Source organism: Oncorhynchus mykiss, chromosome 13 (assembly GCF_057628025.1).
Source record: "Oncorhynchus mykiss isolate SJ-2025 chromosome 13, ASM5762802v1, whole genome shotgun sequence".
Lineage (NCBI taxonomy): Eukaryota > Metazoa > Chordata > Actinopteri > Salmoniformes > Salmonidae > Oncorhynchus > Oncorhynchus mykiss.
In genome coordinates this window covers 72,266,515-72,320,970 of record NC_143034.1, presented here as the reverse complement: position 1 = coordinate 72,320,970, position 54,456 = coordinate 72,266,515, and the positions used below count along the sequence as shown (strand labels likewise).

Genomic DNA, 54,456 nt, shown 5'->3' with positions numbered 1-54,456 from the left:
CATAGCCCCCAGGGTATATGAATATAAAGAAACATGACAGATCAGAAGCGACATAGCCCCCAGGGTATATGAATATAAAGAAACATGACAGATCAGAAGCGACATAGCCCCCAGGGTATATGAATATAAAGAAACATGACAGATCAGAAGCGACATAGCCCCCAGGGTATATGAATATAAAGAAACATGACAGATCAGAAGCGACATAGCCCCCAGGGTATATGAATATAAAGAGACATGACAGATAGGAAGCTACATAGCCCCCAGGGTATATGAATATAAAGAGACATGACAGATCAGAAGCGACATAGCCCCCAGGGTATATGAATATAGAGACATGACAGATCAGAAGCGACATAGCCCCCAGGGTATATGAATATAAAGAAACATGACAGATCAGAAGCGACATAGCCCCCAGGGTATATGAATATAAAGAGACATGACAGATCAGAAGCGACATAGCCCCCAGGGTATATGAATATAAAGAGACATGAGCCAAAACAATGGACTTGTAGAATGGAAAATGTTATAAGACCTCTATGATTCATTTTGTCAGTTCTACCAGCTAATGTGAGATTTTTAGATTACATTGAGGACACATAATTTAAGGGTCTATGTATGTTCAATGTCTTGTTCACCTATAATCTACTATTTAACTGGACTAACTGAAATAGCATTCCTCGGACATGTTTTAAAATAGTCTCAGACCAGATTGAAAAAGTCTGATTTCCAGAAGGACGATTAGTCTAGATCTAAGTGACGTCTTAAACTAAACCTGGTCAGAAGTAGCTTTAACTTCATAATAATAATAATGGATGTTAGCCCCAAGGTTGACCTTGGCAATGGAGGTAAATGGGTTATCTGGACTATTTCAATGATGATCAAAGAGCACCTCCAATGCCAGACAGAAGGGCGGTTATAGACAGAATCATCCACTGAATGAGTTTGATTCATTCTGTTTTCGAGACCGTTTCTGTATGTACAAAGAAAATGCAGCTGACATAATTTGTTTGCTTGAGCCAAGGCTTTCTCCTGACTCTCTTAGGGGACGGCCCATCCCTCCTTTCCTACAAGTATTGATCACCTTGAGGTTTTTTGGCATCTGGAACTTTCTATCGTGAAACAGGAGATTTGTGTAGTGTAAGTGAACCGACTGTATCAGAATAGGCCACAAGTATGTAATGCTATATGTGAACTGAAACACAATTACATCAAGTTCCCTGATGCTGCTGCTGCCCAAGACAACTACCAGGTAGAGTTCTATGAATATGGGATCTTCCCTGGAGTCATTGACTATATAGATGGGTGTCATATTCCCAGTAAGTGTCCCTCTACAGCAGAGCACAGGAATCATAAAAACTGGTTCTCAATAAACGTACACTTCCAATTTGCAGTTCTCCAACATTGTTGCACGTTTGAAAGGTGCAACTCATGACTCAAGGATTTTCCAAAACTCCTCTTTGTATACACAGCTTGAAGGAGGACAACATAGACTCATACTTGGTGACAGTGGCTATGCACAGACTAACTTCTTGTTCACCCCATATCTTCACGCAATAGGAGCTGAGCAACAACGGTACAACCAAGTTCATATCTCCACCAGAGGTGTAGTGGAGCGCATGTTTGGTGTATGAAAGAATCGTTTCCAGTGTCTCAGAAACACATTGTGCTTTCAACCAAACAGATGCTGCATTGTCATAACTGTAATAGCAGTGCTCCACAATGACCCCAAACAGCGTGGCTGCCCAGATCCATGACCTCAAACAGCGTGGCTGCCCAGATCCATGACCCCAAACAGCATGGCTGCCCAGATCCATGACCTCAAACAGCATGGCTGCCCAGATCCATGACCTCAAACAGCATGGCTGTCCAGATCCATGACCTCAAACAGCATGGCTGCCCAGATCCATGACCTCAAACAGCATGGCTGCCCAGATCCATGACCTCAAACAGCATGGCTGCCCAGATCCATGACCTCAAACAGCATGGCTGCCCAGATCCATGACCTCAAACAGCATGGCTGCCCAGATCCATGACCTCAAACAGCATGGCTGTCCAGATCCATGACCTCAAACAGCATGGCTGCCCAGATCCATGACCTCAAACAGCATGGCTGCCCAGATCCATGACCTCAAACAGCATGGCTGCCCAGATCCATGACCTCAAACAGCATGGCTGCCCAGATCTATGACCTCAAACAGCATGGCTGCCCAGATCCATGACCTCAAACAGCATGGCTGCCCAGATCCATGACCTCAAACAGCATGGCTGCTCAGATCCATGACCTCAAACAGCATGGCTGCCCAGATCCATGACCTCAAACAGCATGGCTGCCCAGATCCATGACCTCAAACAGCATGGCTGCCCAGATCCATGACCTCAAACAGCATGGCTGCCCAGATCCATGACCTCAACCAGCATGGCTGCCCAGATCTATGACCTCAAACAGCACGGCTGCCCAGATCTATGACCTCAAACAGCATGGCTGCCCAGATCTATGACCTCAACCAGCATGGCTGCCCAGATCCATGACCTCAAACAACATGGCTGTCCAGATCTATGACCTCAAACAGCATGGCTGCCCAGATCTATGACCTCAAACAGCATGGCTGCCCAGATCTATGACCTCAAACAGCATGGCTGCCCAGATCCATGACCTCAAACAGCATGGCTGCCCAGATCTATGACCTCAAACAGCATGGCTGCCCAGATCCATGACCTCAAACAGCATGGCTGCCCAGATCCATGACCTCAAACAGCATGGCTGCCCAGATCCATGACCTCAAACAACATGGCTGTCCAGATCTATGACCTCAAACAGCATGGCTGCCCAGATCCATGACCTCAAACAACATGGCTGTCCAGATCAATGACCTCAAACAGCATGGCTGCCCAGATCCATGACCTCAAACAGCGTGGCTGCCCAGATCTATGACCTCAAACAACATGGCTGCCCAGATCAATGACCTCAAACAACATGGCTGCCCAGATCCATGACCTCAAACAACATGGCTGTCCAGATCTATAACCTCAAACAGCATGGCTGCCCAGATCCTCACATTAGAGATGAGGATGACCCCCATGTTCTCATGGTTGAGGCAGACAATGACAGAAATGGACTAGCCTGCAGAGATGCTTTTGCTATGCAACACTTCTCACAACAAAGAGATTTCAAATGATTGAAGAAAGCAATAGCCATGGATTGGTAACAAAAAGCTTTTTAATTCACAAATAGAAATATTGGGACCCCGAACTGGTGCTGGTTTGAGAAGAACATTGGTACTGCTACTGCTTCATGTTCCTCTCCTCCTCCTTCATAGACAACTCAACATGAAGGATTCACATCTTCATATCATGCTATTCTTTTAAATACATTAGTTTGTGCTCATGAAATTCCATGGCCAGTTTGTCCTGCATGCTCAGCCTCTTTGTCTTTGTCCTCGGGCCCGGGTTAGTGACACAATCTTTCCTCCTGCAGACCTTGATCCTGTCTTGTCCCCTCCAACCTACGATGATCATCTGCCTCTTGAAAAGGATTCCACTGCTGCATTAGAGAACGTTATTCATTATTATTTCTTCCAGAGTTGTTGCCTGTTGATAGCCAGCGACCCCTGGAAGGTATCCCAGACGATCGCCATTTGGACAGTTCAGATGGGGGACTGTTCCAATCCTTCATTTGGTAGGACACATCCATTCAACATGTGCCATCCCCGGACTGCAGATAATGTATAATAATGATGTAATGAACTCAGCTGCTGAAGAAATAATGCAGAACTGTCCAAATGGTCACCTTCCAGGTGTAGCTAATCATGTCATGGGGTTGTTCAATGACAGACATGTATTTGTTCAAAATCTATTACTTGAAGGTTTCATTTCAGAGAGACATATAATCATACTGTTTGAGAAGCTCAGTTCTGGTGACAAAACGGCCCCCAAAAAATGATGCTGACCACATTTAAAAATACAATTTCCACCTCCAGAAATGAGCCCAATAAGATATCGGTAAAATTACAATAAAATTATTTTAACATATTGTACCATATGACCACTGATCTGACCCATGACCCATAAATTATTATGATAATGTCTTTGTATGCCCTTAAACAACTATATGGGTAATGCAAAAGCAAAGTGCAGTATTAAAAAATCTAAATGTTTTGATCAATCGTTCTTGTTGTTTTTCTGTTTGATGGAAACAGTTGGAGTTCTAACTATATATAGTATAACTGTATATACTGATGTTATGTAGTTTTGTTTTCGTGTTTTGAATGTTGTATTGTAGTTACCCTCAAGCTTTATTTATCCATAAGGTATGAACTAATTCAACACGGAGAATGTTTATACTTCAGATATATTTTGACGTTGTCTTCCTGTCAACTCTGTCATTTTCTTTATATTAGCTAACTTTGACATGTTTTATTTGCTATATTTCTTACCATTATCTGGGTATTCGCATTTCAATGCGATTAAAATCATACTCCTAGTACCTCTTCAGGGACATTTGGACATTGTTTTTATTTAGGGTGTGAACTGGTCTGGTCAGATTACCTAGTGGTTAGAGCGTTGGACTGAAATGTCGCTGGTTTGAATACCTGAGCTGTCAAGGTGAAAATCTGTTGATGTGCCCTTAGCAAGACACTTAACTCTAATGTGCTCCACGGGTGCCAAACTACTATTGCTTACCCTGTAAAACAACACATTTCACTGCACCTATCCGGTGTCTGTGACAGTAAATGTAATTCTTTTTATTATTTTTTATTACAACAGTTCATTTAGCAATGCTGGTTATAAATATTGTTGACATTCATCCAAGGACACCTTGACTTGCATTACTGCAACAAACAAAAAATCTCATGAAATCAAAGAACTTCTAGTTAGAGAAAAGGATTCCTGTTACCACGGCCTGCTACAAGCAGGAAACAAGTCATGGACGAACCAGAAATGTGATATATCTGTTTGACACTAACCCTGAAGGATGAATGTGTTAGCCATCGTTTTGGCTAACCACATTGGAACATTCTAGTCTTTAAGGACATGAACTGGCAGAACAGGTTTAAGCAAAGTATGGAGTCTGTAACGCCCTGGCCATAGAGAGGCTTTTATTCTCTATTTTGGTTAGGCCAGGGTGTGACTAGGGTGGGCATTCTAGTTTCTTTATTTCTATGTTTTCTATTTCTTTGTTTTTGGACGAGTGTGGTTCCCAATCAGAGGCAGCTGTCTATCGTTGTCTCTGATTGGGAATCATACTTAGGCAGCCTTTTTCCCCACCTGTGTTTTGTGGGTAGTTGTTTTCTGTATAGTTTATTTGCCTTACAGAATTGTTCCTTTTTCTATTTGTTATTTTGTTCGAGTGTTTTGATTAATAAAGAATCATGAACACTGTCACGACTTCTGCCGAAGTCGTTGCCTTTCCTTGTTTGGGCGGTGCTCGGCGGGCGACGTCACTGGTCTTCTAGCCATCCTTGATCCATATTTCATGTTCCATTGGTTTTGTCTTGTCTTCCCACACCTGGTTTCAATCCCATTCATTACCTGTTGTGTATTTAACCCTCTGTTTCCCCTCATGTCTTTGTCAGAGATTGTTTTATGTCAGTGTTGTTTAGTTTGTATAGGTGCGCGACGGGTCTTCGTACCCATGTTTATTATGTATGTGCATTTAGTGTTTGGAGCATGTTCAGTGGACATTTTTTTAAAAGGACTCCATTACACTCGTTTTACTCTCCTGTGCCTGACCTCCCTGCCACCTATAGACACGACTCTGACAAACACTTACCACGCTGCGCTTTGGTCCATGCCGTCCGATGAGAGACGTGACAGAGTCATTGTTTTCAGGAAGGTGTACCCATGGCGGTAGGAGGGACAGGAGGCAGACTAAGGGTCATCCACCTGAAATATATATATATATATATATATATATATATATAAATATATATATTTTTTCACTTTTATTTAACCAACCAGGTAGGCCATTTGAGAACAAGTTCTCATTTACAACTGCGACCTGGCCAAGATAAAGCAAAGCAGTGCGACAAAAACAACAACACAGAGTTACACATAAACAAACGTACAGTCAATAATACAGTAGAAAAATATATGTACAGTGTGTGCAAATGTAGAAGAGTAGAGAGGTAAGGCAATAAATAGGCCATAGAGGCGAAATTATTACAATTTAGCATTAACACTGGAGTGATAGATGTGCGGATGATGATGTGCAAGTAGAGATACTGGGGTGCAAAAAAGCAAGAGGATATTGCCCTACAAAGACAAAGAGCAGTCCACACAGTGAATCAGAGAAAAATGGTTTTGAAGTTGTTTGTTTTTCTTGCATATCAACCATGACCACTGACCTGACCTATGACCCCTAAAATGCTGATACTATACTCTGCCTTTGTATGACCTTAAAAAGCTATATGGGTAATGCAAAAGCAAAGTGCCGTATCTTAAAACCTAAATGTATTTATCCAACTTTCGTGTTGTTTTTCTGTTTGATGGAAACAGTTGGAGAGTTCTAACTACATTCCAACTGTATTTAATGGTGTTATGCAGTGGTGTTTTCATGTTTTGAATGCTGTACCAGGTCTCTACCCAATTGAACACCACCATCAATAAAACACCAAATTATGGATTATCTTGTGGAAGAATGATGTCACATCCCTAGACTTTCAGACTCTTGTGGAAAGTATGCTAATGCACATTGTAAGAGCTATAAAGAGAGAGGGAGTGTGAAAAAGAACAGGCAGAACATGATATGTAAATGAGCAGAGCAAAGGAAAGTCATGATCATTCCAGACTCGGCTTCTGTTGAGACAAATATAAAAGGTAAGATGATGATTGTTATGTGTATTTACAGAGTTGATGATATTGTTTCTGAGTATTCATATAGTTGATGGTATTGTTATGTGTATTCATATAGTTGATGATATTGTTATGTGTATTCATATAGTTGATGATATTGTTATGTGTATTCATATAGTTGAGGATATTGTTTCTGAGTATTCATATAGTTGATGATATCGGTGTGTGTATTCATATAGTGGATAATATTTTTGGTGGACAGTGTTATAATAGGCCTACTCCCCCTAAAAAAATGTCGATATAAGTTAGATACGGAGGGTAAATTCGTTCTGTGCCCATCTGAGTGCCCCAGGGTGATCGTTCCTACACTATCTAGAATCTAAAAAGATGATTTGGCTGTCCCCTGTCGTGGTAATTTCCTGTATTACTAAATGATGAGAGTTACAAACCACACACCAGTCAGAGTGATACTTAAACTTCACCATAGCCCTGTGACTCTCAGATCAATCCAGTGTCTATAAATGAATTCTGAGAGTGCTTACAAAATAATTCTGGTATGTTTTATAGCCAAAATACACCCCTCTCAACTCACATGACGAACCACAGATCTCAGAAACTTCACAATGGGCCTTTTACTTAAAAGATGAGTATCCCATAGCCAGATAGCATTAGCTATAAATTATAGTTCAGTTTGCTCTCTAAGACAAGGTTCTAATCTCTTTCTTGGTACTTCATAGTACCAAAACATTACCTCACTATCTGGAATGCTCTTTAGACAACGTCAGTGCTATCTCATAGAGGCCCATCCTCACACACACAGTATTCTAATGCAATACAAAGATTATAACATAATCTTACAAGCACTATAACATAATCTTGCAATTTTCTACGACATCTCCCCATCACATGGTTTAACAGATACATTCACATTGGAAGACACTGTTCAATTCTGACTTCTCCCTTTCTGATATTCTGCATATTACCAGACATGTAAAAGACAAGCCTGACCTCTCCCCTCTCTGGGACTCAAGTTACTTTTCCCTAGAGAAGAAAGGAAAATGCAACTGCCGACAGTATAGTCCAAAAAGAGACATTCTAATGACAAGTATCTCACATAAGCATATTATGATGTAACAATAAAACATCTTATTTATCTATGTTACCCAACTAATTCTGATTCAGCTATGACACCCCATAGGAGAACCCTTTGTTGAACCCTTTTTGATACTAGGTAGAACCCATTTGGGTTCAATGAAGAACCCTTTCCACAGAGTGTTCTACAGGTGTGCCAGAAGGGTTCTACCTGGAACCAAAAATTGTTCTCCTACGAAGGACCTGTTTGGAACCCTTTTTTCTAAGTGTGTACTGTATCATAGGCCTACAGGCTTGTCTTCTTAAAACACAGCAAGCAACAAACAAACACTTTCTCTTTCTAAACTACTGTTAACTCTTTTCACTCAGGAAGGTATTTAGTGTGAAAGAGAGACTAATAAATATTGTAGAAAGACTAACAACAACTTACACTTCCTCAAAACAGGTTGTGTGTATTCATTAGTGCACACTGCAGCAAAATGTTTGGCAACGGAAGCAGATTAGTTCATATTGTACAGCATTTGGTGTAAACTGTTTATGCAACATTTGAATACTCTTGGCTGCATTGTAAATGAATGAATACGACCCAGGTGGTAGCCTAAGACTCGGCTGTTGATCTCTGCCTGATGCTGAAACCTGAACGTAGCCTGAGGGGTAAACTATGAATCAAGCTAGAAATACTGTTTTTTTAAAGCTTCAGTTTGCTTCACATTCCAGCTCAGGCCTCATCCATCAGAATATACAGAGCGCTAGTCATCAGGAAGGTGTTCTCTCAGCAGAACGGAACATATCTCAACGTCTTGACATGTTCTAGTTGTGAATTCAGGCTACAAGGTGAGAATCCTGCCAGGGATTATTATAAAGTGTGTAGAGAAATTAAATTCATGGTGTAATTATAGTATAGTGAATGGAAGTAAAACATCCACACCTAACAGTATATTTCTCCTGGTACGTGTCAGTTTAATCATACAAAATGGCGCTAACTTTACCTGGGCAAGTCAAATTCAATATATCAATATTCATATATCCTAGTTCTACATTTAATATTTCAGATGATAATGTAATTATATCATAGTTCCTCTATAATATAGTGATCCTCTACATTTCAGATGACAATGTAATTGTATCATAGTTCCTCTATAGTGTAGTGATCCTCTACATTTCAGATGATAATGTAATTATATCATAGTTCCTCTATAGTGTAGTGATCCTCTACATTTCAGATGACAATGTAATTGTATCATAGTTCCTCTATAGTGTAGTGATCCTCTACATTTCAGATGATAATGTAATTGTATCATAGTTCCTCTATAGTGTAGTGACCCTACGTCTTTTGGGTTCAGTCTTGTAGCTGCTGCCTTTATCAATTGGGTGAAATTTAACAAACAACATGCCCTCAGAGTTTGGTCATAACCAGTACCAGTTTAAATCAATATTTATTTCCCTAGCACAGCAAGGACATCTAGAGACTCAACCGCTGCAGAATCAGAATCACCTTTATTCACCAAGTACATTTGCACATACATATGTGGGATCTTAATTTGAGCCAGTTTGCAACAGCAGGAATATATGGATTATAATTAATACATTGACACATTTTTCATTAGGGAAACTCAAGTCTGAAATTTCTAAGAGGAAATGACAAACTTCAGAAGCCTTTTTAAGCCTCAAATACACTGTATGTTTTAAATGTCCTGCATTGCAGGAAAGTTATTCTGCAGTGGGGGGTGATTAAATTAAGATCCTACATCTGTACTAAGAATATTACTTGGTAATTTGGTGCTGCTAGTGATAGACAACATTTAGAGACAGAATACAGACAGAGGAGTTTACACAAAGTTTAGGTACAACATTATACACAACTAGGTAGAGTGAGCATAGAGCTATAAGAGAATGAGCAGTGGATATACACATATACAGCACAGTGAGTATACAGTGGATATACAAATATACAGTACAGTGGGTATACAGTTGATACACAATGGATATACACATTTACAGTATCAGTATAAATCTATCTAAGAGAGATGAATAATGTGCTAATGAAGTATAGTGCAGTTATCTAGTGTACAGATCAGAGATGAATTATTATGTGGATTATAATTAATGGACATTTTTCAAGTGGAAAAGTGGAAATTACAAACTTCTGAAGCCTTTTTAATCCTCAAATACACAACACATTTTAGTTATCCTGCAACATGGTGATTAAATGAAGATCCTACATCTGTACAGAGCTTGTCTTTATCTAAACCAAGGCAGTTTGCATTATTAGCAATGGCGTTATGACTGTCAGCTGCTGTAAATCTATGTGATTGGATGTTATAGACCACCATCTGAACAGTTTCCTTCACTGTGCTGTGGCCACAAATGTCCTGTTGCTTCAGGACCATTTTACTCCTGTAGCAAACTGACTCAAATGAAGATCCTACATCTGTAGCAATAGACAGAGGGGCAAAAAAGTATTTAGTCAGCCACCAATTGTGCAAGTTCTCCCACTTAAAAAGATGAGAGAGGCCTGTAATTTTCATCATAGGTACACTTCCACTATGACAGACAAAATGAGAAAAAAAAATCCAGAAAATCACATTGTAGGATTTTGAATGAATTTATTTGCAAATTATGGTGGAATTATGGTCCACGACTGTACACCTTCTACCACACCAGTCCACTGAACAGGGCAAAGAAAAATTGATGTCACAAATGTATAATTTGTACAGTTCTTTATTAAAAATGCATTTTTTTGTTACATTTGACTGTGTGACGCAGATATACAGTTGAAGTCGGAAGTTTACAAACACTTAGGTTGGAGTCATTAAAACTCGTTTCTCAACCACTCCACAAATTTCTTGTTAACAACAAACTATAGTTTTGGCAAGTCCGTCAGGACATCTACTTTGTGCATGACACAAGTAATTTTTCCAACAATTGTTTGTGGACAGATTATTTCACTGAATCACAATTCCAGTGGTCAGAAGTTTACATACACTAAGTTGACTGTGACTATAAACAGCTTGGAAAATTCCAGAAAATTATGTGATGGCTTTAGAAGATTCTGACAGGCTAATTGACATCATTTGAGCCAATTGGAGGTGTACCTGTGGATGACTTTAAAGGCCTTCCTTCAAACTCAGTGCCTCCTTGCTTGAAATCATGGGAAAATCAAAAGAAATCAGCCAAGATCTGAGAAAAAATTGTAGACCTCCACAAGTCTGGTTCATCATTGGGAGCAATTTCCAAACGCCTGAAGGTACCACGTTCACCTGTACAAACAATAGTACGCAAGTATAAACACCATGGGACCACACAGCTGTCATACCGCTCAGGAAGGAGAGGAGGAAGGAGTCTCTCTGTCTCCTAGAGATGAACGTACTTTGGTGCGAAAAGTGGAAATCACTCCCAGAACAACAGCAAAGGACGTTGTGAAGATGATGGAGGAAGCAGGTACAAAAGTATCTATATCCACAGTAAAATGAGTCCTACATCGACGTAACCTGAAAGGCCGGTCAGCAAGGAAGAAGCCACTGCTCCAAAACCTCCATAAAAAAGCCAGACTACGGTTTACAACTGCACATAGGGACAAAGCTTGTACTTTTTGGAAAAATGTCCTCTGGTCTGATGAAACAAAAATAGAACTGTTTGGCAATAATGACCATCATTATGTTTGAAAGAAAAAGGGGGAGGCTTGCAAGCCGAAGAACACCATCCCAACAGTGAAACATGGGAGTGGCTGCATCATGTTGTGGGGGTGCTTTGCTGCAGGAGGGTCTTGTGCACTTCACAAAATAGATGACATCATGAGGAAGAGAAAATTGTGGATATATTGAAGCAACATCACAAGACATTAGTCAGGAAGTTAAAGCTTGGTCACAAATGGGTCTTCCAAATGGACAATGACCCCAAGCATACTTCCAAAGTTGTGGCAAAACGGCTTAAGGACAACAAAGTCAAGGTATTGGAATGGCCATCACAAAGCCCTGACCTCAATCCTATAGAACATTTGTGGGCAGAACTGAAAAAGTGTGTGTGAGGAAGGAGGCCTACAAACCTGACTAACTTACACCAGCTCTGTCAGGAGGAATGGGCCAAAATTCACCCAACTTATTGTGGGAAGCTTGTGGAAGACTACCCAAACGTTTGACCCAATTTAAAAAATTTAAAGGCAATGCTACCAAACACTAATTGAGTGTATGTAAACTTCTGACCCACTAGGAATGTGATGAAAGAAATAAAGGCTGAAATAAATCCTTCTCTTAACTGTTATTCTGACATTTCACATTCTTAAAATAAATTGGTGATCCTAACTGACCTACGACAGGGAATTTTTAACTTGGATTAAATGTCAGGAATTCTGAAAAACTGAGTTTAAAAGTATGAGGTGTATGTAAACTTCCGACTTCAACTGTACCTGCTGGAGCGCGTGCTATGAGTGGGTGTTGCTATGGTGACCAGTGAGCTGAGATAAGGCGGGGCTTTACCTAGCAAAGATTTATAGATGACCTGGAGCCAGTGGGTTTGGCAACGGATATGTAGTTAGGGCCAGCCAACGAGAGCATACAGGTCACAGTGGTGGGTAGTATATGGGGCTTTGGTGATAAAACGGATGGCACTGTGATAGACTGCATCCAATATGTTGAGTAGAGTGTTGAGGGCTATTTTTTAAATGACATCGCCGAAGTTAAGGATCAATAGGGTAGTCAGTTTTACAAGGGTATGTTTTGGCGGCATGAGTGAAGGAGGCTTTTTTGTGAAATAGGAAGCCGATTCTAGATTTAATTTGGGATTGGAGATGCTTAATGTGAGTCTGGAAGGAGAGTTTACAGTCTAACCAGACACCTAGGTATTTGAAGTTGTCCACATATTCTAAGTCAGAACTGTCCAGAGTAGTGATGCTAATCGGGCGGGAGGGTGCCGGCAGCAACTGGTTGAAGAGCATGCACTTTGTTTTACTAGCATTTAAAAACAGTTGGAGGCCACGGAACGAGTGTTGTATAGCTTTGTTGCTCGTTTGGAGGTTTGTTAGCGCAGTGTCCAAAGAAGGGCCAGATGTATACAGAATGGTGTTGTCTGCGTAGAGGTGGATCAGAGAATCACCAGCAGCAAGAGCAATATCATTGATATATACAGAGAAAACAGTTGGCCCAATAATTGAATCCTGTGGCACCCCCATAGAGACTCCTAGAGGTCCGGAAAACATATGATTTGACACACTGAACTCTATCTGAGAAGTAGTTGGTGAACCAGGCGAGGCAGTCATTTGAGAAGCCAAGGCTATTGAGTCTGCCGAATAGAATGCGATGATTGACAGAGTCGAAAGTCTTGGTCAGGTCGATGAAGACGGCTGCACAGTATTGTCTTTTATTGATGGCGGTTATGATATCGTTTAGGACCTTGAGCGTGACTGAGGTGCACCCATGACCAACTCGGAAACCAGAACCATCAAACAGTTAAAGCGTCAATACAGGGCTAAGATTGAATCATACTACACCGGATACGACGCTCACCTTATATGGCAGGGCTTGCAAACTATTACAGACTACAAAATGTAGCACAGCCACGAGCTGCCCAATGACACGAGCCTACCAGACGAGCTAAATCTCTTCTATGTTCGCTTCGAGGCAAGCAACACTGAGGCATGCATGAGAGCACCAGCTGTTCCGGACGACTGTGTGATCACACTCTCCGTAGCCGACCTGCGTAAGACCTTTAAACAAGTCAACATTCACAAGGCTGCGGGGCAAGACAGATTATCAGGACGTGTGCTCCGGTCATGTGCTGACCAACTGGCAGGTGTCTTCACTGACATTTTCGACATTTCCCTGATTGAGTCTGTAATACCAACATGTTTCAAGCAGACCACCACAGTCCCTGTGCCTAAGAACACGAAGGCAACCTGCCTAAATGACTACAGACCCGTAGCACTCACGTCCGTAGCCATGAAGTGCTTTGAAAGGCTGGTAATGGCTCAAATCAACACCATTATCCCAGAAACCCTAGACCCACTCCAATTTGCATACCGCCCAAACAGATCCACAGATGATGCAATCTCTATTGCACTCCACGCTGCCCTTTCCCACCTGGACAAAAGGAACACCTACATGAGAATGCTATTCATTGACTACAGCTCAGCGTTCAACACCATAGTACCCTCAAAGCTCATCACTAAGCTAATGATCCTGGGACTAAACACCTCCCTCTGCAACTGGATCCTGGACTTCCTGACGGGCCACCCCCAGGTTTTGAGGGTAGGTAGCAACACATCTGCCATGCAATTCCTCAACACTGGAGCCCCTCAGGGGTGCGTGCTCAGACCCCTCCTGTACTCCCTTTTCACCCACGATTGCATGGCCAGGCACGACTGGCCAACACCATCATTAAGTTTGCAGATGACACAGTTCAGTTTCCTGAATCCTTCAGGTCATTGTTACTCAGATCCAGCTCTCTCAGGTGTGAGGGATTTGACTTCAGAGCTCCAGAGAAGCACAGCCTTCCTCTTTGACTCCACAGACTGCCAGCCTGTAAAGAGTAATGAAATGTGGCAAAAGGTCGCAAAGTTCAAGGGGGCCGAATACTTTCGCAAGGCACTGTATCTATTTAAAAATGGATGTGTCATTACATCAGAAATGACAAATTATCAAACTACTGCTTGTAGATAGAACAATGTATAATACAAATATTGGAGTAGACTGACCAGACCAGTTTAAAAAGAAGGGCTCTATTTTAAATGACATTTGGGGAAAAATTCCAACTCGGCTCCTTCATTCATTGAGTCAGATGTCTCATTGATCACAAAGCCCACTGATATTTCAAACTACTTTAATAACTTTTTCATTGGCAAGATAAGCAAACTTAGCAATGACATGCCAGTAACAAATGCTGACACTACACATCCAAGTATATCGGACCAAATTATGAAAGACAAGAATTGTACTTTTGAATTCTGTGAAGTCAGTGTGGAAGAGGTGAAAGTTTTTTTGATGTCTATCAACAATGACAAGCCACCGGGGTCTGACAATCTAGATGGAAAATTACTGAGGATAATAGCAGACGATATTGGCACTCCTATTTGCCACATCTTCAGTTTAAGCCTATTAGAGAGTGTGTGCCCTCAGGTCATAACTTCATGGAACTCTATACCACATAAAGTAACTGACAGTAAAATTTGATTTAAAAAACATATAAAAAAATACCTTATGGAATAACGGGGACTGTAAAGCAACACAAACATTGGCACACACACACACACACACGCACACACACAATAACATACGCATTATACATACACATGGATTTAGTACTGTAGATACGTGGTAGGGGCCTGAGGGCACCCAGTGTCTTGTGAAATATGTGAACATATTGTAATGTTTTAAAATTGTATTAACCGCCTTAATTTTGCTGGGCCCCAGGAAGAGTAGCTGCTGCTTTGGCAGAAAATAAATACAAATGTGTGTGTATGTGTGTGTGTGCAGCGTGTGTGTTTCCAGTGTGTGTGTGATGTTACAGTGTGTGAGTGTGTGTATGTGTGTCCAGTGTCTGTGTGACCTGTCCACTGTGTGTGTTTGTGTGTGTGTGTGTGTGTGTGTGTGTGTGTGTGTGTCAAGTGTGTGTGTCCAGTATGTGTGTGTGTGTGTGTGTGTGTGTGTGTGTGTGTGTGTGTGTGTGTGTGTGTGTGTGTGTGTGTGTGTGTCCTGTGTGTGTCCAGTGTGGGTGTGTGTCGTGTGTGGGTGTGTGTCCAGTATGTGTGTGTGTGTCAGTGTGTGTGTGTGTGTCAGTGTGTGTGTGTGTGTCCAGTGTGTGTGGGATTTTCCAGTGTGTGAGTCTGTGTGTGTGTGTGTGTGTGTGTCCTGTGTGTATGAGTTCAGTGTGTGTGTGTGTGTGTGTGTGTGTGTGTGGTGCATCTGAACCGTTCTCACAAGGGTTCAGGATCACAGAAAGAGACCGACACAGAGTTACCATGGTTTTTATTTACAGGAATAAACTGGATCAAACGTGTGTGTTACTCCATGTATTTAAATGTCATATTGTGATCAAACATAAAACACATGATTAGAGTGAAACATCATGTTGTGTTTGACACAGGGACCACCTGACACAGGGACACTGAGGATTCATAAACATAAAACCCTGGATAGAGGGGCTCAGTGAATGTGGTGTGGAATGTGTACAGGTGGGTCAGTGTGTCAGAGGAGACTCTGTAGAAGGACAGAGTGCCGGCTGGCCAGTCTAGATACACTCCAACTTTATGGAAACTGGAGGGGGGAATGTCTATGGTAGTGTGATTATTTTTGTGCACGGCCATGTAAATGTTGTCAGAGCAAAACAGATGCCAGGACTTGTCATTAAACCCAATCAGACAGTCCTTACCCTTTCCTTTCCTGCTGATTCCTTTATATGTCACTCCTATATCAGCCTCACTCCCACTCGACTCTACCTCCCAGTAACAGCACCTAGTCAGACCCTCTCTACACAGCACCTGGCTCCAGTAGTCAAATCTCTCTGGGTGATCAGGATAAGGCTGCTGGTCTCTCCTACGCGTTACCTTTCTGTTCTCCTCAGACAGAAAGAGGAGTCTGTTTACTGTGTTTGGGTCCAGTGTGAGATCACAGGCATCTGATGGATGAAAGCAGACACAATTTTAGAAATCATCATCATTCACATTAGAATTTCTAAACTTTGGTGTCTGTGATTTCTGCTTCTGTAGAACTGCAGCTTATATTTAATATGACCAAGTAAGTAATGATGGTGGTCTTTGACTTTGACTTAACTTGAATTAAGACCTATTCTTAGTCATATTCTTCACAGCAGTCAACACTCACATTTTCTAAGCCCAGGTTTCATTGTATACTCTCCAACATGTTCCACACTGTGGAGGTAAGCAGAAGAACAGACAGTCATTGAGTGATCCATGTGAACACACACACACACACACACACACACACACACACACACACACACACACACACACACACACACACACACACACACACACACACACACACACACACACACACACACACACACACACAGCATAAAACGTTGGCCAACGAGCTGTTAATAATGTTTGTCTTAACCAGCCTGATAACTTAAACATGTCTGATATGAACATTGACATAAACCCTCTACCTACTTGAGTTTCTCCAGTCTGCAGTGTGGATCCTCCAGCCAAGCAGAGAGCAGTCGGACTCCTGAGTCTCCTGGGTGATTGTAGCTCAGGTCCAGCTCTCTCAGGTGTGAGGGGTTTGACCTCAGAACTGAGACCAGAGAAGCACAGCCTTCCTCTGTGACTTGACAGCCTGACAGCCTGCAAAGAGTAAAATAATTTTAAAACCACACTGCTATTCTTGGTGGTGAAAATAGTGGTAGTATATTTTTTCAAAATATTCAGATATATCAGTGTCCTGAAACCTGGCAATCTATTCATAAATGAATGTATCATTATTAGAAATAACAATTCATCAAAGTACTGTATTGCCTGAAGAGAGAAAAATATCAAGTACAAATATTTGATTAGACTGACCAGACCAGTTTAAAAAGCAGTATCAGTCAAGATACAGACAGTGAGGTATCAGATTTAGATTGTATTGAGCATATAGTCCACACCATATCTATTTTGACATTGAAGCTAACATTTTAAATATGGCTCTATACTCCAGCATTTTGGATTGGAGATCAAATGTTTAATATGTGTTGAGTATAATGTAATTCGAGGGGATTTTCATACATATCTCTTTCACCGTTTAGAAATGAAAGCACTTTATGTATTTAGTCCCCCCATTTGGAGAAGTCATAGGTATTCTGACAAATTCATTAATAGTGTATTAAAACTTCTTAAGCCTAGGCGTCCCACTATTTGGACAACGTCCGGTGAAACTGGAGGGCACGCAATTCAAATAAATAATCCTTAAAATTATGGATATTAAACATTTAGGTAGATACAAGTGTCTTATATCGGTTGAAAGCTTAAATTATTGTTCATCTAACTGCACTGTCTGATTAACAGTAGCTATTACAGCGAAAGCATGCCATGCGATTGTTTGAGGATGGAGCCCCACATCAAAATATTTTTCCACCGGCACAGGATTCATAAATTCACAAATAGCGATTAAATATTCACTTACGTTTTGAAAATCTTCCTCTGATATGTCATCCAAAGGGTGCCAGCTATAACATGTAGTGTTGTTTTGTGAGATAAAATCCTTCTTTATATCCCAAAAAGTCTGTTTAGTTGGCACCATTGATTTGAGTAAATCCACTCGTTCAACATGCCAAGATAGGAATCCGAAAACCTATCCCTAAACTTTGTTTCAACAAGTCAAAATAAATTTCTACTTGATCCTCAGATACTCTAAAATGTAATGAAACTATAATATTTCTACCACAAAGAAGTATGTTGAATAGGAAACCCATTTTAGCAGGTGCGTCTTGTTTTCGTGGCTTGCGCAAACACGGATTCTCAAGACCGTGTCTCTGTACTAAAACTGTTATTTCTTCTTCATTATTCAAGTTACAAGCCTGAAACATTGAACATAGACTACTGACACCAAGTGGAGGCCATAGGAATTGCATCCTGGGAGGTGGAATTGAGTATGCCCTTATACTGGCCATTGGAAGAGCATGGTCTCTCAAAAATAACAAATTCTGGTTGGTTTTTCTTTGGATTTTCTCCTACCATATCTATTGTGTTATATACTCTCCTACATTATTTTAACATTTCTACAAACTTCAAATTGTTCACTTTCCAATGGTAACAATTAAATGCACATCCTGGCTTCAAGATCTGAGTAACAGACAGTTTACTTTGGGCACGTCATTCAGACAGGAAGTGGAGAAAGAAAGGAGCCTTATGAAGGTTAAAGCAGTCAATGTTTAGTATTTGGTTCCAAACTTGTTGGTTGCATTTGCAGTTTGTTGTGGTTGTGTTTTGGGTTGTGTTTTGCCCAATAGTAATGGAATTGTGGATGATGACTGGATTAATCTTCTGTCTAAGTGAGTAGATAACATGTTTCTGAACACTAATGAATTAATCCTGGTGATGCCATGATTAAGAAAAATTATGAGTGACAAAGTTACAAAGACTACAACAAAACAGCTAACCTCTCACCATTACCAATAACAGAGGGGGTATGATCTTTGTTCCTCTGTAACTTTCTCATTAATCATCATTCATTGATTCATTCATGATTATGCATAGTCATGGTACCATCCACATGAATGTAGAAGTGTTCAGAAACATCTTCTATTCTTACAATAAAAGTGACTACACAATGACACAGGACATTATTCACTATTCAATTTCTATTGGGAAAAACATAATCGAAAACACAACCCCCCAAAAAACAGCAAATGCATTCAACAAGTTTGTAGAGTCACAAGTTGATGAAATCACTGCAGGCAAAGAATATGGGACCACATATGAAAACATAATACATTCACACTGTCTGTTTTTCTGAGAGGCAACACAATAGAGTTTTTAGAACTCTCGTGTGTCTGTGTGAACTGAGATGAGCCTCTGAGATTTAACATTGACAATTGATTGACGATGGCTTGGTGATAAGACAACATACCATTCCATTATTAGTGTCTGTGTGCCTGTCTGTCGGTGGCAGCGAGACCCAATCACCAGTTTATTTATCCCAAATGGAATGTGAACACTGGACGTAATCATATGAGGGAATTACCTAGTGTCCTAGGTTACAATAGTTGTTCTGTATAAACAAGTAGTAAATGATCTAGAGACATATATTATAGCGCCATGTAAATCTTGATGTCTGTTGTATGAGAGCACAATGTACCTTTGTATAATTTCTATATCTGTTCTTCATCACTCAGGAAGAGTAGTAACCTAACCTTGTTAATTTGGGCTTTAACTCTACACCATTGGGTGACCGTTAACCCTCCATTACTGCAGTAATTAATAATAAAGTTGGATGTTTTGTAGAAATATAGAAGTCTCTCCTTTGATTAGAATAATTACCCATTTAAAACTGTAAGCTTCACTGTCCAAACACATATGGTGTGGACTATGTGTGCCTGGTAAACAGTTATCGCTTGTTGACCAAATGAAGGAATACTGACCTCAGAGACTCCAGTTTACAGTGGGGATTCTCCAGTCCAACAGAGAGCAGCTTCACTCCTGAATCCTTCAGGTCATTGTTACTCAGATCCAGCTCTCTCAGGTGTGAGGGGTTTGACTTCAGAGCTGAGACCAGAGAAGCACAGCCTTCCTCTGTGACTCCACAGAATGACAGCCTGTAAAGAGTAAAATCATTTAAAAATCACACTTTGGTGTTGAAGATAGTAGCAATATTTTTTTTCAACATATTCATATATATCAGTGTCCTGAAACCTGGCAATCTATTCATAAATTAATGTATCATTATTAGAAATAACAAATTATCAAAGTATTGCTTGAAGAGAGAAAAATAGAAATAACAAAATATTGTAGTAGACTGGCCAGACCAGTTTAAAAAGCAGTATCAGTCAAAATACAGACAGTTAGGTATCAGATTGTCACATTCTGACCTTTATTTCCTTTGTTTTGTCTTTATTTAGTATGGTCAGGGCGTGAGTTGGGGTGGGCAGTCTATGTTTTGGGTTTCTATGTTTGGGTTTCTGTTTCGGCCTAGTATGGTTCTCAATCAGAGGCAGGTGTCGTTAGTTGTCTCTGATTGAGAATCATACTTAGGTAGCCTGGGTTTCACTGTTGGTTTGTGGGTGTTTGTTTCCGTGTCTGTGTTTTTCACCACACAGTACTGTTTCGGTTTTGTTATTTCACATATTCGTTTATTGTTTTTGTATCTTATAGTGTTCAGTGCTTTTGTTATTAAAATCGTCAGGAACACATACGACGCCGCATCTTGGTCCAATCCCGAAATCTGCCGTTACAGGAACACCCACCCACAGAGTACCAAGCGGCGTGGTAACGGGCAGCAGCAGCAGCAGCAGCGGCTAGCATCACAAGACTCCTGGACATGGGAGGAGATTCTAGACGGCAAGGGACCCTGGGCACAGCCAGGGGACTATATCGCCACCCCAAAGCTGAGCTGGAGGCAGCGAAGGCAGAGAGGCGCTGGTATGAGGAGGCAGCACGGCGGCGTGGATGGAAGCCCGAGAGTCTGCCCCAAAAATGTATTGGGAGGGGAGCACACAGGGAGTGTGGCTAAGTCAGGAAGGAGACCTGTGCCAACTTCCTGTGCTTACCGGAGAGCGAGAGGGACCGGGCAGGCAACGTGTTATGCTGTGGAGCGCACGGTGTTCCCGGTGTGGGTGCATAGCCCGGTGTGGTACATTCCAACTCCTCGTATCGGCCGGGCTAGAGTGGGCATCGAGCCAGGTGCCATGAAGCCGGCTCTACACATCTGGTCTCCAGTGCGTCCCCTTGGGCCGGCGTACCTGGCACCAGCCTTACGCATGGTGTCCCCGGTTCGCCAGCACAGCCCAGTGCGGGCTATTCCACCTCGCCACACTGGTCGGGCTACCATTCAACCAGGTAATGTTGGGCAGGCTCGGTGCTCAAGAGCTCCAGTGCGTCTGCACGGTTCGGTCTATCCAGTACCACTTCCACGCACCAGCCCTCCGGTGGCAGCCCCCCGCACCAGGCTGTCTCTCCGTCTTCTGCCTACAGAGTTTCCCGCCTGTCCAGTGCTGCCAGAGCCTTCCTCCTCTCCAGTGCTGCCAGAGTCTCCCGTCTGTCCAGAGCTGCTAGAGTCTCCCGTCTGTCCAGAGCTGCTAGAGTCTCCCGTCTGTCCTGAGCCGTCAGTCAGCCAGGAGCTGCCAGAGCCGTCAGTCAGCCAGGAGCTGTCAGAGCCGTCAGCCAGCCAGGAGCGGCCAGAGCCGCCAGCCAGCCAGGAGCTGCCAGAGTCGCCAGCCAGCCAGGAGCTGCCAGAGCCGCCAGCCAGCCAGGAGCTGCCAGAGCCGCCAGCCAGCCAGGAGCTGCCGGAGTCTCCCGCCTGTCCGGCGCTGCCGGAATCCCCCGTCCATTCGGGACCCATGTCTAGGGTTCCCAGTCCAAGGTCTGTGGCAAGGGTCGCCGCTTTAAAGAGGCCACGGAGGCGGGCGAAGAGGCGCACTAGAACTTTGGTGAAGTGGGGTCCACGTCCCGCGCCAGAACCGCCACCGCGGACAGACGCCCACCAAGAACCTCCCCTATAGGTTAGTTGTCTCTGATTGAGAATCATACTTAGGTAGCCTGGGTTTCACTGTTGGTTTGTGGGTGTTTGTTTCCGTGTCTGTGTTTTTGACCACATGGTACTGTTTCGGTTTTGTTATTTCACATATTCGTTTATTGTTTTTGTATTTCATAGTGTTCAGTGCTTTTGTTATTAAAATCGTCATGAACACTTACCACGCCGCATCTTGGTCCGATCCTTACTCCTCTTCAGACGAAGAGGAGGAAATCTGCCGTTACACAGATTTAGATTGTATTGAGTATATAGTCCACACCATATCTATTTTGACATTGAAGCTAACATTTTAAATATGGCTCTATACTCCAGCATTTTGGATTTGAGATCAAACGTTTAATATGTGTTGAGTATAATGTAATTCGAGGGGATTTTCATACATATCTCTTTCACCGTTTAGAAATGAAAGCACTTTATGTATCTAGTCCCCCCATTTGGAGAAGTGTTACGGTTTTCTTCGGGTGAAAGAGAGTCGGACCAAAATGCAGCGTGGTAATTTTGATACATGTTCAATTAATGAATAAACACGATAATACAAAAACAAGAAACGGAACGTGAAAATCTATACAGCCTATCTCGTGACAACAAACACAGAGACAGGAACAATCACCCACGAAACACTCAAAGAATATGGCTGCCTAAATATGGTTCCCAATCAGAGACAACGATAATCACCTGCCTCTATGTCACGCCCTGGTCTTTATATTTTGTGTTTTCTTTATTATTTTGGTCCGGCCAGGGTGTGACATGGGTTTATTTATGTGGGGGTGTTTTGTCTTGGGGTTTTAGTAGGTATTGGGATTGTGGCTTAGTGGGGTTCTCTAGCAAAGTCTATGGCTGTCTGAATTGGTTCTCAATCAGAGGCAGGTGATTATCGTTGTCTCTTATTGGGAACCATATTTAGGCAGCCATATTCTTTGAGTGTTTCGTGGGTGATTGTTCCTGTCTCTGTGTTAGTTGTCACCAGATAGGCTGTATAGGTTTTCACATTCCGTTTGTTGTTTTTGTATTGTTTGTTTTTCATCATTATTAAACATGTATGAAAATTACCACGCTGCATTTTGGTCCGACTCTCCTTCGTTGGAAGAAAACCGTAACACTCTGATTGAGAACCAATTCAGACAGCCATAGACTTTGCTAGAGAACCCCACTAAGCCACAATCCCAATACCTACTAAAACCCCAAGACAAAACACACCACACAAATAAACCCATGTCACACCCTGGCCTGACCAAAAGAATAAAGAAAACACAAAATATAAAGACCAGGGCGTGACAGAACCCCCCCCCCCCCCCCCTAAGGTGCGGACTCCCGGACGCACATCAAAAACAATAGGGAGGGTCCGGGTGGGCGTCTGTCCATGGTGGCGGCTCCGGCGCGGGACGTGGACCCCACTCTATCAATGTCTTAGTCCCTCCTCCTCGCGTCCTAGGATAGTCCACCCTCGCCGCCGACCATGGCCTAGTAGTCCTCACCCAGAATCCCACTGGACTGAGGGGCAGCTCGGGACTGAGGCAGCTCGGGACTGAGGGGTAGCTCGGGACTGAGGGGTAGCTCGGGACTGAGGGGTAGCTCGGGACTGAGGGGTAGCTCGGGACTGAGGGGTAGCTCGGGACTGAGGGGAAGCTCAGCACTGAGGGGAAGCTCAGCACTGAGGAGAAGCTCAGCACTGAGGGGAAGCCGAGCACTGAGAGGAAGCCCAGCACTGAGAGGAAGCTCAGCACTGAGAGGAAGCTCAGGCAGGTAGTTGGATCCGGCAGATCCTGGCTGGCTGGTGGTTCTGGCAGATCCTGGCTGACTGGCGGATCTGGAAGAGTCTGGTTGACTGGCAGATCTGGAAGAGTCTGGTTGACTGGCAGATCTGGAAGAGTCTGGTTGACTGGCAGATCTGGAAGACTCTGGTTGACTGGCAGATCTGGAAGAGTCTGGCTGACTGGCAGATCTGGAAGAGTCTGGCTGACTGGCAGATCTGGAAGTCTGGCTGACTGGCAGATCTGGAAGTCTGGCTGACTGGCAGATCTGGAAGAGTCTGGCTGACTGGCAGATCTGGAAGAGTCTGGCTGACTGGCGGATCCTGGCAGACTGACGGATCTGGCTGCTCCATGCTGACTGGCGGCTCTGGCTGCTCCACGCTGACTGGCGGCTCTGGCTGCTCCATGTAGACTGACAGCTCTGACGGCTTCTTACAGACTGGCAGCTCTTTGCAGACTGGCAGCTCTTTGCAGACTGGCAGCTCCTTACAGACTGGCAGCTCTGGCTGCTCCATGCAGACTGGCAGCTCTGGCTGCTCCATGCAGACTGACAGCTCTGGCTGCTCCATGCAGACTGGCAGCTCCATGCAGACTGACAGCTCTGGCTGCTCCATGCAGACTGGCAGCTCTGGCTGCTCCATGCAGACTGGCAGCTCTGGCTGCTCCATGCAGAATGGCAGCTCTGACGGCTTCTTACAGACTGGCAGCTCTTTGCAGACTGGCAGCTCTTTGCAGACTGGCAGCTCCTTACAGACTGGCAGCTCTGGCTGCTCCATGCAGACTGGCAGCTCTGGCTGCTCCATGCAGACTGACAGCTCTGGCTGCTCCATGCAGACTGGCAGCTCCATGCAGACTGACAGCTCTGGCTGCTCCATGCAGACTGGCAGCTCTGGCTGCTCCATGCAGACTGGCAGCTCTGGCTGCTCCATGCAGAATGGCAGCTCTGGCTGCTCCATGCAGACTGGCAGCTCCATGCAGACTGGCAGCTCTGGCTGCGCTGAACAGGCAGGAGACTCCGGCAGCGCTGGAGAGGAGGAAGGCTCTGACTGCGCTGAACAGGCGGGAGACTCCGGCAGCGCTGGACAGGCGAGGCGCACTGTAGGCCTGATGCGTGGTGCTGGCACTGGTGGTACTGGGCCGAGAACACGCAGGGGAGCTGCCACCGGAGGGCTGGTGTGTGGAGGTGGCACAGGATGGACCAGACCGTGAAGGCGTACTGGAGATCTTGAGAGCAGGGCTGGCACAGGACGTGTAGGGCTAGGGAGGTGCACAGGAGGCCTAGTGCGTGAGGCTGGCACAATCTTCACCAGCCAACTAACACGCACCTCAGGACGAGTATGGAGCGCTGACCCAGGTGCCATCAAATCCCCAACACGCTCAGTCGGGCGAATTCCGTACCTAAAGCACCAACACAGCAACTCCCTCATAACTCTCTCCTCCAATTTCCCCATTAACTCCTTCACAGTCTCTGCTTCGCTCACCTCCAACACAGGCTCCGGTTCTGGTCTCCTCCTTGGCTCCTCACAATAAACAGGGGGAGTTGGCTCAGGTCTGAACCCTGACTCTGCCACACTCTCCCTGACCCCCCCCCCCCAATACATTTTTTGGGGCTGACTCTCGGGCTTCCTTCCGCGCCGCCGTGCTTGTCTCTCCAACTCCATTCTCCTATAGCCCTCTTCGCACTGCTCCAGCGAATCCCAGGCGGGCTCCGGCACTCTCTCTGGGTCGACCGCCCACCTGTCTATTTCCTCCCAAGTCGTATAATCCAACCTTTGTTGCTCCTGCTGCCGCTGCCTGTCACCACACCGCTTGGGCCTGTTGTGGTGGGTGATTCTGTTACGGTTTTCTTCGGGTGAAAGAGAGTCGGACCAAAATGCAGCGTGGTAATTTTGATACATGTTTAATTAACGAATAAACACGGTAATACAAAAACAAGAAACGGAACGTGAAAACCTATACAGCCTATCTGGTGACAACAAACACAGAGACAGGAACAATCACCCACGAAACACTCAAAGAATATGGCTGCCTAAATATGGTTCCCAATCAGAGACAACAATAATCACCTGCCACTAATTGAGAACCAATTCAGACAGCCATAGACTTACCTAGAAAACCCCACTAAGCCACAATCCCAATACGTACGAAAATCCCAAGACAAAACACCCCACATAAAAAAAACCATGCCACACCCTGGCCTGACCAAATAAATGAAGATAAACACAAAATACTTCGACCAGGGCGTGACAAGAAGTTATAGGTATTCTGACAAATTCATTAATAGTGTATTAAAACTTCTTAAGTCTAGGCGTCCCACTATTTGGAAAACTTCCGGTGAAACTGGAGGGCGCGCAATTCAAATATATAATCATAAAAATTTGGGATATTAAACATTTAGGTAGATACAAGTGTCTTATATCGGTTGAAAGCTTAAATTCTTGTTCATCTAACTGCACTGTCTGATATACAGTAGCTATTACAGCAAAAGCATGCCATGTGATTGTTTGAGGATGGAGCCCAACATCAAAATATTTTTCCACCGACACAGGATTCATAAATTCACAAATAGCGATTAAATATTCACTTACGTTGAGAAAATCTTCTTCTGATTTGTCATCCAAAGGGTCCCAGCTATAACATGTCGTGTTTTGTGAGATAAAATCCTTCTTTATGTCCCAAAAAGTCTGTTTAGTTGGCGCCATTGATTTGAGTGAATCCACTCGTTCAACATGCCAAGATAGGAATCCGAAAATCTATCCCTAAACTTTGTTTCAACAAGTCAAAATACATTTCTATTTAATCCTTAGATACTCTAAAATGTAATGAAACTATAATATTTCTAACGGAAGGAAACCCATTTTAGCAGGTGCGTCTTGTTTTCGTGGCTTGCGCAAACACGGATTCTCAAGACCGTGTCTCTGTACTAAAACTGTTATTTCTTCTTCATTATTCAAGTTACAAGCCTGAAACATTGAACATAGACTACTGACACCAAGTGGAGGCCATAGGAATTGCATCCTGGGAGGTGGAATTGAGTATGCCCTTATACTGGTCATTGGAAGAGCATGGTCTCTCAAAAATAACAAATTCTGGTTGGTTTTTCTTTGGATTTTCTCCTACCATATCTATTGTGTTATACTCTCCTACATTATTTTAACATTTCTACAAACTTCAAAGTGTTTTCTTTCCAATGGTAACAATTAAATGCACATCCTGGCTTCAAGATCTGAGTAACAGACAGTTTACTTTGGGCACGTCATTCAGACAGGAAGTGGAGAAAAAAAGGAGCCTTATGAAGGTTAAAGCAGTCAATGTTTAGTATTTGGTTCCAAACTTGTTGGTTGCATTTGCAGTTTGTTGTGGTTGTGTTTTGGGTTGTGTTTTGCCCAATAGTATCTGAATGGTGGATGATGACTGGATTAATCTTCTGTCTAAGTGAGTAGATAACATGTTTCTGAACACTAATGAATTAATCCTGGTGATGCCATGATTAAGAAAAATTATGAGTGACAAAGTTACAAAGACTACAACAAAACAGCTAACCTCTCACCATTACCAATAACAGAGGGGGTATGATCTTTGTTCCTCTGTAACTTTCTCATTAATCATCATTCATTGATTCATTCATGATTATGCATAGTCATGGTACCATCCACATGAATGTAGAAGTGTTCAGAAACATCTTCTATTCTTACAATAAAAGTGACTACACAATGACACAGGACATTATTCACTATTCAATTTCTATTGGGAAAAACATAATCGAAAACACAACCCCCCAAAAAACAGCAAATGCATTCAACAAGTTTGTAGAGTCACAAGCTTGATGAAATCACTGCAGGCAAAGAATATGGGACCACATATGAAAACGTAATACATTCACACTGTCTGTTTTTCTGAGAGGCAACACAATAGAGTTTTTAGAACTCTCGTGTGTCTGTGTGAACTGAGATGAGCCTCTGAGATTTAACATTGACAATTGATTGACGATGGCTTGGTGATAAGACAACATACCATTCCATTATTAGTGTCTGTGTGCCTGTCTGTCGGTGGCAGCGAGACCCAATCACTAGTTTATTTATCCCAAATGGAATGTGAACACTGGACGTAATCATATGAGGGAATGACCTAGTGTCCTAGGTTACAATAGTTGTTCTGTATAAACAAGTAGTAAATGATCTAGAGACATATATTATAGCGCCATGTAAATCTTGATGTCTGTTGTATGAGAGCACAATGTACCTTTGTATAATTTCTATATCTGTTCTTCATCACTCAGGAAGAGTAGTAACCTAACATTGTTCATTTGGGCTTTAACTCTACACCATTGGGTGACCGTTAACCCTCCATTACTGCAGTAATTAATAATAAAGTTGGATGTTTTTGTAGAAATATAGAAGTCTCTCCTTTGATTAGAATAATTACCCATTTAAAACTGTAAGCTTCACTGTGCAAACAAATTTGGTGTGGACTATGTGTGCCTGGTAAACGCATGTGGATCTGGTGACCAGTTATCGCTTGTTGACCAAATGCAGGAATACTGACCTCAGAGACTCCAGTTTACAGTGGGGATTCTCCAGTCCAACAGAGAGCAGCTTCACTCCTGAATCCTTCAGGTCATTGTTACTCAGATCCAGCTCTCTCAAGTGTGAGGGGTTTGACTTCAGAGCTGAGACCAGAGAAGCACAGCCTTCTTCTGTGACTCCACAGCCTGACAGCCTGACAGAGAGATTGTCACAAACACACTGTTAATTTAACACCAATAGTGTAGAAGGATAATTACAGATGCATTTGGTTTATTCTACCAAACAAAATATAGATTAATGTTCCGTCTCTTAGAAATGGATGGTCCTAATGTGAACATCAATGCATTGATTCAATAGCTTTTTCAATAAAATATAATAAACTGTATTATATACACATTAGATACATATTTTTTGTCTAAACTGAATATTTCTTAAATGTCATGTTTGTACTCACAGAGCAACTCTGGAGGCTTTGATCACTGGCAGCAGCCTCAGAAGACCTTCCTCTGATCTGGAGTATTTATTCAGGTCAAACACTTCCACCTCCTTCTCTGAAGTCAGCAACACAAAGACCAGAGCTGACCACTGTGCATGTGACAGTTTGCCTCTAGAGTGACTTCCTGATCTCAGGTATCTTTGGATCTCCTCCACTAGAGAATGGTCATTCAGTTCATTCAGACAGTGGAACAAATTGATGCACCTCTCTGGAGAGGGATTCTCCCTGATCTTGTCCTTGATGTACTTGACTGTTTCTTCATAGCTCTGTGAGATGCCTCTTGTCGTTGACAGTAGACCTCGTAAGTGCTTCTGATTAGACTCCATTGAGAGGCCCAGAAGGAAACGGAGGAAAAGGTCCAGGTTTCCCGTCTCACTTTGTAAGGCTTTATCCACAACACTCTTGTAGAAAGTAACTTCAGGCTTGTCTCTTAACAGCGCAGTTAAGTTACTGGAAGTTGATTGCGGTTTGGCCATTAGATTCTCATTGTTGTTGATGAATGAGAGGAACACATATAGAGCAGCCAGAAACTCCTGAATGCTCAGATGCACGAAGCAGTACACCTTGTCCTGGTACAGCCCACATTCCTCTTTAAAGAGCTGTGTGCACAAACCTGAATACACTGAGGCTTCATTGACATCAATGCCAGCCTCTTTCAGGTCTTCTTCATAGAAAATCAGATTGCCTTTCACGAGCTGTTGAAAAGCTAGTTTTCCCAGTGAAAGAATGCTCTCTTTATTCCAGTGTGGACCTGTCTTTTCTTTCCCAAGATACTTTTCATTCTTCTTTATGGTATGAAACACCAAAAGGTGTGTGTACATCTCAGTCAGAGTCTTGGGTATCTCTTCTCTCTTATGTTTCAGCGTGTGTTCAAGGACTATTGCAGAAATCCAACAGAAGACTGGAATGTGGCACATGATGTGGAGGCTCCTTGATGTCTTTATGTGTGAGATGATTCTGCTGGCCAGGTCCTCATCATCACTGAATCGCTTTCTGAAGTATTCTTCCTTCTGTTGTTCATTGAACCCTCGTACCTCTGTCACCTGGTCAACACACCCTGAAGGGATCTTATTGGCTGCTGCAGGTCGGGTAGTTATCCAGAGGAGAGCAGAGGGAAGCAGATTTCCCTTGATGAGATTTGTCAGCAGAACATCCACTGAGGTTGACTCTGTGACGTCACAACAGAACTTGTTCTTCTGGAAGTCTAGGGGCAGGCGGCACTCATCCAGACCATCAAAGATGAACAGAACTTTGTACTTGTTGTGTTCGGAGATTCTTGATTCTTTGGTTTCCATTGAGAAACGATTGAGAAGTTCATTCAAAGTGTGTTTTTCCTCTTTCATCAAATTCAGCTCCCGAAAGGGGAATGAAAATACAAATTGGACATCCTGATTTGCTTTTCCTTCAGCCCAGTCCAGAATGAACTTCTGCACAGAGACTGTTTTTCCAATGCCAGCGACTCCCTTTGTCAGCACAGTTCTGATAAGTTTGTCTTGTCCACTTAAGGGTTTGAAGATGTCGTTACATTTGATTGCAGTCTCTGGTCTTGCTTGTTTCCTGGTTGTTGTCTCAATCTGTCTTAGCTCATGTTCGTTATTGACCTCTCCTTTTCCACCCTCTGTGATGTAGAGCTCTGTGTAGATCTTATTGAGAAGTGCTAGGTTTCCTTGTTGAGCGATCCCCTCAAATACACATTGAAACTTCTTCTTTAGATGAGATTTGAGTTCATGTTGGCAAATCACAGCAAGCTCGTCTGAATCTAGAAATAACACAGAGGATATTCACATTTCATCTGTTCATATTACGTCATAGTACAGTATTGTAAGACTGTTTTAAAGTTGTACTATATAATTATTTATTCTCTTAACTGACTGTATAAATGTGTAAATGTTTTCATAATGCCTTACACACTGTAGTGATTTATATTATTATTGGTATTATTGATGCTCTCTCTCTCTCTTTCTCTCTCTCTCTCTCTCTCTCTTTATTGACATGGGAAACATAATCAACAAAAGTTCAATAAAAATAAACAGTAAACATTACACTCACAAAGGTTTTTTTAAGATATTAAGATATTTCAGATGTCCTATTATGTCTATATACAGTGTTGTAATTATGTGCTAAATCTCTCTCCTCTTCACTGTGTCTAAATCAATCAACACAACACATCCCTGCTGCTACTTGACGACGTCACTAGGTGTTGTGTTAAGGCTGCTATAATATCATTGAGTTACACAGCTACTTTAGCTGTACCTTAGCTACAGTGTTTAAATATTTGTTACAATTAAGCATTCAACATGAGGCAGACAGCTCTTACTTTTCTCTAGTGTGTCAGCAAGCTCCTTCTGGTTCATTTTCCTCAGGATGTGCAGTGTGATCTTCAGAGCCCCCTCTCTGGCACTGCTCTCCTGCTTCTCATCCTTAGCATCCACAACTTCCTCATCCTGCTTCTGACTCTCAAAGCCTTCTGGGAGTTCTGGATTAAGAATCCTCTTGAACTTCATCAGCTCATTCTTCACAAATGTCACAATATTATTTTCAAGCAACTGAAATAAATAAAGTAAATAAGTTAAGAGAAGAAATGCTTTCTCATGAACATATTAATGAATGATTGACAGATCAACTTTAGTTGAGGTAAACCAAAACAAATGTACATAACAGGACCACATACACTGAATATGGAGGCCAGGTCTGTTTGCTGACTCTGGGAAGACTGACCACTGAGAATCTCTGACTCTGATATCTCCTGTTGGTATCTGTGGACAAACACACACACACACACACACACACACACACACACACACACACACACACACACACACACACACACACACACACACACACACACATACACACACACGCACACGCACACGCACACGCACACACACACACACACACACACACACACAGGGAGAGAATGTTGTGTTAACTTTCGTTAAAAAAAATATATATATTATTAAATAAATATAATATTTTATTTATTTACTTTTTTTTTTTTTATTTACTTTTTTTTCCTCCTCATTCCTTTTGCACACAATGTATATAGACTCTCTTTTTTTCTACTGTGTTATTGACTTGTTAATTGTTTACTCCATGTGTAACTCTGTGTTGTCTGTTCACACTGCTATGCTTTATCTTGGCCAGGTCGCAGTTGCAAATGAGAACTTGTTCTCAACTAGCCTACCTGGTGAAATAAAGGTGAAATAAAAATAAAAAATAAAAAACATTCAATCTACTTGAGGTGAAGTCGCTCAACATTTACAATACATTCAGTTATCTAACAGACTCCCATCCAGAGCGACCCACAGAAGCAACCAGGGTCATCGCCCTGCCCAAAGGCATTTCGACAGATCTCCCACAAGGCCAAAACGGGGACCCAAACCAGCGACATATCAGCCACCGGCCCAAGCTCCCAACCGCCAGGCCACCAGCCCTCCAAGATTACCCCACAGTTCCTCGAGAGCACTCCGAGACCATCCGAGACCACCCCAACAAGCCACCGTCCACCAAGCCACCGTCCACCAAGCCACCGTCCACCAAGCCACCGTCCACCAAACCCCCATCCCCCAAGCCACCGTCCACCAAGCCACCGTCCACCAAGCCACCGTCCACCAAGCCCCCATCTCCCAAGCCACGGACCCCCAAGTCATTGTCACTCAAGCCACCTTTCAACAAGCCCCCGTAACCCAATTCCCCCGATGCCACTGTCCCACCAACCAACAAATTTAACAAAGAAAAAAAAGAGAAAGAGACTAAGAAAAACAGGAAACAACAAAAAACAAAGTATAATAAGGACAACAACAATCACAACAGCAAGGCCAACTGAATACGTCTAAGTGCATGTGTGGCATTATTTAGATGTGTGGATGTGTGTCCGTGTATGTGAACATGTGTGCTTTTGAATGTGAGTGTGTGTATATGCATGTGTACACACGTACAAACACCTGTGCGACATCAGCCTCAGGCAAACAGGCATTAGATGTAACAATGTTGCCCCTCAGTGTCATTCAAACGTTTGTTTAATATTGTTTTAGGACTATGAAAATGGAAAAAATGATTAACATGTGGATCATTAAAACAACCAAAAGAAATGGGAAAATGGGAAAGGAGAAATTACAGTGTTGTTTAATTCACTGACCATCATGACCCATGAGTTCTTCTTACCTTTGTTCAGTGGAAACGTATCCCTCTCTAAACATTATAGGAGGATCCATAGACTCATCACTCTTCATAGACACACAGCTGGGTACAGGGGAGGCTGGTCTCTCCTGCTTGATTGAGCTTCAACACAACAGAGTCAATCATTCTGTCTCTCATCTACTCTGACCTCAGATTGTGAAACAGAAGAAGACTTAAATTCTAAAATGCTATATTGCCATTTTCAGCAATGTTGGTGAATTCAATTTTTTTTAAAGAAATTATGAAAATACATTTATTTGTTCAAAATCTATCACTTAATGGTTTCATTTCAGAGGAACAAATAATCCAGTTGTTTTATATATCTTCCTCACTCTTAGAGAAAAAAGTACTACTGCTAGGTTTTACACAGTCAAATGTAACAAATACCTAAACATGTTTATGAAGAACTGTACAAATGATACATTTGTGACATAAATATTTAAATGTTTAAACATAATAATTCAATACAGTAATATGTGATCTATATGTATGTCACGACTGCTGCCGAAGTCGTTGCCTCTCCTTGTTCGGGCGGTGCTCGGCGTTCGACGTCACCGGTCTTCTAGCCATCATTGATCCTTTTTTCATTTTCCATTGGTTTTGTCTTGTCTTCCCATACACCTGTTTTCAATCCCATTCATTACCTGTTGTGTATTTAACCCTCTGTTTCCCATCACGTCTTTGTCAGAGATTGTTTTATTGTCAGTGTAGTGTGATTGTTGTATAGGTGTGCGTCGGGTCCTTGTACCCATGTTTATGTACATTTAGTGTTATGGAGCATACTCCGTGGACTTTATTAAAAGACTCCATTTTACACTCCATTTGACTCTCCTGCGCCTGACTTCCCTGCCACCTATTACATCTACTCATGACAGAATCTCTGACCAAATATATGAAGTCAGCAGGAGAGGACACTATGCCCATGGAGCTGGAGGAACGCGTTCAGGAACAAGCTAGGGAGATTGACGTTATCAGCTCCGTCATGGATCACATTGCCATGAAAATGGATCGCTGGGAGAGACAGGGAGTTTCTCCAGCGCCACCACCACCACAACCGGAATCTCCCGTGAACGATTTTTCCTCTCCGGAATCGAGGATCCATTTATCCCTACCTACGGGATACAACGGAGATACTGCCGGCTGCCAGGGTTTCCTCCTTAAACTGAACTTGTATCTAGCCACGGCCTCCCCAGTACCATCTGACCGTGAGAAGAGTTACGCCCTCGTATCATGCCTCACCGGGAAAGCCCTGGAATGGGCCAGCGCTGTGTGTAGCAGGGAGGATGCGGCGCTGGACCATTTTGAGGAGTTCACCCGCCAATTCCGGATAGTATTCGATCACCCACCTGAAGGCAAAGCAGCGGGTGAGCTTCTCTATCATCTGAGGCAGGAGACGAGGAGTGCACAGGATTTTGCCTTGGAGTTTAGGACCTTGGCTGCCGGCGCTGGATGGAGCGACAGGGCCCTGATCGACCATTACCGTTGTAGTCTACGCGAGGACGTCCGTCGGGAGCTGGCCTGTAGAGACACCACCCTCACCTTCGACCAGCTGGTGGATATGTCCATCAGGCTGGACAACATGCTGGCTACTCGTGGACGTCTAGATCGGGGTCTGGTTGTTCCATCCTCCCGCACCCTCTCTCCCGAACCTATGGAATTGGGAGGGATGGTGCGCAGGGAGACCGGAGGGGGTTCCCGCTCGAGCACCATTCAAGGTCGCAGAGAGCACACTGCTGGTCGGTGCCGGGTTGGTTCCTCTGGGAATAGAGAGGGCAGGCAGGGCATTCTGGCGTCACCCCAGGTGAGTAGGCACCATTCTCATCCAGAGCCCTCTGCTGCACTAATGTTTGTCTCTGTCTCTTTTCCTGACTTTTCACTGCATTCCCAGTATAAGGCGCTAGTTGATTCGGGTGCGGCTGGAAATTTCATTAATAAAAGTCTAGCTCATAGTTTAGGGATCCCTATTGTTCCTGTGGATATGCCTTTCCCTATTCATGCCTTAGATAGTCGACCATTAGGGTCAGGGTTTATCAGGGAGGTAACCGCACCTTTGTGTATGATAACGCAGGAGGGTCACAAGGAGAAGATTAGTCTTTTCCTTATTGATTCTCCTGCGTATTCTGTGGTGCTAGGCCTACCCTGGTTAGTTTGTCATAACCCCACTGTTTCTTGGCCACAGAGGGCTCTCACAGGGTGGTCGCGAGAATGCTCAGGTAGGTGTTTAGGGGTTTCCGTTGGTGCTACTACGGTGGAAAGTCCAGACCAGGTCTCCACCGTGCGCATTCCCCCCGAATATGCCGATTTGGCTCTCGCCTTCTGTAAAAAGAAGGCGACTCAATTACCACCCCATCGACGGGGGGATTGTGCGATAGATCTCCTGGTAGACGCTGCATATCCCAAGAGTCATGTTTATCCCCTGTCGCAAGCGGAGACGGAGGCTATGGAGACATATATTTCTGAATCCCTGCATCAGGGGTTCATTCAGCCATCCATTTCACCCGTCTCTTCGAGTTTCTTTTTTGTGAAAAAAAAGGATGGCGGTTTACGCCCGTGCGTTGATTATCGAGGTCTTAATAAAATCACAGTGAAATATAGTTACCCGCTACCTCTGATCAATACGATTATTGAGTTAATGCACGGGGCACGTTTTTTCACAAAATTGGATCTCAGGAGTGCGTACAATCTGGTGCGTATTAAGAAGGGTGATGAGTGGAAGACGGCATTTAGCACCACCTCAGGTCATTATGAGTACCTGGTCATGCCATATGGGTTGATGAATGCTCCATCAGTTTTCCAATCATTTGTAGATGAGATCTTCAGGGACCTGCACGGGCAGGGTGTAGTGGTGTATATCGATGATATTCTGATATACTCTGCTACACGCGCCGAGCATGTGTCCCTGGTGCGCAGGGTGCTTGGTCGCCTGTTGGAGCATGATCTATATGTCAAGTCTGAGAAATGCTTGTTTTTCCAACAATCCATCTCCTTCCTAGGGCATCGGATTTCCACTTCAGGAGTGGAGATGGAGAGCGACCGCATTACAGCCGTGCGTAATTGGCCGACTCCAACCACGGTAAAGGAGTTGCAGCGTTTTTTGGGGTTTTCCAATTACTACCGGAGGTTTATCCGGGGTTTTGGTCAGGTGGCAGCTCCCATTACCTCACTGCTAAAGGGGGGCCCGGCGCGCTTACAGTGGTCGGCTGAGGCGAACAGGGCTTTTGAGCACCTGAAGACTCTGTTTACTTCTGCGCCTGTGCTGGCTCATCCGGATCCCTCTTTGCCATTCATAGTGGAGGTGGACGCATCCGAAGCTGGGATAGGAGCAGTGCTCTCTCAGCGTTCGGGTACGCCACTGAAGCTTCGCCCCTGTGCTTTCTTTTCTAAGAAGCTCAGCCCGGCGGAGCGAATCTATGATGTGGGGAACCGGGAGCTGTTAGCTGTCGTAGAAGCTTTGAAGGTGTGGAGGCATTGGCTTGAGGGGGCTAAACACCCTTTTCTCATCTGGACTGACCACCGCAATCTGGAGTATATCCGGCAGGCAAAGAGATTGAATCCTCGCCAGGCAAGGTGGGCCATGTTTTTCACTCGTTTTGTGTTTACTCTTTCTTACAGACCAGGCTCCCAGAACGTTAAGGCAGACGCATTGTCTCGGCTGTATGACACAGAGGAGCGGTCCATGGATCCCACTCCCATACTCCCAGCTTCGTGTTTGGTGGCGCCAGTAGTGTGGGAGCTGGACGCGGACATTGAGCGGGCGTCACGTGCAGAGCCTTCTCCCCCTGAGTGTCCAGCTGGTCGTCTGTACGTTCCGTCTGCTGTACGCGACCGATTGATATATTGGGCTCACACGTCACCCTCCTCTGGTCATCCTGGGATAGGTCGGACGATGCGCTGTCTTGGCGGGAGATACTGGTGGCCCACTTTAGCTAAGGACGTGAGGATTTATGTTTCTTCCTGCTCGGTGTGCGCCCAGTGCAAGGCTCCTAGACACCTGCCCAGAGGTAAGCTACAACCTCTACCCGTTCCTCAACGGCCGTGGTCACACCTGTCGGTGGATTTTTTGACCGATCTTCCACCTTCACAGGGTTACACCACGATCCTGGTCGTTGTGGATCGGTTTTCTAAGTCCTGTCGTCTCCTCCCTTTGCCCGGTCTCCCTACGGCCTTACAAACTGCAGAGGCCCTGTTTACACACGTTTTCCGGCACTATGGGGTGCCTGAGGATATAGTGTCTGATCGGGGTCCCCAGTTCACATCAAGGGTCTGGAAGGCGTTCATGGAGCGTCTGGGGATCTCGGTTAGTCTTACCTCAGGTTTTCACCCCGAGAGTAATGGGCAGGTGGAGAGAGTTAACCAGGATGTGGGTAGGTTTCTGCGGTCTTATTGCCAGGATCGGCCGGGGGAGTGGGCGAAGTTCGTGCCCTGGGCAGAGATGGCTCAGAACTCGCTACGTCACTCCTCCACTAACCTTACTCCCTTTCAATGTGTATTAGGGTATCAGCCGGTTCTGGCTCCTTGGCATCAGAGCCAGACCGAGGCCCCTGCGGTGGACAATTGGTTTCGGCACGCTGAGGAGACCTGGGAGGCAGCCCACGTCCACCTTCAGCGTGCCATAAGGCGCCAGAAAATTGGCGCAGACCGTCGCCGCAGTGAGGCCCCAGTGTTCGCACCAGGGGACAGGGTCTGGCTCTCGACCCGAAACCTGCCCCTTCGCCTTCTCTGCCGGAAGCTGGGTCCGCGGTTTGTGGGGCCGTTTAAAGTCCTGAGGAGAGTGAACGAGGTATGTTATAGGTTACAACTACCCACTCATTACCGTATTAACCCCTCGTTCCATGTGTCTCTCCTCAGGCCGATGGTGGCTGGCCCGCTCCAGGAGGCTGAAGTGCGTAATGTTCCTCCGCCTCCTCTAGACATCGAGGGGGTTCCGGCGTACTCTGTTCGATCCATTTTGGATTCGAGACGTCGGGCGAGGGGCCTTCAGTACCTCGTGGACTGGGAGGGGTACGGGCCGGAGGAGAGATGCTGGGTTCCGGTGGAGGACGTGTTAGATCCTTCCATGTTATCAGAATTCCACCGTCTCCATCCGGATCGCCCTGCACCTCGCCTTCCGGGTCGTCCCCGAGGCCGGTGTCGACGCGCAGCTGGAGCCGCGCGTCAGGGGGGGGGTACTGTCACGACTGCTGCCGAAGTCGTTGCCTCTCCTTGTTCGGGCGGTGCTCGGCGTTCGACGTCACCGGTCTTCTAGCCATCATTGATCCTTTTTTCATTTTCCATTGGTTTTGTCTTGTCTTCCCATACACCTGTTTTCAATCCCATTCATTACCTGTTGTGTATTTAACCCTCTGTTTCCCATCATGTCTTTGTCAGAGATTGTTTTATTGTCAGTGTAGTGTGATTGTTGTATAGGTGTGCGTCGGGTCCTTGTACCCATGTTTATGTACATTTAGTGTTATGGAGCATACTCCGTGGACTTTATTAAAAGACTCCATTTTACACTCCATTTGACTCTCCTGCGCCTGACTTCCCTGCCACCTATTACATCTACTCATGACAATGTAAAACATTTTCATTCAACATTTTAGTCATTTAGCAGATCTTTTTATCCAGAGCCCAAATACCAGAAAGGCTAAATGAATCGTTAGAACCTTCGTAGCATTGTTAAATCTCTGAGCTTGAAATAGAGTGACCCACTTCTACGTATTTGACTAGTTTGTGATTCACTGACACCATCCCATTTCAGAGGGGAATAAAGCAGCCCAAGAGTTAACAAACACAGAACAGGGAGAGTTTGAGAGGGAGGTCTATGGAACCTCCTAGACTCTCAGGCTTCGGTTGTGTGTGTGTGTGGGTGGGGGGGGGGGGGTGGAGTGTACAGCGTGGGGTTGTGAGATGCTGATAACAGTCACCGGCAGGGGATTCGTAACAGAGCTGTTTCCCCAAACCAATCGCTATTAACGTTGCACTTGAAAATGCTTGTAATCTAACACCTGCTTCACCTGCTTGGGGGTAAAAACTTTTGAGAAGCCTTTTTGTCCTAGACTTGGCACTCCGGTACCGCTTGCCATGCAGTAGTAGAGAACAGTCTATGACTGGGGTGGCTGGGGTCTTTGACAATTTTTAGGGCCTTCCTCTGACACCGCCTGGTGTAGAGGTCCTGGATGGCAGGCAGCTTTGCCCCAGTGATGTACTGGGCCGTACGCACTACCCTCTGAAGTGCCTTGCGATTGGAGGCCGAGCAATTGCCGTACCAGGCAGTGATGCAACCGGTCAGGATGCTCTCGATGTTGCAGCTGTAGAACCTTTTGAGGATCTCAGGACCCATGCCAAATCTTTTTAGTTTCCTGAGGGGGATTAGGCTTTGTCGTGCCTCTTGTTGTTGGTATGGACTCCAAGGAATTTGAAGCTCTCAACCTGCTCCAATAAAGCCCTGTCGATGAGAAAGGGGACGTGCTCGGTGCTCCTTTTCCTGTAGTCCACAATCATCTCCTTAGTCTTGGTTACATTGAGGGATAGGTTGTTATGAGGAAATGAGGAGAGTTAGAAACCACACACGAGTCAGAGTTATACTTAAACTTCATATTTTAATAGTATGTGAGCTTTACTATAGCCCTTTGACTATCAGATCAAGTCAGTGTCTGTAATGAATTCTGAGTGTCTAGCCAGTCTAGCCAGACACCTAGGTACTTATAGATGTCCACATATTCTAGGTCGGAACCATCCAGAGTGGTGATGCTAGTCGGGCGTGCGGGTGCAGGCAGCGAACGGTTGAAAAGCATGCATTTGGTTTTACTAGCGTTTAAGAGAAGTTGGAGGCCACAGAAGGAGTGTTGTAGGGCATTGAAGCTCGTTTGGAGGTTAGATAGCACAATCTCCAAGGAAGGGCCAGAAGTATAGAGAATGGTGTCGTCTGCATAGAGGTGGATCAGGGAATCGCCCGCAGCAAGAGCAACATCATTGATATATACAGAGAAAAGAGTCGGCCCGAGAATTGAACCCTGTGGCACCCCCATAGAGACTGCCAGAGGACCGGACAACATGCCCTCCGATTTGACACACTGAACTCTGTCTGCAAAGTAGTTGGTGAACCAGGCAAGGCAGTCATTAGAAAAACCGAGGCTACTGAGTCTGCCGATAAGAATATGGTGATTGACAGAGTCGAAAGCCTTGGCCAGGTCGATGAAGACGGCTTCATAGTACTGTCTTATATCGATGACGGTTATGATATTGTTTAGTACCTTGAGCGTGGCTGAGGTGCACCCGTGACCGGCTCGGAAACCAGATTGCACAGCGGAGAAGGTACGGTGGGATTCGAGATGGTCAGTGATCTGTTTGTTGACTTGGTCTTTCAAATAACTTAGATAGGCAGGGCAGGATGGATATAGGTCTGTCACAGTTTGGGTCCAGGGTGTCTCCCCCTTTGAAGAGGGGGATGACTGCGGCAGCTTTCCAATCCTTGGGGATCTCAGACGATATGAAAGAGAGGTTGAACAGGCTGGTAATAGGGGTTGTGACAATGGCGGCGGATAGTTTCAGAAATAGAGGGTCCAGATTGTCAAGCCCAGCTGATTTGTACGGGTCCAGGTTTTGCAAATCTTTCAAAATATCTGTTATCTGGATTTGGGTAAAGGAGAAGCTGGAGAGGCTTGGGCGAGTAGCTGCGGAGGGGCGGAGCTGCTGGCCGATGTTGGAGTAGCCAGGAGGAAGGCATGGCCAGCCGTTGAGAAATGATTGTTGAAGTTTTCGATAATCATGTATTTATCGGTGGTGAGCGTGTTACCTAGCCTCAGTGCAGTGGGCAGCTGGGAGGAGGTGCTATCATTCTCCATGGACTTTACAGTGTCCCAGAACTTTTTGGAGTTAGAGCTACAGGATGCAAATTTCTGCTTGAAGAAGCTGGCCTTTGCTTTCCTGACTGACTGCGTGTATTGGTTCCTGACTTCCCTGAACAGTTGCATTTCGCGGGGACTATTCGATGCTATTGCAGTCCACCACAGGATGTTTTTGTGCTGGTCGAGGGCAGTCAGGTCTGGAGTGAACCAAGGACTATATCTGTTCTTAGTTCTGCATTTTTTGAACGGAGCATGCTTATCTAAAATGGTGATGAAGTTACTTTTAAAGAATGACCAGGCATCCTCAACTGACGGGATGAGGTCAATATCCTTCCAGGATACCCGGGCCAGGTCGATTAGAAAGGCCTGCTCGCAGAAGTGTTTTAGGGAGCGTTTGACCATGATGAGGTGTGGTCGTTTGACTGCGGACCCGTAGCGGATACAGGCAATGAGGCAGTGATCACTGAGATCCTGGTTTAAGACAGCAGAGGTATATTTAAAGGGCCAGTTGGTCAGGATAACGTCTATGAGGGTGCCCTTGTTTACAGATTTAGGGTTGTACCTGGTGGGTTCCTTGATGATTTGTGTGAGATTGAGGTCTAGCTTAGATTGTGGGACTGCCGGAGTGTTAAGCATATCCCAGTTTAGGTCACCTAACAGAACAAACTCTGAAGCTAGATGGGGGGCGATCAATTCACAAATGGTGTCCAGGGCACAGCTGGGAGCTGAGAGGGGTCGGTAGAAGGCGGCAACAGTGAGAGACTTATTTCTGGAGAGAGACATTTTTAAAATTAGTAGTTCGAACTGTTTGGGTATGGACCTGGAAAGTATGACATTACTTTGCAGGCTATCTCTGCAGTAGACTGCAACTCCTCCCCCTTTGGCAGTTCTATCTTGACGGAAAATGTTATAGTTGGGTATGGAAATCTCCGAATTTTTGGTGGCCTTCCTAAACCAGGTTTCAGACACAGCAAGGACATCAGGATTAGCAGAGTGTGCTAAAGCAGTGAGTAAAACAAACTTAGGGAGGAGGCTTCTGATGTTGACATGCATGAAACCAAGGCTTTTTTGAACACAGAAGTCAACAAACGAGGGTGCCTGGGGACATGCAGGGCCTGGGTTTACCTCCACATCACCTGCGGAACAGAGGAGGAGTAGTATGAGGGTGCGGCTAAAGGCTATCAAAGCTGGTCGCCTAGAGCGTTGGGGACAAAGAATAAAAGGAGCAGATTTTTGGGCATGGTAGAATATATTCAGGGCATAATGCGCAGACAGGGGTATGGTGGGGTGCGGGTACAGCGGAGGTAAGCCCAGGCACTGGGTGATGATAAGAGAGGTTGTATCTCTGGACATGCTGGTTGTAATGGGTGAGGTCACTGCATGTGTGGGAGGTGGGACAAAGGAGGTATCAGAGGTATGAAGAGTGGAATACAATACAAGGCATATTGACATTTGAGAGAGACGTACAGCGAGGCATACAGTAATCGCAGGTGTTGATTGGGAGAGCTAGCTAAAACAACAGGTGAGACAACAACAGCTAATCAGCTAGCACAACAACAGCAGGTAAAATGGCGTTGACTAGGCAGAGAGGGTCGGATTAACTACACACAGAGCCTGAGTTCGCGGCTGGGGCCGACAGATAAAAACATAAACAAACAGAATGGAATACCGTGATTAATGGACAGTCCAGCAGGCATCAGCTATGTAGCCAAGTGATCACAGTGTCCAGCCGGTATCAGCTATGTAGCCAAGTGATCACAGTGTCCAGGGGCAGCAGTAGATGGGACAGGGAAGCCTCCACTACGCTAGCGACACAGCGTTTAAAGTTAGTAGCCCGGGGGTGGTAGGGGAGGTTGGCAGGGAGATGTGCCTGCTAGCAGGGAGATGTGCCTGGTTCACGGCTAACTGGTGCTAGCTTCGTGGCAGTGGCGTTAGCCAAGGTCCAGAGTTTACAGCAAGGATCCGGTGGAGTATTGGGTTCTAGCCGTGTATCAGTATGGTTCGGGTGAACAGCTGAGTAGGCCGAGAAGTGGGCCTCAGGGATAGCTTCGGTACTGGGTGCAAGCTAGCTGTGAAGATCAGAAGTAGTGGTACAGGGATTACGGCAGGAATCCGGCGTTGTTGTGGAGAGACAGTTCGATACTGGTAGACTGGCGAGTATTATCCAGGCTAAAAAAACTGGCTGGCTGTGCAGAAGGTAAAAGCCGCTAGCAGTGGCTAACAATTACTAAATAGCTTGTAGCTAGTTAGCTGGTTAGCTTCTGGAGGTTCTTGAATGTGTTCTAAAATTAAAAATAATAGCGATTCCGTATCACATTGGGTGAGGCAGGTTACCGGAAGGTATAATCTAATTAAAAATCGAAAAGAGATTGAAAATAAATATGGGTCCAGTGAGTGGTTGGGCTGGCTGGGGACACGGCGATTCAGACAGTTAGCAGGCCTGTGCTAACAAGCTAACAGTTAGTAGGCCGGGGCTAAACAAGCTAGCAGTTAGCAGACCGAGGCTAAACAAAATAGCAGTTAGTAGACCGGGGCAGGCTAGCAGTTAGCAGGCCGAATTAGCAAGCAAGCAGATAGCAAGGGCTAGAAAGTTAGCCTTTGGGGGACGTCGCGATGGGGTTAAGTCTGTTTATGCCTCTTCATGTTCTTGACGTCGATAGACCGGTCGTGGAATTAGTAGGGTTCCAAATAGCTCTAGGTAGCTAAGCAGGCCTAGCTGGTTAGCATAATGGGCATGATGAGTTCCATTTTTTTTGTTGCCCCCAACCCCATCAAAGGTGCCCATTCCAATCTAGCTGGAACCCGGTGTGGTTGTCTGTGACCGATGAGTTGGGTAAATGCAGATAGGCAATCCCATGCTTCAGCCTATGTATTTATAGCCACTATGCTGCATCAGTTGGGCTACAGGTGATAATGCTTCTTGCTAATAGCATACCTGGTCATATGGACCATGCATAGGCTATATGCATGTGTTTCAACTTTCCCTGAAGTCGGCCCCTCTCCTTGTTCGGGCAGCGGTCGATGTCACCGGCCTTCTAGCCACCGCCGATCCACTTTTCATTTTCCATTTGTTTTGTCTTTGTCTTACACACCTGGTTTCAATTCTTCAATTACTTGTTCATTATTTAACCCTCTGTTCCCCCATGTCTGTTTGTGAGCAATTGTTTGTATGTAGTACGGTTCGTTATTGTGGGCTCTCTTTATTGTATCGCATTTGTATATTTTGAGTAAAGTACGTTTACTCACTCATTTCTGCTGACTCCTCTACACCAGCTACACATAGACCGCATTATAGCATGGTCCAATATGTTGAAATAATTTAACCAATATTTTAATGGGCTCATTTCTGGAGGTGGAAATTATATTTTAGATGGTGTCAGCATAATTATATTTTCATACATTTTGAGAAAGTCCTTTAAAAATTACAGGAAACTGAGATTTTGAGTCATACGACATAAAAATTATCTGCGGAAGGGGACCCTATTGTTCGTGAAAAGCCCAGAAGGCCGAGATACTGGAACCGGAGCACCTGGCAGTGAAGATCATCCCATGCTCAAAAGTCACTTAGGTCACTTGCTTTGCCTGTTCTAACATTGCATTGTACAGTAACTGAATGCATCTATGCCTGTCTGACTGCTTTATATAGCAAGCCATGGCCACATGAATCACTGTCTGTAGGAACAAACCATTTTCATGAACAGGGTGTTGTACCTAATAAAATCTACAGTATTGCAATTGAACAACCATATATCAAATATGGAGCAAACCCTGTAGACAGGTGAAACCAGGGGAAAGCGTACTGTAGCTAACAATACTTTCCCAACCTAGAACCCTAGGAAATCTGAAACTAGTTTGAAACAGGTACTAGTGCCTTCAAAAAGTATTCATACCCCTTGACGTATTCCACATTTTGTTGTGTTACAGCCTGAATTCAAATGAATAAAACTGATATTTACACACAATACTCCATAATGACAAAGTAAAAAACATGTTTTTAGAAATGTTTGCTAATTTATTGAAAATGAAATACCGAAGTACTGTATCTTATTTACATAAATATTTACACCCCTGAGTCAATAACTTGTAGAAGCACCTTTGGCAGTGATTACAGTTGTGAGTCTTTCTGGATAAGTCTCTAAGAGCTTTCCACACCTGCATTGTGCAACATTTGCCCATTATTATTTTTTAAATTCTTCAAACTCTGTCAAATTTGTTGTTGATCATTGCTAGACTACCGTTTTCAGGTCTTGCCATAGACTTTCAAGCAGATTTACAGTACCAAACGTTTGGACACGCCTCAAGGGGTTTTTCTTGATTTTTACTCATTTCTATATTGTAGAATAATAGTGAAGACATCATAACTATGAAATAAAATGTTATATATATTTTTTAAACATTTATTTAACTAAGCAAGTTAGTTAAGAACACATTCTTATTTACAGTGACAGCCTACGGGGGAACAGTGGGTTAAACATTGTTCCCCGGTTAGCATTGTTCAGGGGCAGAACGACAGATTTTTACCTTGTCAGCTTGGGGATTCGATCCAGCAACCTTTCGGTTACTGGCCCAACGCCCTAACCACTTGGCTACTTGCAGCCCCATATGGAATCATGTAGTAACCACAAAAGTGTTAAACAAATCAAAATATATATTCTATTTGAGATTCTTCAAAATAACCAATCTGCCTTGATGACAGCTTTGCACATTCTTGGCAATCTCTCAACCAGCTTCACGAGGTAGTCACCTGGAATGCATTTCAATTAACAGGTGTGCCTTGTTAAAAGTTAATTTGTTGAAGTTCTTTCCTTCTTAATGCGTTTGGGCCAATCAATATTGCTGTGACAAGGTAGGGGTGGTACACAGAAGACAGACCTATCTGGTTAAAGACCACATCCATATTATGGCAAGAAAAGCTAAAATAAGCAAACAGAAATGACCATCATTACTTTAAGACATGAAGGTCAGTCAATACTTTGACAAATCCGGTGAACCACAAAATGAAACAAGGATAGCGAGGGAAAAGGATCTTGCTGCACTCATACCATCCCTGACCATATAGCAAAAAGCAAACTGAACAATAAACTTAGATGTCTCAACATTGTAGCGAACTTCGTCGTTGTTCCCCAAGGTCACCTCCGCCCACTCTGAGCGTAATTAGACAATATCCCTGGTGCCACACCGTACGTTGACGTGGACAGTTCTGTTCGGGGAAACAGGCAGTTCCAGAACACGGAGATGTGCAGAGCCCCACAATAAACTGAACACTGTCTTTACATTGGGTTACATTAGTAATATAATATATATTTTTTATTATTATGTAAAACAAACCTTCTTCATTTTTCAAAACAATATTTTGAGATCTGGGCCCATATCCACAAAGCGTCTCAGTGTAGAAAATGGGTTGTATACTGTAAGCACGGAGAATAAAGAAATGTTACACTTCTGGGTATAAATTAAAAAGCTATGCATGAAGTCTCTACTCCCACCTAGTTGGCTGATATTTAAGACACCACATGAGCTGTTCTAACCAGTTAAGAGTTAACAGCAGGTGTCTTGATTATACTATAGAAAAATGCAGCAAGTCAGTGGTTCCCACGCCAAATGTAATTGCTTTGGAGTAGTTAAAAAATTGTTTTATATTTATATATGATCAATCCATATATAATATAGAGCTTCATACAACAGTATCTCTTGCGCTTTTAAAAATGATGTATGTATAATAAGTATTGGTGACTCAATAGCCTAATTGAATGACTTTTAAAACACTATTTATGTTTTGCTCAGTCTGGCAGTAAGTCAGAACTATCAGAAGATCTCTCTTGTGGCTGCAGTTGAGGACAACTGCATGTCAATTGTTCTTCTAATCTACATCATAATAAAGATAGATCTGCATAGCATTTGTCTTCATGTTGTCAGGTTTTCGCTCAGCGGCGACCTGTGGCCATTGGAGGGCTGCTGGGTTCACATCCTCTAAACATTCACCTTTTGTTGGGTCCTTGAGCAAGGCCCTTAACCCCACAACATACTCTCCATCCAGGAGAGCTGCCGTGCAGCTTGAACCTGTGGTCGTCTCAACTGTTTGTGTGAGGTCTGCTGTTTGTGGGGTTGAGAACGGAGCAGAATACGCATTGTTGTTGTTTGCTGGAACTAATGGACAAAGTTGTATTGTATTGTATTGAATTGTATTGTACTGTATTGTATTGTATTGTATTGTACTGTACTGTATTGTTAAGAAGTCAGCCAGAGTTGACATGGGCCATCATTCAAACAGAGAGATACATCCCTGGCCACCAGTTCATATTTCCAAACTATGTTTGCATATAAGGACAACATATTAAAAATATATGCTGGTATTCTTTTGTCCATTATTTAATTGTTTATTAAATTATATTCTAGGTAAAAATTTTACTCTTTAATAGTAGTAGCCATAATTCATAAATGGCACCATGGAGAGTTCTATATGGAACCATTTTGGTTCAGTGAAGAAGAACCTCTAGAGTTCTGATCAAAGAACCCTATAAAATGATTCTATATAGAACTTTTAGTGATTCTGGATATTAAGCAAGATAGAACCCTTTTTGGTTTAAACAGGAGTGAAGAGTGTGTTGATGTAACTGTAATATTATAAACATTCCGCTTGTAACAACATTCAGAATTGGTAAATAAAAAGGTTATGCATGAACACATGTTAGGCAATAATTAAGAGTAGGCAAAGTGATCGTGTTAAGTAAAAATGATATCAAATGTTTTACATTGCAATGAGTACAGTCAGGGCCTTTACTAGTCCTGAATCAGTGTACCGATATAGTCGTCTTTAGTGTTGGCCAAAAGCATTTCTGATGCATAGCATTTTGGAAATAAACTCTTCATAAATTCTTAAACAACATTGTCATCTCACCTCTTAGCTTTGGAATCATGTTCCCCAGAGAGTCTCATTTTAGAGGCTTGGACCCCCTCCTCTCTCTCCCCAGAGAGACTCATTTCCAAGCACTGATTCCTAAACACAGATCCAGCATGTTGGTTGTGGTTAACACAGTGACAATTAATTATTGAATGTCAATTGTTCTCTTTTATTCACTATCGCTGAGAAATAAAACATTTACTAACAGAAACATCCAAACAGTCAGGTGAATTAATGCATTCACATGAACATGCAGTTATGACTGATATTTTTCACCTCTTCTCCATGCAGTGGAGCTATGAATAATAAAATAATAATAATAATAATTATGATCATTATAATAATAATAATAATGTCTCACTTTGTATTTTAATAATTTTACTCATTCTAGTGTTTTGCTTTGTTCAACAGATACGCTGTTATTTAATTGAATTCATAATAGCGATGCTAAGAAAAGTAAGTTCAGTGGTTTCACACCAAATTACACAGAAAGCCGGAGCTCATTGTCATTTTGAAAACAATTTATAACTATGATACAATGATACACACATTTTTTTTTACAAATAGTAAAATAGCCATGATACATGAATCGTATAATACGATATATGAACAATGTGTTTTGGAATTTGAATGGCCAACGCCCAGTTAGCACCATTTTGTACGATTGAACTGTCACGTACATGTCCCAGGTGAAATGGACTGTTAGATCTGAGAGTTTTACTGTCATTCTCTACACTAAAAAAACACCATACCTTTAATGTCCCTGCACATTTTATAATAATCCCTGGGAAGAGTCTTACCTTGTAGCCTGATTCACAACCAGAACATGTCAAGTCATTGAGATATTTTCCGTTCTGCCGTTCATCACCTTCCTGATGACAAATATCTCTGCATCTATGTTCTAGGTACAGTTGATCTTTGGATGCAATAATATCTGGTCAAAGTCTAGTGACTCAACACCATAGAATAGCATAGACATTACAGTAGTTTAACCTTTGGCCAGTAAAGGCCATGGCATACTATAAAATGTTGAATCATTATGATGGATCCAGTTTCAACACATCTCTAATGTCGTATGTATGGTTTACGCCAAGTTCATATATCTCAATATTTTTGTAAAGAAATTGCACATGCAAATATTTATATATCTGTGTGTGTTTTTTTTATCCCAGCCCCCATCCCGGCAGGAGGCCTTTTGGTAGGCTGCCATTTAAAATCAGAATGTGTTCTTAACTGATTTGCCTAGTTAAATAAAGGTTAAATATAATAAAAGAAAGACCTTAATCTGCATATCACTAACAAACCCCTATTATATATCATAACCTAGCCTACATAATATATATGTAACATGTATATATTTGTATACATAATATAAAATCTCTTACTTACTGAAAAAAAACTTTCTGTATGGCTCAACTATCCATTATTTCCAATTTTCATCCCAGATCCCAGAATTTCCATATGCACATAAAGCTTTCTCAAATGATGTACACAGATTTGTTATTGAATATTTCTCCTTTGCCAATATAATCCATCCACCTGACAGGTGTGGCACATCAAGAAGTTGATTAAACAGCATGATCATTACACAGATACACCTTGTGCTGGGGTCAATAGAAGGGCACTCAAAAATGAGCAGATTTGTCACACAACACAATGCCACAGATGTCTCAAGTTTTGAGGGAGCGTGCCATTGGCATGCTGACTGCAGGAATGTCCACCAGAGCTGTTGCCAGAGAACTGAATGTTAATTTCCCCTCCAACGTTGAATGCCACCTCCAACGTTGTTTTAAAGAATTTGGCAGTACGTCCAACTGGCCTCACCACCGCAGACCACATGTAACCATGCCAGCCCAGGACCTCCACATCCGGCTTCTTCACCTACAGGGATCGTCTGAGACCAGCCACCCGGAAAGCTGATGAAACGGGAGGAGTATTTTTTTCTGTAATAAATCCCTTTTATGGGGTAAAACTTATTATGATTGGCAGGGCCTGGCTCCCCAGTGGATGGGCCTATGCCCTCCCAGGCCGACCAATGGCTGCGCCCCTGCACAGTCCTTTTGAAGTCCATTGACTAGGGCCTAACGAAGTTATTTCAATTGGCTGATTTCCTTATAACCGTAGCTCAGTAAAACCATTGACATTTTTGCATGTTGCATTTATTTATATTTTTTCTGTTTAATTACGCAAGATATATATTTTTTTGTAGTTGCATGGGCTGCGTCTCAGTCCACCGCATCCTCTGATATTGCCCTTCCGCATCTGAGGTGAAAGGTGGCAGAGCTAGAACGATGTCTGTCAGACCATGAGACATCTCGAAAATCGGTCTTCTCACAAAAATCATATGTAGGGTGCGAACGGTTTGAACGAAAATTATGATACCACTGTCTTGAAAGCTGAGACTCATAATGGTGTTCTCCATTTTGCTCTAGGATGCCCACAAGCCTCACAAGACATGTCCCGTGTCAAGGTCCCCGGCACCAGTTTAAAAAATATATGGAAATAGCATATGGACATAGTTAGTGCCTAAAATAAAGCAATAAATACATGTAAAAAGACACACACAAAAAAATCCTGATCTTTCTTATATTTCTCAGATAGACAGACACTTCAGAACAAACTTCCTTTAGATTTTGGGGGGGGATCTGTTGTTCCATGTAGTGAATCTGTTATTCAATGCCAAAAGCAATAACACCAAATTCAATGTTTCATCAAATATTTTTTTCGTAAAATTCTAAATGAAATACCTAAGTAATCCATGGTATGACCATCTTAAAACAATTCCATATGTTATCGTAGAACAATCACAATCTGAAGCTCTAAAGAAAAAAGGGGAATTCTTCTGAAAATCAGGAACACCATTCTTCCTCCTGCCCCACCTATTGCCCCTGTATGAATATTAGTTGGCAGCCAATTGAAGAACATACTGCTTTATAGATCCCAGCGTGAAAAAAAAATTATTAGGGCCTGACTTTGAGCACTTGCACTGGGCCTCCATTGAGTCTCCATGTGTCAAGCAGTACAGAGAAACACCCTCTAGATGACAGCAGAGGCTCTTGGATGTACCCTGTCTAACCATCAGTTTAGTGACCTTGTTCCATCAATTTGTGCATACCACTTCACAAATGATTTGAGGTCAAGACCAGCAATGTCCTATTGGGCTCAACAAAGCCGAGAGTGAGATTCTAGAAAGAGGACTGACTTTCATACGAACTCCTAAACAGGTGGACTGTGGGGAGCTCCGGAGGGATCTACACGTCTATCAGAGAAGATATAAGTTATCAGATCATTTTGAATATGAAGCAGATTTTCCTCAGATACTATTTCCAAACCCCTCACATTGGGAACCTCAGTTGGAGTCCGTGTCAGAAACTATACAGCCTCTTATACGTAGGGATGTGGCTTCCTTTTCACAATTCATAACCAGACCTGTATATCACCGTAAACTTACAAATCAACTAAATCAAGCTCTCAAAACATTGAACAGAAATCAGAATATAGTGATTAAACCAGCAGATAAGGGATTCAGATTGTTGAAATGGATAAAGTGCAATATCTTCTTGAAGCAAATTGAAAGTAGGATAATGTTAAACACTATGTTCCACTGCCCCATCTATATCAATATCTATATATTTTCTGGGGAAAAAAATTTCCAAGGCAGTTTTACTTACTGTTTAAAATACATATCTCCTGAGACGTGGGCGGTTCCCTCCAAGATTTCCTTTCGGCTGACCAATAGTAAGTGATTGTGTCTCAGAATCTTACTGTGTTGGTGAATATATTGACTTTTATATCAACCCTCTATCCCAGAAACACCCCAGCTATGTTAACTATATTTATGAATTTGTCAACAGGCTGAAGGGTTTCAAGATTCCAGGAAATGCTTTTTTATTCTATATTGATATTTATTCTTTGTACACAAACATAGATACCAAGATACCAAATTTGTATTTTTATTTTATTTTAAATCTAACCTTTATTTAACTAGGCAAGCCAGTTAAGAACAAATTCTTGTTTACAATGACGGCTTACACCGGCCAAACCTGGACGACACTGGGCCAAGTGTGCGCCGCCCTATGGGACTCCCAATCACGGCCGGTTGTGATACTGCCTGGAACCGAACCGGGTGTCTGTATTGACACCTCTAGCACTGGTGCCTTAGACTACTCTGCCACTCGGGAGCTCAACAATTAGGTCTACAGGCAGTTGCCAATGACTTTCAGAGGTATCCTAGAGGGGGTGATTTTGATAGTTTTCCTACTACAACAAGATGCTAAATGGATCCACCTCTTAGATACTGTGTGGCCAGGTGCCACAAGAGGCACCTCTGAAAATTACAATTGGCTCAGAACAAGGCAGCATGGCTGCTAACATTAATATGCATGTCAATCTCTCATGGCTCAAAGTGGAGGAGAGATTGACTTCATTACTGCTTGTTTTTGTAAGAAGGTTTGACATGCTGAATGTACACTCATGGACACTCATGCATACCCCACAAGACATGCCACAAGAGGTCTCTTCACAATACCCAAGTAAAGAACAGACTATGAGAGGCACACAGTACTACATAGAGCCATGACCTCAAGGAATTGTATTCCACATTGGGGAACTGATGCAAGCAGTAGAATCAGATTTAAAAAACAGGTTAAAAAAACAGGGGGAACTGTGAAGCGACACACACAGGAACAGACACACACACGCACTAGCACACGGACTCTACACACACACTGCATTGTAATATTGTTGTATGGTGGTATTATACATTTTGTATTGTAGATATGTAGTGGTGTAATAATGTCATATGACGTACTGTTTTATATATTTTTTCTATATGTACTGTAAGTGACAACCGCCGTGTATTTGTGAAACGCTGAGTAAGTGAACGGATGATCTCTGCATGTGTGGTTCCCACCATGAAGCATGGAGGAGGAGGTGTGAGGGTGTGGGGGTGCTTTGCTGGTGACACTGTCTGTGAATTATTTAGAATTCAAGGCACACATAACCAGCATGGCTACCACAGCATTCTACAGTGATACACCATCCCTTCTGGTCTGCGCTTCTTGGGACTATCATTTGTTTTTCAACAGGACAATGACCCAACACACCTCCAGGCTGTGAAGGGCTATTTGACCAAGAAGGAGAGTGATGGAGAGCTGCATCAGATGACCTGGCCTTCACAGTCACCCGACCTCAACCCAATTGAGATGGTTTGGGATGAGTTGGACAGCAGAGTGAAGGAAAAACAGCCAACAAGTGCTCAGCATTTGTGGAAACTCCTTCAAGACTATTGGAAAAGCATTCCAGATGAAGCTAGTTGAGAGAATGCCAAGAGTGTGCAAAGCTGTCATCAAGGCACATACCTTGGGTGCCTTTTAGAGAGCACGGTGTACCAACTCAGTCTTGCGCCAGAGGACGAAAAGGTCATTCGGAGACAGTGCATCAACTACATTGTTGCTTTTAGCAAGGAGCTGCAAAAAAGGCTCCCAGACAACCTAGAAGCCTTGTGACACATGGCCTTGTTCAGTGTTAAGGAAACGCTAAAGCACAATAAAGGCACCACTGAAATGATTAAAGTAGCTGAGCTACTGGGATGCCAGCCCCAAACAATTGATCAAATTGTTTCCCAATGGAGAAACAGCTAGCAGTTTGCCATCTGTTTAGGTGGGACTCAACTGAAAATACAGTTGAGTTTTGGAGTGAAGTGAATAACTACACAGACTCTTCCGGGTCAAATCCATTTGAAGAATTGTGCAAATCTGCAGTCACTGCCCTCTCCTTGCCAAACTCAAATGAGGAGGTTGAACGGCTGTTCAGCCAAATGAGTGTGGTCAAGTCAAAGTTAAGAAACAGAATGTCACTGCAAACTCTCAACTCCATACTCCTGGTGCAGTATGGACTGAAGCTGCCTGGTGATACCTGTTACCAGCATAAACTACCAAGTGAAGTTCTGCAGCAGTTTGGCACCACAGCTGCATACAGCGTTTAGGCCTCTCCATCCTCTACTGCTGGTTCCAGCTCTGTGTTAATGCAGTTGGACAGTGAAAATGAAGAGGATTTCCTTGCCAATCTATGATTCATCATATTTACAGTACGTAAGGAGTGGACTTTTTGGAACTGGCGGAGACACACAGCTAATGGTGACAGTGTGTACTGCAGTGTGTGCGAGAACAGTGGCAATATCTGGAGGAAACCATTGAGCAGCTAGCCAGCCAAGCAGCACAACAACCTGGAGAGAGCTGGAGAGAGATGCCTAGCACACATATCATTATTTGAGTTAAGTTGCTTGTTCAATAAGATAGCATATATACCTTGTTATTAGCTTGTACTTATAATTGTTGATCAGTTAGGTAGCATGTTAACTAACTACCAATACACTGCTTAAAAATATAATTGTTCAGAATGTGTAGGTTTAGTAGTTAAAAATAAAATAAATAAAATGTAATTGTTCAATCATGTGTAATGTGTAATTGTTCAATTATTCAATGTGTTGTGTTAACAAAATAAAACTATCTGATCATATGAAATGTGTTGTGTTTATATTACTTTTACAAATAAAAATATGTGATAATAAATAAACAAATCTAAACTAATAAATGTCAAATCATATTTTTCGCCCAGATGGCCAGTCAATTTTTGTCCAGATGGCCACCATTGCGACCTGTACGCTCTCGTTGGCTGGCCCTCGCTTCATACTCGTCGCCAAACCC

General features: G+C 43.4%; 1 protein-coding gene across 1 annotated transcript; it reads right to left on the bottom strand.

Moving 5' to 3' along the window:
* Positions 1–15,828: 15,828 nt before the first annotated feature.
* On the bottom strand, positions 15,829–48,689 carry LOC110519288 (NLR family CARD domain-containing protein 3). The gene is made up of 11 exons (XM_090197449.1): positions 48,550–48,689; positions 47,747–47,845; positions 33,005–33,121; positions 31,512–31,596; positions 31,158–31,386; positions 28,799–30,599; positions 28,364–28,537; positions 19,960–20,133; positions 17,012–17,185; positions 16,701–16,747; positions 15,829–16,494 (listed from the first exon to the last, which is right to left on the bottom strand). Exons 2-11 carry the CDS (start codon positions 47,827–47,829, stop codon positions 15,944–15,946), a joined length of 3,435 nt encoding a protein of 1,144 aa, XP_090053575.1. The 5' UTR covers positions 47,830–47,845; positions 48,550–48,689; the 3' UTR covers positions 15,829–15,943.
* Between the last annotated feature and the right edge of the window lie 5,767 nt (positions 48,690–54,456).

What these genes read in the sequence shown, in the direction of transcription:
- LOC110519288 (XM_090197449.1), bottom strand. Translation starts at nt 47,829, where the DNA reads ATGAGTCTCTCTGGGGAGAGAGAGGAGGGGGTCCAAGCCTCTAAAATG. An exon ending in AAAGCCTCCAGAGTTGCTCT is followed by an intron (nt 28,538 to 28,798) that starts GTGAGTACAAAC and finishes TCTCTCTGTCAG; the next exon opens with GCTGTCAGGCTGTGGAGTCA. An exon ending in TGCAGACTGGAGAAACTCAA is followed by an intron (nt 16,748 to 17,011) that starts GTAGGTAGAGGG and finishes TTACCTCCACAG; the next exon opens with TGTGGAACATGTTGGAGAGT.